This window comes from Equus quagga, chromosome 10 (assembly GCF_021613505.1).
Source record: "Equus quagga isolate Etosha38 chromosome 10, UCLA_HA_Equagga_1.0, whole genome shotgun sequence".
NCBI classification, from domain to species: Eukaryota; Metazoa; Chordata; class Mammalia; order Perissodactyla; family Equidae; genus Equus; species Equus quagga.
In genome coordinates, this window is record NC_060276.1 from 68,946,552 (window position 1) to 69,018,640 (window position 72,089).

At 37.9% G+C, this 72,089-nt stretch overlaps 1 long non-coding RNA gene across 2 annotated transcripts; it reads left to right on the forward strand.

Moving 5' to 3' along the window:
* The first annotated feature begins 6,161 nt into the window (after positions 1–6,161).
* On the forward strand, positions 6,162–54,378 carry LOC124245976 (uncharacterized). 2 transcript variants are annotated; one of them, XR_006890366.1, is made up of 5 exons: positions 6,162–7,972; positions 32,613–32,713; positions 49,834–49,976; positions 51,555–51,779; positions 53,715–54,378. It is a non-coding gene; the product is annotated as an uncharacterized LOC124245976 (long non-coding RNA). The 2 variants fall into 2 exon arrangements; XR_006890365.1 differs by having other exon boundaries at positions 51,559–51,779.
* Positions 54,379–72,089: the final 17,711 nt, after the last annotated feature.

Below are 72,089 nucleotides of genomic sequence, written 5' to 3' on the forward strand. Positions count from 1 at the left end.
TTTTCATGTGTCTATTGGCCATCCGTCTATCTTCTTTAGAGAAATGTCTGTTCATGTCCCCTGCCCAGTTTTTGATCGGGTTGTTTGATTTTTCGTTGTTGAGCTGTGTGAGTTCTTTACATATTATGGAGATTAACCCTTTGTCGGATAAATAACTTGTAAATATTTTTTCCCAATTAGTGGGCTGTTTTTTTGTTTCAATCCTGTTTTCCCTTGCCTTGAAGAAGCTCTTTAGTCTGATGAAGTCCCATTTGTTTATTCTTTCTATTGTTTCCCTCGTCTGAGGAGTTATGGTGTCTGAAAAGATTGTTTTGAAACTGATGTCAAAGAGTGTACTGCCTATATTCTCTTCTAGAAGACTTATTGTTTCAGGCCTAATCTTTAGGTCTTTGATCCATTTTGAGTTTATTTTTGTGAATGGTGAAAAAGAATGGTCGATTTTCATTCTTTTACATGTGGCTGTCCAGTTTTCCCAGCACCATTTGTTGAAGAGACTTTCTTTTCTCCGTTGTAGGCCCTCAGCTCCTTTGTCGAAGATTAGCTGTCCATAGATGTGTGGTTTTATTTCTGGGCTTTCAATTCTGTTCCATTGATCTGTGCACCTGTTTTTGTACCAGTGCCATGCTGTTTTGATTACTGTAGCTTTGTAGTATGCTTTGAAGTCAGGGATTGTGATGCCTCCAGCTTTGTTCTTCTTTCTCAGGATTGCTTCAGCAGTTTGGGGTCTTTTGTTGCCCCATATGAATTTTAGGATTCTTTGTTCAATTTCTGTAAAGAATGTCGTTGGGATTCTGATTGGGATGGAATTTTGTTTTTTGATTACTGTTTCAATATCCTTACTAGTGATTGGTCTATTAAGATGCTCTATTTTTTCTTGACTTAGTTTTGGAGGTTGTATGATTTTGAGAATTTATCCATTTCTTCTAGATTATCCTATTTGTTGGTGTATAGCTTTTCATAGAAATCTCTTATAATCTTTTGTATTTCTGAGGTGTCCATTGTAATTTCTCCCCTTTCATTTCTGATTTTATTTATTTGACCTTTCTCTCTTTTTTTCTTTGTGAGTGTAGCTAGATGTTTGTTAATTTTGTTTTTTTCGAAGAACCAGCTCTTTGTTTCATTGACTTTCTCTATTGTTTTTTTAGTCTCTATTTCATTTATTTCTACACTGATTTTTATTATTTCCTTCCTTCTACTGATTTTGGGCTCTGTTATTCTTTTCTAGTTCCTTTAGCTACTCTGTTAGATTGTTTATTTGAGGTTTTTCTTGGTTGTTGTGGTAGGCCTGTATTGCTATAAACTTCCCTCTTAGAACTGCTTTTACTGTATCCCATAAATTTGGGTATGTTGTATTTTCATGTTCATTTGTCTCCAGGGATTTTTTAATTTCTTCTTTGATTTCTTCATTGACCCAATCGTTGTTCAGTAGCATTTTGTTTAATCTCCACATATTTGTGGCTTTTACACTTTTTTTTCCTGTAGTTGATATCTAGTTTAATACTATTGTGGTCAGAAAAGATACTTAGTATATTTCAATCTTCTTAAATTTATTGAGATTTGTTTTGTGGCCCAATATGTGACCAATCCTGGAGAATGTTCCATGTACATTAGAAGAGAATGTGTATTCTATGGTTTTTGGATGGCATGTTCTGTATATATCAACTAAGTCCATCTGGTCTAATGTGTCGTTTAAGGCCAGTGTTCCCTTGTTGATCTTCTGTTTGGATGATCTATCCATTGATGTAAGCAGAGTGTTAAAGTCCCCTACTATTATTGTGTGACTGTCTATTTCTTCTTTTATGTCTGTTAATAATTGCTTTATATATTTAGGTGCTCCTATGTTGGGTGCATAGATATTTACAAGTGTCATATCCTCTCGCTGGATTGTTCCCTTTATCATTATGTAGAGCCTTTCTTTGTCTCTTGTTACAGTTTCTGTTTTAAAGTCTATTTTGTCTGATATAAGTATTGCTACCCCAGCTTTCTTTTAATTGCCATTTGCATGGAGTATCTTTTTCCATGTCTTCACTTTCAGTTTGTGAGTGTCTTTAGATCTGAAGTGTGTCTCTTGTATGCAGCATATATATGGGTCTTGTTTTTTCAATCCAATTAGCCACCCTATGCCTTTTAACTGGAGTGTTTAGTCCATTGACATTTAAAGTAGCTATTGATAAGTATGTACTTATTGCCATTTTGTTACTTTTTTTTCCTGGGTGTTTTAGTAGTTCTTCTCATTCCTTTCTTCTTCTCTTGCTCTCTTCCCTTATGGTTTTATGGCTTTCTTTAGTATTATGTTTGGGTTCCTTTCTCATAATTTTTTGTGTATTTATTATAAGTTTCTGGTTTGTGATTACCATGAGGTTCATAAATATTAGCCTACATATATAGTAACCTATATTAAGTTGATGGTCTCTTAAGTTTGACCTCTTGCTAAAAACTCTACTCCTTTACCACCCCCCCCCACATTTGATGTCTTTTGTATCATATTTAACCTCTTTTTTTTTTGTGTGTGTATCTGTTAATCTCTTATCATGGAAATAGAATATTTTAGTACTTTTGTCCTTTGACCTTCATATTAACTTCATAGGTGGTTGATCTGCTACCTCTACTGTATATTTGCCTTAACCAGTAATTTTATTTTATTTTTTTGGATAATTTTCTTATTCCTATTTGTAGTCTTTTCTTTTCCACTTAAATAAGTCCCTTTAGCATTTCTTGTAGGCTGGTTTCTTGGTGATAAACTCCTTTGTTTTTGCTTCCCTTGAAAACTCTTTATTGCTCCTTCCGTTTAACAATAACCTTGCTGGTAGAGTATTCTTGGCTGTAGGTTTTTTCCTTTCAGCACTTTAAATAAATCATGCCACTCCCTTCTAGTCTGTAAGGTTTCTGCTGAGAAGTCAGCTGATAGCCTTATGGCATTTCCTTTGTATGTAACTTATTGTCTTTCTTTTGCAGTTTTTAGGATTCTCTCTTTATCTTTAGTTCTTGACATTTTAATTATATTGTGTCTTGTTGTGGGTCTCTTTGGGTTCATCTTGTTTTGTGCTCTCTGTGCTTCCATTACCTGGATGTCTGTTTCCTTCCTTAGGTTAGGAAAGTTTTTAGCTATTATATCTTTGAATAGATTCTCTGCCCCTTTGTCTCCCTCTTCTTCTTCTGAGACACCTATAATATGTATGTTAATGTGCTTGATATTGTCTCAGAGGTCCCTTAGACTGTCCTCATTCTTTTTAATTTTCTTTTTTCTGTTCAGCTTGGTTGATTTCCTCTTGTCTTTAGTCCAGCTCGCTGATCTGTTCTCTGGTATCATCCACTCTTCTATTTGTTCCCTCTAGTGAATTTTACATTTCCATTATTGTATTCTTTATTTCTGATTGATTCTTTTATATATTTCCCAATTCTTTTTTGAAATTCTCACTGAGTTCATCCATTCTTCTCCCAAGATCAGTGAGCATCCTTATGACTATTAGTTTGTACTCTTTATCAAGTAGATTGTTTATCTCTGTTTCATTTAGTTCTTTTTCTGAGGATTTTTCCTGTTCCCTTATTTGGAACATATTCCTTTGTCTCCCCATTTTGCCTTTCTCTGTGCTTATATCTGTGTTTTAGGTAGATCAGCTATGTCTCCCAATCTTGGAGGAGTGGCCTTATGTAAGAGATGCCTTATGAGGTCCAGCAGTGTGCTTCTCTCTTGTCGCCAGTTCCAAATGTTCCAGGAGTGTCCCCTGTGTGGGCTACATGGGTCCTTCTGTCGTGGTGGGGTTGCTCTGACTGCACGTGCGTGGGAAGGCTAGGCTGTACCCCTGGCTAGCTGGTTGTAATGCTCAGCTATGTGTGGCTGCTGCAGTCCCTTCAGTCACTTTATTGGGCAGGGGGAGCCCCAGCACAGTTGGTTGCAAGGTCTAATAGCACATTCCTGCTGCAGTTTTTCTGTTAAGTAAGTAGGCCCACAGTGTGGCTGGTTGGTAGGCTCAGGGGCTCACAATTGCTGTAGGCCTCTAGCCTGCAAGGCTGTTGTCAGCTGTCTCAGGAGTGCAGCTGGGTGGGGCCAGCCCTGGGCGTGGCAGCACACAATTGTTTCAGGCACTGGAAGGTGGGGCAGATCCCCTGTATGTGGTTTAAGATTTCTCTCAGCCGTAAAGTGCCATGGCTATAATGTGGCTTTTTCCCTCTCCAGAAAGGTATTTCTGCCTCTTCCACCTTAGTCAGCACTGTTCCTTGTTGTGGGGTTCCTTTTATCCAGTTTCTGGTTCTCTCTTAGGGGTAATTGTTCCAAGGATAGTTGTAAATTTGTTGTGTCTGTGGGAAGAGGTGAGTTCAGAGTTCTCCTATGTCACCGTCTTCCCAGCCTATACCATTGTTTTTTCAGGGAAAGCATTTGCTGAGCCCCTCACTCTGCCATTCCTGAAGTCCTGCCTAATTTATGTTTTAAAAGATCATTCTGATAGCAGTGGAAGATCAGTTGGGTGCAGGGAAAACTGGTGGTCAGGAGTACAAAATTTTACACATTATAGTCATGCACTACCTAACAACATTTTGGTCAACGATGGACCGCGTATATGATGGTGGTCCCATAAAATTAGTACCATATAGCCTAGGATGTAGTAGGTTATACCATCTTGGTTTGTGTAAGTACTGTAGGGGAGAAAGAAATTTTCCTCTATCCTTCTAGGTTCTTCTGGCTGGTGTAAGAACCAAATTGGCATGAGACAGATTAACAGGAGAAAAACAAACAAGTTTAATATAACATATATACATGGGAGAAAGCCAGGAAAACCAAGTAACTCATCAAAATGGCTGAAGCCCTCAGCTTAAATACCATCCTTAGCTAAAGAGAAAAGAAGATGTTGGGGGTGGGGAGAGTCAGGGACTTCAAAGGGAAGGAATACAATTCACAGGAAGGTGAAAAGGAGCAAATGTTTAGAAAGCAAGTGTTTGTTTGTCTACACGGAAAGAGAAGAACACAGAGGGGAGCCCAACAAACAGGCTTTTCTAGGTTCCTCCCTGTCTACCACCTAGTTCACATTATGCTAAGGTGATAGCTTGCTTCCTGAGACAAATTTTTTATCTGAATTCTGTTTGGCAATCAAGGGGGAGGCAGCAAGAAAAAGTTTCTGAGTCTTTTGTTTCTTAAAAATAATCCACCTAAAATAATCTTCATGTTAAAGAGACATATTTTGGGATGGCAAATTTTGGTCCCCTTCAGTATACTCTATGATGTTCGCACAACAACGAAATTACCTAATGACGTATTTCTCAGAACGTATGTCTGTCACTAAGCAATACATGACTGTAGTACTTTGTAATCTATAAACAGGAATGGAAAATATAAATAGTGGAGTTGATTTGTGGGTGGAGATTGGCAGAATATGTATGGTGGTAAATCAAGGGGATAGGAGAATTGAGAGTGCTGGTTACTGTCATTGAAGACCCACTGTCCATGGAATCTTTCCTAGGTGGAGAAGGAAGTGAAGCCCAAAGGGACATGGTGGCCTTGGAGAATAGGTAAGTGGGTTGATGAACTAAAGGCCTTGAGGAAGTTGAAGGGTAAATTCAAGGAGCGTAAGGCGTAAGAGAAGTAGAAAAACAAGTAGTTCTGACGGTGGACTCAAATGAGTTATCAAAATGAGTTTTGAGTTATCAAAAGATAACTCAACTAAGTTGGAGTTGGGAAGGCCTGTAGGGGGAGCTCTCACACCGTATCATACATCCTCAATTACTTCAAACTAGACGAGATGTGGGCTTGCATCTCTGACAGGAAGTACAACTACTTTAATACTGAAGGAAGATTTCTCTCCCCACCTGGCAACAGCCCAGCCAATGAGACACAGCAGCTCAGTTGTTAAGAAGCCATTGCTGCCCTGAACTGTGACTTTCCCCCAATGGACTTTCGTTTTAAACAGCCGCTCCCTACTTCCCCCCCCCCCCCGCCTTTTTTTTAATTTTTATTTTTTTAATTTTTTTTAGGAAGATTAGCCCTGAGCTAACATCTGCTGCCAATCCTCCTCTTTTTGCTGAGGAAGACTGGCCCTGAGCTAACATCCATGCCCATCTTCCTCTACTTTATATGTGGGACGCATGCCACAGCATGGCTTGCCAAGCAGTGCCATGTCTGCACCCAGGATCCAAACCAGCGAACCCCGGGCCACCAAAGCGAACATGCGCACTTAACTGCTACACCACCAGGCCGGCCCCCCTTCTCCCCCTTTTGCTCTATAAAACCAAGCTCCCCTCTTTTGTTCTCCAGATTTGCCTATGGTTCACCATAGTATGCACATCCCAAATTGCAATTCTTTTGGTTATTCCTGAATAAGCTCGTTGGAGAGTAAAATAACAGGTGAGTTTGCTTTTTAAGTTGACAACTCTGTGTTTGGTTTTGGAGGTAGAGCTATCCAGGTGTCACTACAGAAATGGACGATTAAACTGGAGTTGAGATGGAGAAATTAGAATAGGATATGTCAAGGAGCTGTGAAGTTTGGATGCATTAGGTCATCAGGGGGGATAATGAAGGCTTTCAAGATGAAAAGGGGAAAGGAAAACAGTTGGTACCAAAGTCTTCAGTGAATGTAGGAGAGAGACCTGGAAGTCGACATTCAACATTTGAGAGGGTGATAAAAGTGAGTAGTGTGAACTTTGAAGAAAGAAGGGCCGTTGAGGGAAGATGGTAAAATAATACTTTAAGGATCCAATGAAGAAGATATGAGAAGATGGTGACCTGATCTTGACTTATGGAAAAGGGTGAGTAAAAGAAAGTGAGCAGCCTCCAACTAAGAGTTTTGCAAGGGAAACAGAATTTGGGACACCCAGAGTTAAAGAGAGGAGATAGAGGCTGAATGGATGAGCAAGGCCAAAGGCAAGAAAGTTTTAGGAAATGGTGGATAGTCCTTTCTTTTTTTTTTGTAAGCAAAGGGTGCAATTAGGGGTGTAATAGAAGATAATATTGGAATCTATGTGATTAGTTTGAATCTAGAATATAACAGAATCATTATAGTTAAAATATTAATTAGGTGGTGTACTAAGGAAACCTTTTGAAGTTATTTTGTTTAGATCTTAGGGAAATTTTGGAACTGGTATTGGTAACTGGGAAGCAGTTTGACAGCTTTGGAATACTTGGACTATGACAAATGTAAAATTGGTGTATATTTGATGTTATTAATGCCATCATTGGAACTGAAGTTGACAATAGATCATAATTTTGGTAGGAATGTGGCCAGTAGACTGTGATAAATTTTGGTCTTTTTGTAATTAGAAAATTGGAGCTTTAAAAATGTGTTGACTTTTTGGAATAATCTTTTTCTATTCTTTTCCAGAACCATCTGCAACCCACAATATATAAAAGACTGTGTAAGATCTACTTTAGTGTGAGGGTTTTGATCTCAAATGCCCTGACTCTGTTTGATATGATTGTACCTCTGTATAAGTAGGATATGTAGCTAGAAGCATAGGAGAAGAGAAAATGTGAAACAAAAATGAGACTGAATTGGAGACGTAGAGCTCCAGTTATGAAAACCTTAAGAAGATTAACTGCTGTGATAGTAATCTGGTAGATTTTCAGTTCTGGCTATCATTTATTATGAACTGAAAGAACAGTGAAATAATTAGATACTGAGGTGCGTAATTGCTGGCAATAGGGTGGAGGAGGAGAGTTGGTTAATTGGCAATGAGCCTTATAGCTGTTTTTATATTAATGCTGTCTATTTGGTATTGGTGGATAACAGCAGAAAAATTATTTATGGTCATGCTGGGGACTTACTACATTGATTTCTACTCTAATAACATGAAAGAGTTTAATGGTTACTCTTATAGATGTAATATTTCTTTTTTTTGTCATTCTAGCAGCCATCAGAAAAGAGACCACAAAAAAGCTATTGCCTGTACAGTCCTGTTCATCATTTGTGACCTGAGATATTGAGCTCTTGGGTTGTCAGAATTCCAGTTCATGAGGCAGTCTGTGTCATTCTGGTCTAGCCAGGTGAGTAGTCCCTATGGACAAGTATCTTGTTCTCCAGAAAAGAACAAGAAAAAAAAAAAGCAAAGAAGGGGAAAAATATAGATATGAATCTTAGACCCTAGAGAAGTTAAGGCCTGGGCCATAAGCAGCAAATCATGGGGAGAGGACCCTGGGGGTTATGTATAAGTCCAGTAGAGTGATATTCATGAAATATAAACACTGGGAGAACTAAGTCTTTTTTGGGACCTGACGTGACTTCAAGAATGAAGAAACTTAGATTGAACTGCAATAAAAATATCTATAAAGGCAAGGTTAAATAGGAAGCAAGTATGCTTTGAAGTTAAAATGGATAGAAGTTTAATTGTAATGCAGTGTCATTGATGAAATATTAGCTATATAGAGATGATAATCATATTTTAAAGATTAATATTTAATAGTTAAGAGAGAATGAATCTGGCTCTTTCACTTACTAGCTGTGTGATCATAGGAAAATTGCTTACCTTCTCCAAACCTGTTTCTTTACCTTTCAAATAGATTAATGATACTTACATGGTTATTGTAAGAATTAAGTGAAAAAATATATAAAGTGTATAGCATGAACCCTGGCACATACTTAGAGTTCAATATATGGTCACTATTATCAGGCAGTGGGAGGGCGAGTTACCGAGATGGATGTTCAATAATGTGATGAATTATTCTTCACAGGTAGGTATGCAGTTATTTCTTGTCCGAGCAGCCTGCAGCAAGAAGTTTCAGGGTCAGAACCTCTTGGAGATCAGGCTACAATGAGTGCTAATTAGGTCAGTTTGAAGGAGGGTAACTTCCTTTATTTCCTGGTTTGTAACAAATTAGGTCTTATATACATTTTCCTTCTAAAATAGTGCTTTTAACATTAGCATTTTTAGTTAGATTAACCATTAGTGTTTTTAATATTTTTGTTTGTTTGACTTGGATCTTGAGTTTTGGGGAAGATAGCAAAATGATGGACAGGTCAGGTAGACAGACCATGCTAGTTGAAAACAGAAGATGGTAAGAGTATAAAAGGTAAAGATTTCTCCATAGTCAGTGCCGATCAGCTTTTGGATCTAATTCATTAGGTCACTTGTCTGGGTAGAGTGAAGCAGAATGCCTGGAGCTGAAGTGTCACAGGGAGCCTAAACAGAGGTCCTAATGAGGCCCTCTGGCCAGCCTATTCAAGTTAAGGAGGAGGTAGGCTTCTCAGTCTAAATAGCAAAGGAGGACACAGACTGTACTTTTTATGGACCTAGTTTTTTTTTTTTTTAAAGATTGGCACCTGAGCTAACAACTGTTGCCAATCTTCTTTTTTTTTTTCTTCTTCTCTCCAAAGCTCCCCCAGTACATAGTCATATATTCTAGATGTGAGTGCCTCTGGTTGTGGCATGTGGGACGCTGCCTCAGCATGGCCTGATGAGCGGTGCCATGTCCGTGCCCAGGATCCGAACCAGCGAAACCCTGGGCTGCTGAAGCAGAGTGTGCGAACTTAACCACTCGGCCATGGGGCTGGCCCCATGGGTCTAGTTTTGTTAGGCCTATAAAGGAGCCGTGGAAGAGGAAGTTTAAAGGTACAGGATTTTTTTTGTTGTTGTTTCACATTCTGTTTGAAGAGTCTCTGATTTAAAAAAAAATTTCCTTTTAAATAGACTTTAGTTTTTTTTTTCTTAAAGATTTTATTTTTTCTTTTTTCTCCCCAAAGCCCCCAGGTACTTAGTTGTATATTCTTAGTTGTGGATCCTTCTAGTTGTGGCATGTGGGATGCTGCCTCAGCATGGCTTGATGAGTGGTGTGACGTCCACACCCAGGATTCGAACCGCCGAAATCCTGGGCCGCCGAAGCAGAGTGCACGAACTCAACCATTCGGCCACAGGGCCAGCCCCTAAATAGACTTTAGTTTTTAGAGCAGTTTTAGATTCACAGCACAACTGAACTGAAAGTACAGAGAGTTCCTATATATACCTCCTGCCCCCACACATGCCCAGCCTCTCCTACAATTAACATCCTGCACCAGAGTGGTACATGTGTTATAATCAATGAACCTACATTGACATAGCATTATCGCCCAAAGTCCATAGTTTACGTTAGGGTTCACTCTTGGTGTTGTACATTCTATGGGTTTTGACAAATGTATAATGACATGTATCTGTTATCAGAGTATCATACAGAATAGTTTTGCCATCCTAAAAATCTCTGTGCTCCACCTATTCATCTCTCTCCTCCCTACCCCCTGGTAACCACTGATCTTTTTACTGTTTCCATAGTTTTGATCTTACTTTTAAAAACAGCTTTCTTGAAGTATAATTCACATACCACACAATTCACTCATTTAAAATGTACAATTCAATTGTATGATTCAATATATTAATCTTTTCAAAGAACCAGCTTTTGGTTTGGTTTCATTGACTTTATTCATTTCCTGTTTTCAATTTCATTGATTTCTACTCTAATTCTTATTACTTCTTTTCTTCTGCTTAGTTTGGATTTAATTTGCTCTTCTTTTTCTAATTTCCTAAGGTGAAAACTTAGATAATTGATTTTAGATCATTCTTCTTTGCTGATACATGCATTCAATGCTATAAATTTCCCTCCAAGCACTGCTTTTGTGGTATCCCACACAATTTTGATAAGTTGTGTTTTCATTTTCATTTAGTCAAAATATTTAAAAATCTCTCTTGATATTTCTTCTTTGACCCATCTGTTATTTATAAGTGTGTTTTTTAATCTCCATATATTTTTGGATTTTCTAGTTATCTTTCTGTTATTGATTTCTGGTTTAATTCCACTGTGGTCTGACCACAGGAATTGCGTAATTTCTATTCTTTTAAATTCTGTTCTTTAAATTGTTAAGGTGTGTTTTATGGCCCAGAATGTGATCTATCCTGGTGAGTGTCCCATATTAGCTTGAAAAGAATGTGTGTTCTGCTATTGTTGGATGAAGTAGTACATAGATGTCAATTGTATCCAGTTGATTGATGGTGTTGTTGAGTTCAACTGTATCCTTACTGACTGCTGGATCTGTCCATTTCTGATAGAAGGGTGTCGAAGTCTCTAAGATACTGGATTCATCTGTTTCTCTTTGCAATGCTATTAGTGTTTGCCTCACATAATTTGGGTCTCTGCTGTTAGGCACGTACACGTTAAGGATTGTTATGTTTTCTTGGAGAAGTGGTCCTTTGATCATTATGTAGTGCTCTTATTTATCCCTGATAACTTTCGTTGCTTTGAAGTCTGCTCTGTATGAAATTAATATAGCTAGCCCTGTTTCCTTTTGATTAGTGTTATCATGGCATATTTTTGTCCACCCATTTACTTTTAATCTATATATGTCTTTATACTTAAAGTGGGTTTCGTGTAGACAACATATAGCTGGGTCTTGTTTTTTGATCCACTTTGACATCTCTATCTTTTAATTGGTACAGTTAGACTATTAACATTCAAAGTGATAGTTTTTACCATATTCATTAGTGTTTTCTATTTGTTGCCCTTGTTCTTTGTTCCTATTTTTGTCTTCCGCTATTTTTCTGCCTTTTGTGGTTTTAATTGAACATTTTATATGATTCCATTTTGTCTCCTTTCTTAGCATATTGACTATACTTCTTTTTTGTAATTTATTTTTTAGTGGTTGCCCTAGAGTTTTCAATATACATTTACAGGTAATCCAAATCCACTCTTCAAATAACACTATACCATTTCACAGGTAGAGTGAGTGCCTTATAGTAGCAAAATAATCCTAATTCCTCCCTCCCATCCTTTGTATCATTGCTGTCATTCATTTCTCTTATTATATGCATATATAAATATACACACATATAAACATGCATAATTGAATACATTGCTGCTATTTTTTTTAAAGATTTAATTTTTTTCCTTTTTCTCTCCAAAGCCCCCCGGTACATGGTTGTATATTCTTAGTTGTGGGTCCTTCTAGTTGTGGCATATGGGATGCCACCTCAGCGTGACTCGATGAACGGTGTCATGTCCGCGCCCAGGATTCGAACCGACGAAACACTGGGCTGCCTGCAGCAGAGCGCATGAACTTAACCACTCAGCCACAGGGCCGGCCCCTACATTGTTGCTATTATTATTTTGAGCAAACTGTTTTCTGTTAAATCAATTAAGAATAAGAAAAATTTCTTCTGTTCCTTTTTCTCTTTCTTCTCCTTCTGGTATTCCCATTATGCATATATTAAACTTTTTTGTTGACCCACAGTTCTTAGATATTTTGTTCCCTTTTTAAAAGTCTTTTTCACTTTGCTTTTCATTTCTGGACATTTCTGTTGATGTATCTTCAAGATCAGAGATTCTTTCCTCAGCCGTGTCCAGTCTACTAATGAGCCTGTCAAAGGCATTCTTAATTTCTGTTAGGGTTTTCGATCTCTGGCAATTCTTTTTGATTCTTTATATTCCTCTCTCTCTGCTTAAATTACTCATATGTTCTTGCATGTTATATACTTTTTCCATTAGAGGCCCTAGCATATTAATTATAGTTGTTTTAAATTCACGGTCTGATAATTCCAACATCTGGCAAATCTGGGTCTGGTTCTGATGTTTGCTCTGTCTCTTCAAACTGTATTTTTTTGCCTTTTGATATGCCTTGTAATTTTTTGTTGGAAGCCAGACATGATGTACTAGGTAAAAGGAACTTCAGTAAATAGGCCTGTAGTAATGTACTGGTAAGGTGTGGCGGAGGGGAAGCGCTTTATAGTCCTATGATTAGGTCTCTGTCTTTTAGTGAGCCTGCGCCCCTGGACTGTGAACTTCATAAGTGTCTTTCTGGTTTTTCCTCTCCGCTTAGGTGGTACAGGGTGGCTAGAGGGGACAGGAGTTGGGTATTTCCCTTTCTCCAGGTTGGTTAGGCTCTGATAAAACCCCAATAGGTCAGGCTCTGGTAGTTTCTCTTGAGGGCAGGCCTTGTTAGGTAGAACAGAATGATCTGACATATTTCAAAATGATTACTTTCCCCTCCTCCTGCTGGAATCCTGAGGAGATTTTTCATCAGTCTTCCCTTTGAGAACCTGGAGGTAAACCTCATAAAAGTAATGGGTCCCCCATGACTGGGTCTCCCTGGATTTTTAATCTCTCAGGCTTGTCCACTCTGAGCCTACAGCATTTCGTCACTTACAGTTCCGATTTTTCTGCCACGGCACAGGTTCCCGTGGAGGTTTCTGCCCGTGGGTTTCTGCTCCAGGAAATTGTGATTCTCTGTATCTGCCTGTCTGTCTCACCAATTTGGGGGGCTGTGGTTTGCCTTGTGACCTCACTTCTCTGACACATCTAGGAAGAGTTGCTGATTTTTCAGTTTGTTCAGCTTTTTACTTGTTAGGATGGATTGGCAACTTCTAAGCTCCTTCAATGAAGACTGGAAACTGAAAGTCTTTGTCAATTTTTAATTGGATTATTTGTCTTATTATTAAGTTGTATTATGTCTTATGTATTTTAGATATAAGTGCCTTAACATATATATATATGAATTGCAAATATTTTCTCACATTCTGTGAGTTGTCTTTTCACTTTCTTTTTTTTTTTCATTACTCCCTAGAAATCTAGCACCTTCTTTTCTCATTGTCCTGGAGAAGCTTCAACCTTTTCCTCCAAATTTGAGTCATTTTTCTCCCCATATCTTTGAACCACTTTTTATACCAACAGTTTTTATTATTTTTTTTTCTGAGAAAGAGTCACCCTGAGCTAACACCCATTGCCAATCTTCCTCTTTTTTCACTTGAGGAAGATTAGCCCTGAGCTTACATCCGTGCCAATCCTCCTCTATACCAGCGTGGCTGGTGAGTGGAGTAGGTCCACGCCTGGGATCCGAACCTGCAAACCTGGGCTGCCAAAGTGTAGCATGCAGAACTTTAACCTCTTGGCCACAGGGCCGGGCCCTGTACCAATACTTTTTGATGAACTGCCATCTCTCCAACAAGATCTGATGGCAGGAGCTGTGGGATCCTTGTCTTCTATGTGTTCGGTAACTTCTTATTTTAGGTTCTATCACATAACAGTCATTAAGATCCTTGGATTAGGGAGCCTAGATTCTGGACACATGATATGGCCACTGATTTAGATTGGGGAGGGTCTAATACCTCTTGGTTTTTGATCCTTTACAGCAGGGAGAATAAAGCACAAATTGTTGTCTAAATAAATCATCCTCTGAATTCTCATCGCCAAGTAAACTTTTGTACTTTAAACATAGTTTCCCAACTGAATTATCTCTTTATTATAAGTGTGGCTCAGGTACCTGTGCTTCTGCTTTCCTACGCAGTTATTCTCATAAGTAAAGTAGCGTCTGAGATATGTTTTATATTCTCTTTGAGCCTTCTAGAATTTGGGTATTTGGGATTGCCTTCAAGAATAAAGTTAGATAAGCTGATTGCATTTGGAGAGATCTTCATAATCCTGGATGTCATGGACTATAAAACTATAAGAAAATTAATTTAGATGCAGTTTACAGCTATGACCTCTTTATCCTCCTTGTCCCAAGCTCTTCAGCTCCTGCTTATAGTCTCATTTCTTATCCTCCTGGGATCTGACATGTACTGTCTTGCCATGGATCCTTTAACTGATGGAGGGGGTCTTTCTACTTTCTTGATATGTCCTTTGAAGCACCAAAGTTTTTAATTTTGGTTAAGTCCAATATGTCTATTTTTTTCTTTGGTTACTAGTGTTTTTGGTGTCATGCCTAAGAATCCATTGCCCAACCCAAGGTAATGAAGATTTACACTTATGTTACATTTAGATCTTTGATCCATTTTAAGTTAATTCTATGTATGATGTGAGATAGGGGTCCAATTTCATGTTTTGCGTGTATCTATCCGGTGTTCCCAGCACCATTCATTGAAAAGACAATTCTCTCCCTATTGAATGTACCCTTTTCAAAAATTATTTCTGAACTCTCAGTTCTATTCCACTGATCTATATGTCTGTCTTATTCCAGAAACACACTGTCTTGATTACTGTAGCTGTGTAGTAAGTTTTGAAGTTGGGAAATGTGATTCCTCTAGCTTTGTTCTTGTTTTTTCAAGATTGTTTTGGCTATTCTGGGTCCCTTGAATGTCCATATGAATTTTAGGTTCAAAATATAAGTTTCTGCAAAGATACAAGCTGGAATTTTGATGGAGATTGCATTGAATCTGTAGATCAATTTGAGGAATATGGACATTTTAATGATATTTTGTCTAATAATCCATGAAATGAGATGTCTTTCCATTTATTTAGGTCTTATTCAAGTTCTTTTGTAGTTTTCAGAGTATAAGTCTTGTACTTCTTTTGATAAATTTATTCATAATTCTTTTATTCTTTTTAATGCTATCGTAAATGGAATTCTTTCCCTAATTTCATTTTTGGATTTTTCTTTGCAAGTGTATAGAAATACCATCAATCTTTGTATATTTATCTCACGTCTTGCAACCCTGCTGAATTCATATATTAGTTCTAATCATTTTTTAGTGAATTTCCTAGGCCTTTCTATATACAAGACTATGTCATCTACAGATATAGTTTTACTTCATTTTTTTACAATCTGTATGCCTTGTATTTCTTTTTCTTGCCTAATTGCCCTGGCTAGGTCCTTCAGTACAATGTTGAATACAAGTGGCAAGAGTAAACATATTTGTCTTGCTCCTGAACTTAGGGAAAAGCCTTCATTGTTTCTACTGTGTTAAATGTTTTTGTCATGAAGAGGTTTTGAAGTTTGTCAGTTTTCTGTGTCTGTTGAGATGATCGTGTGGTTTTTGTCCTTTATTCTATTGTTATGGTGTTTTACACTAATTGATTTTGGTTGTTAAACCATCCTTCCAATCATGGGATAAATCCTACTTGTTCATAGTTTATATTCCTTTTTTTATATAGCTGGATTCATGTTGCTTGTGTGTGTGTGTGTGTGTCTATAGTCATAAGAGATTCTGGTGTGTACTTTTAGTGATATTTTGGTTTTGGTGTCAGGATAATACTGACCTCACAGAATGAGTTGGGAAGTGTTCTCCCTCTTATTTTCTTTTTTGGAAGAGTTTGTGAAGAATTGGTATTAACTCTTCCTTAAATGTTTGGTAGAATTCACTAGTGAAGCCATCCATGTCTGGGTTTTTCTTTGTGGGAAGTGTTTTGATTACCATTTCTTTCTTTTCTTTTGAGGAAGATTAGCCCTGAGCTAACATCTGCTGCCAATCCTCCTCTTTTTGCTGAGGAAGACTGACCCTGAGCTCACATCCGTGCCCATCTTCCTCTACTTTATATGTGGGACACCTGCCACAGCGTGGCTTGCCGAGCAGTGCCATGTCCACACCCAGGATCTGAACCAGTGAACCCCAGGCCACTGAAGCAGAACGTGTGCACTTAACCGCTGTGCCACTGGGCCAACCCCTTGATTACCATTTTGATCTTTTTACTTATTTAGATCTATTCAGATTTTCTATTTCTTCTTGGGTAATTTTATTTATTTTGTGTCTTTCTAGGAATTTGTCCATTTCATCTAGGTTACCTAATTTGTTGACATACAGTTGTTCATGGTATTCCCTAATAATCTTTTTTATATTTCTAAGGTGGGTAGTGATGTCCCCATTTTTTTCCTAATTTTAGTAATTTGAATCTTTTTTCCTTTTTTGCTTATCAGTCTAGCTAAAGGTTTGGCAGTTTTGTTGATCTTTTCAAAGAATCAACTTTTGATTTCATTGATTTGTCTATTGTTTTTTCTAGTCTCTATTTTATTAGTTTACATTCTAATCCTTGTTACTTACTTCCTACTGTTTGCCTTGGGTTTAGTTTGCTCTTTTTCCAGTGTTTTCAAAGAGAGGTTTAGGTTGCTGATTTGAGATCTTTCTTTCTTAACATAGGCATTTATATCTATACACTTCTTTGCATGCACTGCTTTAGTGGCATCCTATAAGTTTTGGTATGTTGTGTTTTCATTTTTATTCACCTCGTAGTATTTTCTAATTTCCCTTGTGATTTTTTTTCTTTGAGCCCTTGCTTTTCCAGGAGTGCATTGTTTAATTTCCACATATTTGTCAGTTCCCAAATTTCTTAATTTCTTTATTATTAATTTCTTTTTTCTTTTTTTTTCTTGAGGAAGATTAGCCCTGAGTTAACATCTGCTGCCAATCCTCCTCCTTTTTTCGCTGAGGAAGACTGGCCCTGAGCTAACATCCATGCCTATCTTCCTCTACTTTATATGTAGGATGCCTACCACAGCATGGCTTGCCAAGCAGTGCCATGTCCGCACCCGGGATCCGAACTGGTGAACCCCGGGCCGCTGAAGCGGAATGTGCCAACTTAACTGCTGCGCCAGTTATTATTAGTTTCTGTATTATTAGTTTCTAATCTCACTCCATTGTGATGGGAGAACACGCTTGTATAATTTCAGTCATTTTAAATTTACTGAGGCCTAGCATATAATCTATCCTGGAGAATGTTCCATGTGTACTTTAGAGGAATGTATATTCTTCTGTTGTTGGATGTGGTGTTCTGTAGATGTCTGTTGGGTCTAGTTTGTGTATAGTGTTGTTTAAGTCTTCAGTTTCCCTGTTGATCTTCTGTCCTGTTCTATTATTGAAAGTGGGATATTGAAGTCTCCAACTATTATTGTTGAATTGTCTATTTCTCCCTTCAATTCTGTCAATTTTTGCTTCATACATTTTGAGGTTCTGTTGTTAGGTGCACATACAGTATAATTCTTATATATTCCTGATGATTTTATCATTCTAAAATGTCCCTCTTTATCTCTAGTAACATTTTATTCTTAAAGTCTATTTTGTCTGATAGTAGTCTTGCCATTCCAGCTTTCTTATGGCTGCTGTTTGCAATGGTATGTGTTTTCCATCCTTTTACTTTCAACCTATTTGTATCCTTGATCTAAAGTGTTTCTCCTATAGATAGTATATAGCTGGATCTTGTTTTTTTTTTAATCCATCTGATAATAACTGCATTTTGATCAAATTGTTTAATACGTTTGCTTTTTTTAAAAATTGAAGTAACATTGGTTTATAACATTATATAAATTTCAGTTGTACATCATTTTACTTTGATTCCTGTGTAGATTACATTTACCACCCAAAGACTAATTACAATCCATCACCATACACATGTGCCTAATCACCCCTTTTGCCCTCCTCCCTCCCCCCTTCCCCTCTGGTAACTACCAATCCAATTTCTGTCTCTGTGTGATTGTCTATTGTTGTTTTTATCTTCTACTTATGAGTGAGAACATATGGCATTTGATTTTCTCCCTCTGACTCATTTTGCTTAGCATAATACCCTCAAGGTCCATCCATGTTGTCACAAATGGCTGGATTTTGTCATTTCTTATGGCTGAGTAGTAGTCCATCGTGTATAAATACCACATCTTCTTTATCCATTCGTCCCTTGATGGGCGCCTAGGTTGCTTCCAAGTCTTGGCTATTGTGTATGATGCCGCAATGAACATAGGGGTGCAAGTATCTTTATAAATTCATGTTTTCGTGGTCTTTTAATCCATTCAGATTTAAGAATATTATTGATATAGTTGAATTATATCTGCCATTTTAGTTTTTGTTTTCTCTATGTTTCATCTCTTTTTTGTTTCTCTAGTCCTTCTTTACTGCTTTGTTTTGTATTAGGTGAATATTTTCTAGTGTAATGTTTTAATTTCTTTATTTTTGTAGTGGTTGTATTTAATGTGAGATGCATCTAATGTGCAGCCTTCTGGGCTTTGATACTCCATGAGTTTCTCTATATTTAATTAGGTTTTAGAAAATAACCTTCTTCTTAGAAGAAGTATTAGGATATGTTGGGACTAAGGTAAGATTAAAAAGCCTTAGCTTAAAAAACTTTTTCAAATTTCCCCTAGCTCCTTATCTTCAGCCCCCTTCTGGCTGGCATAGTGACTTGTTACAGGGTGTGTTTAATGGACACCAGAGGGTTTTAGTAGTAGTTGGTGGCACCTAAAACTGATACTAAGGACAGTTTGGGAAAGTTGATAATTTGGGAGAAGCGTGTAGGCAGGAAATTACAAATCTTTCTAGTTCCTCCAAAATGACCCGAGAAATTAACATATTATATTAAGGCCAGGATCACTTCAATTGAAGACTATGCCTTTACCAGAGTTATTACAAGAAGTCATTGGGTGAAACTACTACCTGTAGGGGAACAGTTCTTAAGAGCTGGGTTGTGGAATATAGGAGAAAGAACAATCACTAGTATTCTTTTTTTTCTTCTTGTGTGAAAACCCTCTGGTCAAGGGTCCTTATGAAATATTTGAAAGTGTAATATGTATGAGGGTCTAGGGAGTAGAAAGTTTAATGAGGTATAGCTAGTACAGGGGATAAACATATATTTTGTATTAAAGTTAAATTTCTCTTCACCAGCTCAACTTATCTCCAGTCTTGGGTAAATTCAGCCATGTGCTTTCACCCCTTTGCTCCTGACATGCCCAGCATTGCTGGAGTAAACATCATAGTCCTGTAGATAGGAGTTACTGCAAGATTAGCATCCCAACCTCAGCTGGGTTTGCTGTACTGTTCTGCAGCCTTTTACTTATCTCTTGTCAACCCTTTCTCACTCTCCTATTTACTTCTAAGAATTTGCCATTCTTCTTAAGCCCTCCACTGTGGCCTTCTTACTCTCTCATGAGCCTGTCTTCTACTTCAGAGAACATATTGGTCATCAAGTGAGAAATTTTCTATCTTCAAGCTGACTGATGGTGACACTCATCTTTACCTCCTTCCCTTCAGACTCAGGCCTTCCTGTCTAACTCTTCCAACTATTTTTTAAATTTAAGGTAATGAATTTGCTGGTTTTACAAAAGTGATACATGCTTATTATGAAAAAATAAACAATATAAGAAATAGACAAAAGCACTCTCTATCTTTTCTCTTGATGATCCCCTCCCTATTTCTCCCTGACCTTGCTCCATTAGCTATCCTCTTTTGTATCTTCATTCTCTTCTTCTCCATTGCTTCCTTCCTCCCTGTCTGCAAATAAACTCAAATCCTCGATCTAGAAACAAATATTCTGCCTCTTCTCAAACTATAAATTCCCTCTTTCCTGTCACTCACGTTTTTGATAAATTTGTCAAAACATTGACACTAGGTGTATGTCTGCCCTTCCTTACCTCTCATTCGTTCTCTTTTCAATACACTGCAAGATGTCTTCTACCTCTCCTACTCTAACAAGGGAAACCTAGAGTAAATCAGAATTACTGGTTGATTCTCTGACTTGTTGATGAATTTTGGACAGCACTGAGAAGTAGCAAGTGGCAAGTGTCTGAAGATGAGGATAAGGAGGTAGAGTCTAGGACTTCTGGGGACTGCTAACCCCCATCAGTGCTGTGGTTATTGGAGAAGAGCCCTTTAGGGCTTCAAGTAGGTTTGAAGAAAATTTCATTTTAAACAGATAATTATGGTGGCTATGTGGTAGGTAGGAGTGAAATGGGAATTGGCCAATATCTAAGGCAGGGAGACCGGTGAGGATACAGTTATTATACCATGTTCAAGATGATAAGGACCTGAACTAGGACAGTTGGAGAGTTGGAGAGGATGGATTCTAGAGATCTTTAGAAGAATAGACTAAAACCCTTAGTGAGAAATAAGACGTGTATATGTTGGTGGCGGCATTGTTGAGTAAGATGATGACTTCTAGGTTTCCGGCTTCACCTAGGAGGAAATGATACCACCAACTGAGATAAGGAATATAGGAGGAACAGGTTTGGTGGTCAGGGTGACAATAAATTCAGTTTTAGACATGTTTAGGGGCATTAAAGAAGAGGCATTAATCAGGCAATAGGATATAAGAATTTGAAGTTTAGGGGAGAGATGAAGACTGGAAGTAGATACTTAAGAACTATCAGCACTTAGGTAATGGTTAAAAGTGTGGGAATATGTGAGATTGCTTAGGGAGATTATAATAAGAAGAACACGCTAAGGTTGGTATTCAAGGGACTGTTTAGACGATGGGTTAAGGAATATCCCAGGAAAGAGATTTCTATCCTTCTTTTTTTTTTTTTTGTCTTACTTATACATTCTCTGTGAGAAATCTCATCTACACCAATGGTGTAACTTTGTACCAAAAGTACCTTTTTTCAAGATTCAATTTAGTATTTCTAACTGCCTACTGAACTCTTCTTCCCTAAACATTTTACACTTAGCAACTCAGACTTAGGTTTTTCATCTCAAATAGCATCATCATCAACAACAGCAGGCGACCGTAGATGATATTTATTGAGTACTTACTATATACTCAGTACTATTCTAAGTGCTTTATATATTTTAACTCATTTTATTTCTCACAACACCTTGATGAAGTGGTATATTATTATCTCCATTTTCCAGATGAGGAAATTGACATATAGAAAGGTAAGTAACCTGTCCAAGGTCACACAGCTAGTAAGTGGCTATGCCTGAATTTGAATGCCTAAGCAGTCTGGCTCCAGAGCCAATACTCTTAACAGTTGTGCTCTATGAGCTTTCTTAAACTTCTTCGCCATCCTATGTTCTCAGTTTCAGTTAATGTCACCATCCCTCTAGTTTTCTAAGCTAGCAAATACAGTGTCATCTCCTTGACTTATTTCTATTCCTTATCCTGAATATTACATAGTTATTTTACCTCTTCTCTAGCCTCTTTTTAAATTTAAACCCCTATCTACTCTTACTTAGACTATTACAGTATCCACCTCTGGGATCTTCCTGCCTCCTCTTTCCCATTCCAGCTTTCTTCTACATTTTGCTGTAGTTAGTATCCTACTGATCATTTCTTTGCTTAAAAATCTCTGTTGGAGTTTCTCAAAAAGTTAAACACAGAATTACCATATGACTCAGCAGTTCCACTCCTAGGTATATAACCAAGAGAATTGAAAGCAGGTTTTCAAACAAAAACTTATACATGAATGTTCATAACAGCATTATTCATCATAGCCAAAAGGTAGAAACAACCCAAATGTCCGTCAACTGATGAACAGATAAACAAAATGTGGTATGTCCATACAATGGAATACTATTCAGCTAAAGAAATTTCTATTTCTAGAAATATGCACATACATGCATATATTTATACAGTTTTCATGTAATATCATGGGGTCCATGAACCTCCCAAAGGGCATGTACAGACCCACTCATCTGCATTAGAATCACCTGGAATGCTTGTTTACAAAGTCAATTCCCGGGTCCCACCCCCAGTTACTGAATCAGGATCTTTGGAGGTGGGCCCCAAAGATTTTGAACAATCCCCCTAGGTGGTACTTTTATTCACTAGTCTTTGAGAACCACTGCCCTAGGTTAAGTACCCCCACAGTAGACAGAGAGTTCTTGAGCTCAAAGAGTAGATCTCATTGATCTGTGGATCTTATCGATCCTAAAATCTCATGATATAATAGAGAACAGGACGAGAAAGGGATCATTTCCAGCCATGGTGATCAGAAAAGGTAGCAATAGGAGATGAGAATGATCTGGCCCTTGGCAAATAGGTAGGTTTTCAGGAGGCTGAGATGAGGGGGTAGAAAACATTGCCAGCACAGGGATTGGCAGAAGCAAGGGAGAGAGGCTAGACAGTGAAATGTGTCTTCATAGATTTGATAGGATAGTAGGAAGTACAGCTGGAAATGAGGGTTATTTAGTCATTAAATAGCGATTGCCCTTTTACTATAAGCTAGACCCTATGCAACACACTGAGAATAAAAATATGAATAAGATGGGACTTTTGCTCTTAAGGAATAAAGATAATCTGGTAGTCGGGGAAACATAAGCAGAGAAAATGTGATAAAGTATGACAATGGAGAGTGAGATTAGAGACATCTTCACAGAGAAGGCAATTAAATGGAGACAGAGAATGAATAAGCATTTACTAAGTGCACAAGGTTAGGAAGGGAATTTCAGGAAGAAATTAAAGTACCCAGGCATGCTGTGGTAAAACAGCATGGCCCATTCTTGTAACTGAAGATAGATTGGTATAGCTGAACTGTAGATATAGAATAAGGATTCGATAGAAGACAAAGTTGGATGGATAGGCAGGGGTCAGAGCACAAAAGGGCCTTGCACACCAAACTGTGTTCTATAATTGGTAGCCAAGAAAAGTTTTAAAAGGGGAAGTGAACTGTGTTTTAGATAGCTGGTTACAGTATGAAGAATAGACTGGGTAGGGAAAAACCAGAGGAAGGGAGACTAGTGTAGAAGGCTGTTGGAATTGTCTCAAGGAAGAAGTGAGGTCCTGAACGAAAGAAAGGAAATGATGGATTCAGAGAGGTACTTCTGAAGAAGAGTCGATAGTCCTTTGCTAACTAGGTGAATATGGAAAGTATGAGAGGAGTTAAGAGGAGCTTAAAGCCATTAAATGGCAATAAAATGGCTTAAAGCCTTAAAGGGCCCTGGTTTAGGAGCCTAGGTCAATGGTGAGACCGTTAACTAAGAATGAGACTATTTGCAGTAAAACAAGTTTAGAGAGTGGTGACTGTGATATAATAATTGCTAACATTTACTGAGAGCCCACTGTGTGGCAGGCATTATACTAAGTGCTTTATATGTACCCATTCATTTAATTCTCACAACAACCTTAAATGAGGTAGGTATTACTATAATTCCTATTTTTATAATAGTATTTGAGAAGTGAGCAGAGAATGAGGAGCCAGTGAAGGAGACTGAGATTATGTTCATTAAATATTATGAATTTTGGGGGCCGGCCCCATGGCTGAGTGGTTAAGTTCATGTGCTCTGCTTTGGCGGCCCAGGGTTTCACTGGTTTGGATCCTGGGCATGGACATGGCACCGCTTGTCAGGCCATGCTGAGGCAGTGTCCCACGTAGCACAACCAGAGGCACTCACAACTAGAATATACAGCTATGTACCGGGGGGGCTTTGGGAAGACAAAAAAATAAAAAAGAAGATTGATAACAGTTGTTAGCTCAGGTGCCAATCTTTAAAAAGAAAATTATGAATTTTGTTCTTGTTAATTTATATATTCATCAGGTTGGGAAAGTACTTATTTGGGTTCTTTATGCTCAATGCTGTGCCAGGTGCTTTGGGAGCTATCTATAGTGTGAGACACCTTGTGCACTCAAGGTTACAGTAATTGAAAAAAGCATCATTGAAGAGGCGGGACTAGGATTGGTTGTTAAACAAGAGGAGGATTTAGATAAAGAGGTGATGGGAGGGCATTCTAAGAAGAGGAAACAGTATGAAGAAAGGTATGGAGAAGGGAATGTGCTTGGTGTGATCCAGGAAGAGTGAGGAGGAAATTGGTGTAACTATAGTAGCAGTTACAAGTGTGAGAGTAACAGGAAGTAAGGTCGTATTGTGTTGGTAGGAAAGGAGATAATAGAAGACTTTGAAAACCAAGCTGAAGAGTTTTGACTTGATGCAGCTAGAGAGCTGTTGAAGTTCCTTGAGCAAGAGAGTGGCATGATGAAAGCTGTGCTTTAGGAAGATTTTTTCAACAGCTGTGTATAAGATATATTGGGAAACAGTAAAGGGAGACCAGATAGGAATCTGTAATGGTAATCTAGGTGTGAAGCAATGAGATTCTGAACAGTATTGGTCCCAATAGTATTGAAGAAGGATGTGTAAATGAGACACATGGTAATGGAGTATCTAAGAAATCCCTTTCTGAACCCTGTATCCAAAGATGAGACCAAGACTTTTACCTAAAAGACTGGAAGAATTGTGATACCACTAACAGGAACGCGATATTTGAGAAGGGGAGCCAAGAGTTAGGGTAAATAATCTATTCTAAATTATTAAAAATTCAAAATAGGAGCCAGCTCTGTGGACGAGTGGTTGAGTTCACACACTCCACTTCGGTGGCCTGGGGTTTTACTGGTTCGGATCCCAGGCACGGATGTGGCACCGCTCGTCAGGCCATGCTGAGGTGGCATCCCACATAGCACAACCAGAAGGACCCAAGACTAGAATATACAACTATGTTCCAGGGGGCTTTGGGGAAAAGAAGAAGAAGAAAAAAATTCAAAATAGCTGTGGCTTGGTGTAAGATGCTGATTCTCTGAGTTTATTATCTTCTTCAGATACAATCAGGAACGAGAAAATATCAGAACTGTGTATATATTTTTTGCATAATGTAATTTATTTGTTCACTCAGCACCTATTTACTTGTAGTCTGGTGAGATTAGAGTGTGAGAGTTTGGCAGGATAGTGGTTCAGTTGCAGATGAGCTAGAAAGAAAGAATAGAAGTTCATCAAGGAGGACCTTGCGTGATGTACTAAGGAGTTTTGACTTTATTTTGTAAGTAACGGGGAGCCATCAAAAGGCTTTTGAGCCAGTAGAGTAACATAATCAGACTTTTTTTTGCACTGGATTGTTGCTTTCGTGTGGACAGTGACCACATGTTGTTTATCTTTGAGCCAGTCACTGGAGGTGACATATTGCCTTTCGCTTATTAAACATCTACTATGGGCTAGGTACTGTGCTATAGGTTTAGTGGTAAGTAACAGATCCACTTGCTACTCTGAAACAACAAACAAAAATGCACCCAGAATCTCTCTCTCCATCTCCACTGCTACCACCATAGTCCAAGTTGATCAATTCTACCTGGATTATTGCTATAGCCTAGTCTCCCTTCTTCCACTTTTGCCCCTCTACAATCTGTTTTTTCAGAGTAGATGCACTGATCTTTTCAAAAGGGTAAGGACTTATGCTTCTGGTTATGATCAAGTAACAAGGACTGGATTCACCCTTTGGCCTTAAACAACTACAAAACTGGACCAAATATATGCAACAACGGTTCAGAGAGAGGAAGTCTAGCTAGAGCCTAGCAGCCTTTCTGACTTCAGGAGACAGAGTTGAGAATTCAGGGAGGTTGAAGTGGCTAATATTTACAGGGCACAGTACCAAAGAGGAGAGACCTACACAGAAAGAGACAGAGACAGAGAGAGAAAGAGAAGAGTACTGCTTTAGTAGTGGGGATAAATTAGCTCTAGACTAAAAGTTGCTCTGATCCTGCCTAATAAAACTTAAGAGAAAGCATTGAAAGGATTAAACTGTTTCTGAGAAACTTAACTGCATTCCAGAACAAATCACAAATGTATCTAAAGGAGCAATAAAGAAAAAAATCCAGCATCCAACAATATAAAGTCCACAATGCCTTGCAACCAATAACAAATGGTCAGGTATACGAAGCAGGAAAATATGAGCAAAATCAATCAACAGATACAGACCCACAAATAACACAGATGATAGAATTAGTAGACGAGGACATTAAAACAGATATTATGAATATATTCTATTTGTTCAATAAGGTAGAGGAAAACATGATCATGTAATCATGTTGAGGAAAGACATGGAGGATATAAAAAGACTGAAATTAAACTTCTAGAGATTATAAATACAATGTCTGAGAAAAAATATATTTGATTGGATTAACAAATTAGACACGACTGAAGAAAAGATTAGTGAATTTGAAGACACAGCAATAGAAATTATCCAAAATTAAACACACAGATGAAAAATGACCAGAAGAAAAATGAACAGAGCATCAGTGAGCTGTGGAACAAATACCAGTGGTCTGAACTTAGGAGAGATATTAAAAGTAGAGATAGAGATTTGCTAGCCTCTATTACAATAGGTGGTATTTGAAGCCATAAGAATGGATGCCATCCTCAAGAGGGAAAATAGTAGAGGGAAAACAGAAAAGGACAAATGGCAGAATGTTGGGAGGATGGCTTTGTATAAGTAGAGGATCCCTTGCTAGCAGTGTATGTTAGAAAGCAGACTTCAGATTCTCTGTTTTCAAAATTTGTAACTGACAAAAGATTCTGAGCCTTCACAGTGAGATTCCTTGAAAAACCATTCTGTATTCACTACTGCCACTCCTTGCATACTAGGTTATGGAGATATAGAGAAGAAAAATTTGATGGTCCAGGGAGTATATTCTAGGCAGTGGGAACAGTGTGTAGCAAAGCACAGAAGTGTGCATGAACATAGCATTTGGGGAGAACTTCAAGTAGTATGTTGTTAATGTGTAGGGATTATGTAATGGAGTAGCAAGAGATGAGGCTGCAAAGATCAGCATGGGCCAATGGGGAATTATGGCAGGGGTTTAAGCAGAGGAGTGATATGATTGCGTGTGTATTTTGGAAAGAGCCATCCTTGAGCCTAACCCAAAATTGATTGTAAAGAAGTAATCCAAGGCAGGGAGATCATTTGGGAGGTGTGTTAGTTTCCTAGGGCTGCCATAACAAATTGCCACAAATTGGATGGCTTAAAACAACAGAAATGTATTCTCTTGAGCCAGCCCTGATGGCCTAGCAGTTAAAGTTCAGCGCACTCTGCTTTCCCGGCCTGGGTTTGGTTCCTGGATGCAGAACCACACCATTCATCTGTCAGTAGCCATGCTGTGGCAGCAGCTCACAGAGAAGAACTAGAAGGACTTGCAACTAGAATATACAACTACTACTGGAGCTTTGGGGAGGGGAAAAAAGAGGAAGATTGGCAAGATGTTAGCTCAGGGCAAATCTTTCCCAGCAAAAACAAAAAGGAAGGAAGGGAGGGAGGGAGGAAGGTTGGTTCTATAGAAATAGAATAGAAATAGAATAGTATTCTATTTTAAATGGTATTCATAACATGAAGCTTCATATTCATAATTGGAATTTTTATTAACCATTTGAGAATTTATATGATTTTATTCCAAACATACAGTTACCCCGACCCCCCAATATTCAATTCCAAAAGGTTGCTTGAAGCATGTGGTCAGATAATTGTTCATAATTTTTGCTAATCTTCCCAAATAACTGAAGAATTGACCACATACCCAGGGTATGTGCGTTTGGGGGGTTAATGTGAAGAAGGGTGAGCAGAGTGCAAATTAGAATTTAAGTGGTCAGAAACTATCTAAATCCTTGTTACTTGGAAGTACGGTCTCTAGACTAGCAGCATTTGTAGCATTTGGGAACTGGTTAGAAATGCAGAATCTTGGGACCGGCCCCATGGCCGAGTGGTTAAGTTTGTGCGCTCTGCTTCCACCGAAACCCACTTCCACTGGGTTTTTGCTGGTTTGAGTCCTGGGCGTGGACATGGCGCCACTTGTTGGGCCATGCTGGGGCAGCGTCCCTCATGCCACAGCTGGAGGGACCCACAAATAAAAATACACAACTGTGTACTGGGGGGATTTGGGAGAAAAAGGAAAAATAAAATCCTAAAGAAAAAAAAAGAAATGCAGAATCTCAGGTTCCGCCCCAGACCTGCTGAATCAGAATGTGCATTTTAACAGGAACCCCAGATGATTGTATGCACTTTAAAGTTTGAGACTTCTGACCTAAATCACAACTTGATTTACATTCATTCCAACACCAGAGTCCCTAGAGGGTCATGGGCTTAAAGACAATTTGAGGGAAAACAATGCTGTTCCTAGGCAGACATTTATTTTCCTCCCTGGTGCACTGCCACAGGGTCTGGCAGGACCTTGGCCCTCCCGAGCCCACTACCAGTGCCTGTGGGCAGGGCCCAAAGGCTGCAGAGCCTGCACTACCCTGCAATGCGACTACAGCAGCTGCTCAGGCCACCACACCCCTCCTGTGGCCCACCGTGCTTTATGTATGCCACAGAGCCAGGCACCATGTGGAAGGGCACATGTGGGCATCGGCCATGTGGCTGCCAACCCAAGAGGTGCTAGGCAGGGGAAGAGAAATGGCCTCCGGCCTTGTGCCCCAGCCCTGGGCACCACGGGCTTGGGTTTTAGGCCCAAGGCCCTCACCTTCAGCACCAAGTCAGTCAGGTAGATGGCAGTCCAGCAGCCCACTACCACCACTACCAGCAGCAACACCGGAATCGTGGCAGTGGTGGATGTAGCAGAGGGAAAGTAGCCCCTGTGTCCTCTTCCCTGAAAGCCAGAACCAGCTGACCACATGGTGCCTACAAGTGTTTTTCAAGCTTCTACTTGTGTCACATTTGTAGATATCCCATTGGCCAAAGCAAATCACATGACCAAATCCAGAGTCAGTGTGGGAGGAGGCCACCCAAGGGTGTGGATTCAAGGAGACATGATTCATTGGGGCCTATTGATCCCACATCTCCCAGGACTGCATATTTTTTAGGGATACATGCATATGTAGTATGGATATCAAAACATACATGTAAATAAGACATACCAAAGTCTAAATAGTGGTTGCCTCTGAGAAGGTAGGAAGAGGATTGCGGAAGTGATAGGTACACATGATATTTAAGCTGTAGCAATAATGCTTTATTTCTTTAAAGACTAGGAAGGAAATTTGGCAAAATGTTAATATTTAACAAACTGAGTTGTGGGTACATGAGTGTTTATTATGTTGTTCTTTACCATTTTTTGTTTGCTTAAAGTGTTTCCAAATTTTAAAAAAAGTGAATGGGAGATATGCAAATGTAGACAATTCTTTGAAGATGTTTTGCAAAGGGAAAGGGCAGTAGGGAAAGCAGACAGTAGCTAGACAAAAAAGCATGGTTGAAGGAGCACTATTTTTTTTAAGATGGGCAAAGCCTTGAGAACATTAATAGGTTGAAGAGAAAGTGTCAGTAGATTAGGCTGCTGAAAGAGAAAGTTAATTCAAGAAGTATTCCTGACTTTTATCAAAAAGACAAGAGGTAACAAGTGTTGGTGAGAATATGAAGAAAAGGGAACCCTTGTGCACTGTTGGGAATGTCAGCCGTTATGGAAAACACTATGGAGGTTTCTCAAAAGTTAAAAATAAAACTACAATATGATCCAGCAATTCCACTCCTGGGTATATAGCCAAAGGAAATGAAATCAGTATCTCGAAGAGATATCTGCACCCCCATGTTCACTGCAGCATCATTCACAGTAGCCAAGATATGGAAATAATCTGTGTCCATCGACAGATGAATAAATAAAGGAGATGTGGTATATATATACAATGAAATATTATTCAGCCATAAGAAAGAAGGAAATCCTGCCATTTGCAGCATTATGCTAAGTATAAGCCAGATAGAGAAAGACAAATACTGTATGATCTCTCTTATATGTGGAATCTTAAAAAAAAGTCAAACTCATAGAAACAGAGAGTGGAATGGTGGTTACCAGGGGCTGGGAGGTGGGGGAGATGGGGAGATGTTGGTCAAAGGGTACAAGCCTTCAGTTATAAGATGAATAAGTTCTGGGGATCTAATGTATACCATGGTGACTATAGTTAATAATACTATACTGTTAACTTGAAATTTGCTAACAGAGTAGATCTTAAACATTCTTACCACACACACAGACACACACACAAGGTAATTATATGAAGTGATAGATGTGTTAATTAAGCTGATTGTGGTCATCGTTTACCACATTGTATACTTTAAATATATACAATTTTATTTGTGAATCATGCCTCAATAAAGCTGGATGGAAAAAAAGAATAATTTGGTAAGATTTCACCTTAAAATAAAAAAAAATTTAAATTGTTTCAACATTTCAAATTGGTTACAAAGATGTCATTCTACCAGAATGAATCCACCCTCTGGTGACAAATACATAGAACACCAAATATGCAAAGCCACCATTTTAACACAAAAAAAATATTCATATAATGGGTCTCGTAAATATTTCTATGCTTTATTCTAAAGCTTCTCAAATTAAAAGATGTTTACCCACCTAAGAAGGCAGTTACCATATCAGTTAACTGAAGCTGTTTACCAGCAGACAATTGGGCTGGGGGGCTGAGAAATCTTGTTTGAGATCCCAATGGGCAACACTAAACTATACAGTCGTCTCTGGGGACCCATGAGGGATTGGTTCCAGGACCCCTACAGATACCAAAATCCGTGGATGCTCAAGGCCCTTATATAAAATGGCATAGTATTTGCATATAACCTATGCACATCCTCCTGTGTACTTTAAATCATCTCTAGATTTCTTGTAATACCTAATACAATGTAAATGCTATGTAAATAGTTGTTATACTATATTGTTTAGGGAATAATAACAAGAAAAAAGTCTGTACATGTTCAGTACAGACAGAAGCATCGTAGGCCTTTCAATCTGCAGTTGGTTGAATCCTTGGATATGGAATCTGTGGATATGGAAGGCCAACTATATATGATTATGTTAATGATTCCATAACTTCAAGAGAGGAATAACTGGGTGAAATGATATGATATCTGGGATTTGCCTTAAAATACTCCAGGCAAAAGAAGAAAAAATTAATACATAAATGTATGCCTAAATACATAAATAGGGGAGTGATCATCTAGCCCACTTCCCTCGGTTCAATTTTTTAAAAATTTCAGGTGTACATCATTATATTTCAACTTCTGTACACACTACGTCGTGTTCACCACCAAAAGTCTAGTTTCCATTCATCACTGTACGAATGTCCCCTTTTACTCTTTTGCCCTCCCCTCACCCCCCTTCCTCTCTGGTAACCACCAATATGTTGTTCTCTGTATCTATATGTTTGTTTATTCGTTGTTGTTGTGTTTATCTTATGCATATGCATGAAATCATACGGTATTTATATTTCTCAGTCAGGCTTATTTTGCTTAGCATGATACCCTCAAGGTCCATCCTTGTTATTGCAAATGGCAAGAGTTCATCTTTTTATGGCTAAGTAGTATTCCATCGTGTATGTATATATCACGTCTTCTTTATCCATTCATCCGTCTTTGGGTACTTAGGCTGTTTCTGTCTTAGCTATTGTAAATAATGCTGCAATGAGTATAGGGATGCATATATCTTTTCAAATTGGTGTTTTTGTATTCTTTGGATAAATACCTGGGTTCACTTTTTATGTTACATATTTTTTATCCCTAAAAGTCTGCAGCTACTACCTGAGTTGATCAATTGATTGAGTTTTGAAATCTTAAGATATATAAATTTACATATGTTAAGATATGTAAATATCTCTAGAGACTCTTAAACTTGATGTTCCGTAGTAATGTCTTTTGCATTTAATTGTAAGACTTAAGACCTGAGGGAATTGTGCATTCTTTCATATTCATAGGATTATATAACTCCTAAGGATCCTTAAAATTAGATCCAATTGGATTCTGGATATTTCACATGGCTTCGTCTGACTCAAGGTCAGAACATATAGGTTCATTCTACTAATATTCCCCTTGAGTTAGAGAATATCTCCTAACTGCTATCTTTAACAGTTTTCTATATTCTTCATGATACCAATAAAAGAGTTAATATCAACATGATTAATAAGCTCAACAGTAATTCTCAATGGTGTTCCTAAATTCTTGAGTCTGTGATTGTACTTTCTTTTGTTTTATACTGAGAACCTTGATTCCTAAAATAATACGTCATTAGTCCTATGTTTATTTGTATCTAATACAAGAAAGTGGTTTAAAAATATGATATTAATATGACTGATAATGCTACAGAATAAACATCCCCCCAAATAAGGAAGCACTCCTGATCTATTCCTCTGTTGCTCATTTCATGCACATTCACTTAGTATATGAAAGGTGATCTTTATTAAACACTACCAAGTTGTCAGCCTTTAGTGCTTATAGTTGAATGAATAATGAAAGGATACAGCAAGAAGAAGAAAAGCAAGGCAGCAACCAAAAGGATATTGCCAGAGAGAGATTTTGGAATTTGTACAGTGAACATTTATTGAGCACGTACAATGTGCTAAACACATTGGGGATACAAAGATTAGTGAGACTTTGTTGCTATTACAATGGAACGTCCAGTCTAGTGGAGATGATATTGTGTAAACAGTAATATTACATTCTAATGTGGCAACTGTCATTACAGAGAGGTGAACGGAGTGGTATGGGAGCAGAGAGGATGGAGCAGTCGCTTGTGTGTGATACACATTGTCTGGAGCACGGTGGTTAAAGGTTCAGGCTTTGAAGGTCTGTATTTAAATCCCATCATTTACAAGATGGAAAAGTTATTTAAACCTTCTACATCTCCGAGTTTTTTTAAATCTGTGAAATGATGATAATATTTACCTCACAGTACTGATTGAGGATTAAAATAAGCTAATGAACATAAATCGTTTAGCAAAACTGCTCAATAAATGATAGCTAGTTTCTGGTTCCTGAGAAGGCACGTATACATTTTTTTCCTGAGTGTTAGTGTGTGCAAAGATATGGAGGTAAGAGCATGGGTGCAGGGATTGAAATTCTGTATGGCTGAGAGTGAAGCGTGGAGTTGAGGCATGAATTCTCTCTTATTCAATCACACTATAAGTATTTGCTGCGGACCATCCACATGTCAGACACATGGAGGATGCTGTAGAAAATAAAGCAAATTCTCTCTTCTCAGACATCTAGGACATTGTCAGGCGAGGAAGAAAGAGAAGGACATTCTGAGTGGAGGGAATACAACGTATGAAGACGTGGAGACATAAAATAGTCTGGTATGTTTGTGGAATGGTCAGAAGCTTAGTATGCGGGAGTTGGGGATGAGGTAGAAAGTGAGGCTTCTAAGCTAGACTGGATCCTACTGTGCTAGACTGAGGAGTTTGGGTTTTATCCTGTAGACACTGGAGAATCAAAAGAGTGGTTTGGTAAAGATCATTTTGAAAGCAATGTAGAAGCTGAACTGGTCTGGAGTGGGGAGAGAATGATGGCAGGACTAGTTAGCAGGTGTTGTGGTAAGTAGTCCAAGTTGATATTATAAGAGTCTGAACCCACATTGTGGCAGTGCAGGGGAAACCCTGGGTTTGACAGAGTGGTATTTATGAGGTAGAATCAATAGAATTGTATGCTGATTGATTAAATGTGCAGGGTTAGGGAGAAGAAGTAGTTGGGGCAAAAGTTTCTAGTTTGGGAAGCTGTCTTATGATTGGGAATGAGAATATAATCCAGGAATCCAAAAGGTTGTAGAGGATTTGGGCAGTAAAGAGGATAAGTCTGATTTTAGACTAGAGGAGCTTAAGGTACCCTTATAGCCTATAGGTAGGAATGCTTAAAAGTAATTTGGAAATAGAGGTCTCAAGCTTAGACAGGAGTTTGGGGGCTAGTATTAAAAATTTTGGGATCTATCACTGATAGTTGAAGCTGTGTAAATAGATTAACTTTTTCCTTTGTGGTGTAAGACTATAAGAGAGACTAGGACATAATCCTGGGGAACCCCAAAGAGTAAGAATTGGAAAGAAGAGGAGCTTCTGACAGGGAAAGGTAAGAAAGATAGGAGAATGAGGAGACAGTAGTGTCCCAGAGGTCAAGAAGAGGAAATTTTGAGAAATAAGAGCAATTAATAGCCTTAGGCTATGTGAATACAGGCCAGTGAATCCAACATCTTGGAAGCTTTCCTTTATAGTTTCCTGGAATCATGATGGAAGCCAGACTGCAGTGAATTTAATGAATGGAGAAGGAGAAAGTACAGACTGGATGTAGATTAATTCTTCCAGAAATCTGGCTTTGAAGGGAAGAAGGGAGAAAGGATGGGAGTTTGTAATGAGATAGGGTGGACATAAGTGTTTTTAGTTTGTTTTAGAGTAGGGAAAGTTAAATGTGTCTGTAGGTAGACAAGAAAATGTTGAAAATAGAGCAGAAAAGGGATAATTGATAGAGCCAGAGTCTAGAGAAACAATCTTCCTTATAGATTTTTCTGACCACATATAAGATGACTTAGAATGCTCAGAGTGTGGAAGAAAATCAGAGAAGAGGCAAGAGGGAGAGAGATACAAGAGAACAAAAGCTTGGCCTCCTGTTCATGACTTCATTTTATATTCTGGAGAATACTTATCATAGAGTACAATCAGTCTCTCTCTGGGTCCCATCTACACTGTTACTTTGTCCTAGAAGATTTTGTTCACTTCTGTGGCTGAAAAAACCACTAGAAAATGCAACTCAGGTCAGTTGCTATTAAAATTAACCATCTCTTTGATAGCTTTTTTTCTCCAGGTTTATTGAGATATTATTGATAAGTGACATTGTAAGTTGATAATTTGTAAGTTGATAATTATTGATAAGTGACATTTTAAGAAGGATGTAAGTTTAAGGTGTACAACATATTGATTTGATACACTTGTATACTGCAAAATGATTACCACCATAACGATAGCTAACATTTCTATCATGTCACATAATTACCATTTCTTTTTTGTGATGAGAGTATTTAAGATTTACTCTCCTGGTAACTTAGTATGTAATACAGTATTATTAACTATAATCACAATTAGATCCCCAGAACTTATTCATCTTATAACTGGAAGTTTGTGCCCTTTGACCAACATGTCTCCGTTTCTTCCATTCCCCAGCCCCTGGAAACCACTACTCTACTTTCTGTTTCTGTGAGTTCAGCTTTTTTAGATTCCACATATAAGTGATATCCTACAGTATTTGTGTTTCTCTGTCTGGCTTATTTCACTTAGCATAATGCCCTCAAGTTTCATCCATGTTGTTGCAAATGGCAGGATTTCCTTCTTTTTCATGACTAAATAACATTCTGTTGTATACATATCCTACATGTTCTTTATCCATTCATCCATTGATGGACACTTAGGTTGTTTCCATAACTTTGCTGTTGTGAGTACTGCAATGAACATGGGAATGCGGATATCTCTTTGATAGCCTGTTTTCATTTCCTTCGGATATATATGCAGAAGTGGGATTGCTGGATCATATAGAAGTTCTATTTTTAGTTTTTTGAGGAACCTCCATACTGTTTTCCATAGTGGCTGCACCAGTTTACATTCCTAGCTACAGTGTGCAAGGGTTCCCTTTTCTCCACATCCTTGTCAACACCTGTTATCTCCTGTCTTTTTGATGATGGCCATTCTAACAGGTGTGAGGTGATATCTCATTGTTTTGATTTGCATTTCCCCGATGATTAGTGATGTTGAGCACCTTTTCATGTACCTGTTGGCCATTTGTATCTCTTCTCTGGAAAAATATCTATTCATTTCCTCTGCCTATTTTAAAAATCAGATTTGGGCCGGCCCCGTGGCACAGCTGTTAAGTGCGCATGTTCCGCTTTGGCGACCTGGGGTTTGCCTGTTGGGATCCCGGGTGCGGACATGGCACCGCTTGGCAAGCCATGCTGTGGCAGGTGTCCCACATATAAAGTAGAGGAAGATGGGCACGGATGTGAGCTCAGGGCCAGTCTTCCTCAGCAAAAAGAGGAGGATTGGCAGCAGATGTTAGCTCAGGGCTAATCTTCCTAAAAAAAAAAAATTGGATTGTTTGGTTTTTTTACTATTGAGTCGTATGAGTTCATATGTATGATGAGTTCAGTCATATGATATTAACCCCTTATCAGATACATGATTTGCAAATATTTTCCCCCATTCAGTAGGTTGCCTTTTCATTTTGTTGATTATTTCTTTGGCTGTGCAGAAGCTATTTAGGTTGATATAGCCCCACTTATTAATTTTTGCTTTTGTTGCTTGTGCTTTTGGTGTCATAGCCAAAAAATAATTGCCAAGGCCAATGTCAAGGAGCTTTTCCCCTATGTTTTCTTCTAGGATATCTATGGTTTCAGGTCTTATGTTTAAGTCTTTAATCAACTTCGAGTTAAATTTTGTGACTCTTTAAGACAGGAGTTCAATTTCATTCTTTTGCATGTGGATATCCAGTTTTCCCAGCACCGTTTACTGAAGAGACTGTTCTGTCCCCATTGAGTATTTTTGGCTCCCTTGTCAAATATTAGTTGACTATATGTGAAGGTTTATTTCTGGACTCTCAATTCTGTTCCATTGGTCTATTACATTCATTTTTATGCCAATACTATACTGTTTTGATTAATATAGCTTTGTAGTGTAGTTTGACATCAGGAGGTTTGATGCCTCCAGCTTAGTTCTTCTTTCTCAGGATTACTTTGGCTATTTAGGGCCTTTAGTGGTTCCATACTAATTTTAGGATTCTTTTTCTATTTCTGTGAAAAAACGCCATTGGAATTTTGATAGGAATTGAATTGATTCTATAAGATGGCTTTGGGTAGTATGGACTTTTAACAATATTAATTCTTCTGATCCTTGAATATGGGATAGCTTTCCATTTGCATCTTCTTCCATTTCTTTCCTCAAACTCTTGTAGTTTACAGTGTAGAAATCTTTCACCTCCTTGGTTAAATTTATTTTAAAGTATTTTATTGTTTTTGATGCTATTGTGAATAGGATTGTTTTCTTTATTTCTTTTCAGATGTTTCATTGTTAATGTGTGGAAACACAACTGATTTCTGTATGTTGATTTTGTATCCTACAACTTTACTGAATTTGTTTATTCTAACAGTTTTTTGGTGGAATCTTTAGGATTTTCTATATATAAGATTACATCATCTGCAAACAGAAACAATTTTACTTCTTCCTTCTTGATTTGGATGCCTTTTATTTCATTTTCTTGCTTGAGTGCTCTGGTTAGGACTTCCAATACTACGTTGAATAAGATTAGTGAGAGTGGACACCATTGTCTTGTTCCTGGTCTTAGAGGGAAAGCTTTCAACATTTCACCATTGAGTATGTTGTCAGCTGTGGGCTTGTCATATATGGCCTCCATTATGTTGAGGCATGTTTCCTTCTATACCCAATTCATTGACTGTTTTTATCATGAAAGGTTGTTGTATTTTGTCAAATGCCTTTTCTGCAACTATTGAAATCATATGATTTTTATCTTTCATTCTGTCAATGTGGTGTATCACATTGATTTGTGTATGTTGAACCATGCTTGCATCCCAGGGATAAATCCCACTTGATCATGGTGTATGATCCTTTTAAAGTACTGTTGAATTCGGTTTGCTAAGATTTTTTTGAGAATTTTTGCATCTATATTCATCAGGGATATTGGCTTACAGTTTTCTTTTCTTATAGTGTCCTTATCTGGCCTTGGTATCAGGGTGATGCTGGCCTCATAGAATGAGTTTGGGAGTGTTCTCTCATCTTCAATTTTTTGGAAGAGTTTCAGGAGGATTGCCATTAATTATTCTTTAAATGTGTGGTATAATTCACCTGTGAAACTGTCTGTGCTTTTCTTTTTCAGGAGGTTTTTGATTACTGATTCAATCTCCTTACTTGTTGGTTTTTTTCATATTTTCTATTTCTTCATGATTCAGTCTTGGTAAGTTGTGTGTTTCTAGGGATTTATCCAGTTCTTCTAGGTTGTCCAGTTTGTTGGTATGTCCAGTTCATAGTCATCTGTCATGATCCTTTGTATTCCTGTGGTATCATTCTGTGGTCTCCTTTCATTTCTGATTTTATTTATTTGAGTCCTCTTTCCTTTTTTTCTGAGTTAGTGTAGCTAAAAGTTTACAAATTTTGTTTATTCTAAAAAAAACCAAGCTCTTAATTTTGCTCATTTTTTCTATCGTTTTCTGGCCTCTATTTATTTCTGCCCTGATCTTTGTTATTTCCTTCCTTCTGCTAACTTTCAGCTTAGTTTGTTCTTCTTTTACTAGGTCCTTGAGGTGTAAAGTTAGGTGGTTTATTTAAGATCTTTCTTTTTTCTTAATGTAGGTATTTATCACTATAAACTTCTCTCTTAGAAGTTCTTTTGCAGCATCCTGTAGCTTTTGATATGTTATGCTTTCATTTTCATTTGTTTCAAGATATTTATTGATCACTTTTATTTTTTCTTTGGCTCATTGGTTGTTTAGCACTGTGTTGTTTAATTTCCACATATTTGTGAATTTTCCAGCTTTCCTCCTGTTGTTGATTTCTTGTTTCATACCATTGTGGTTGGAAAAAGTATTTGGTATGATTTCAACCTTAAATTTGCTAAGACTTGTTTTGTGACCTATCATATGATCTATCCTAAAGAATGTTCCATGAGCACTTGAGAAGAATGTATATTCTGCTACTTTTGGATGGAATGTGCTGTATGTCTGTTAGGTCTATCTGGTCTAAACTATGGTTCAAGCCCAGCATTTCCTTGTTGATTTTCTGTCTAGATGATCTATCCATTGTTGACAGTGGGATATTGAACTCACTTGCTATTATTGTATTGTTGTCTGTTTCTCCCTTCAGATCTGTTTGTATTTGCTTAATATATTTAGGTGCTTTGAAGTTGGGTGCATATATATTCACAATTGTTATATCTTCTTGATATATTGACCCCCTTATCATTATATACTGACCATCTTTGGCTCTTGCTACTGGTTTTGGCTAAAAGTCTCTTTTCTGATATATGTATAGCTTCCTTTTCTCTTTTTTGGTTTCTACTTGCATGGTATATCTTCTTCGGTCCTTTCATTATGAGCCTATATGTGTTCTTAAAGCTGAAGTGAGTCTCTTTTAGGTAACTGTAGTTGGATCTTGTGTGTGTTTTTTTTAATCCATCCAGTCACTGTGTCTTTTGATTGGAGAATTCAATCCATTTATATTTAGAGTAATTAGTAATAGGTAAGGACTTACTAATGCCACCTTATTAATTATTTTCTGGCTCTTTTGCAGTTCCTTTGTTTTTTTCTTGTCTTTCTGCCTTGATTTGTAAATTGATGATTTTCCATAGTAGTATTCTTTGATTCCCTTCTCTTTATCTTTTGTGAATCTCCTTTAGATTTTTGCTTCATGGTTACCATAGGGCTTACATAAAACATCATATATCTATATATGTATATATCAGCCTATTTTATGCTGATAGCAATGTCTCACTTACAAAAACTTTGATTGCATGTAAGACCTCTATAGTTTTACTTCTTCCCTTTTAGGTTTATGTCACCGTTTATAACTTTTTATGTTGTGTTTTCATTAACAAATTGTTGAATCTATAGCTCTTTTTAATACTTTTTGTCTTTTAACCTTTATACTAGAGTTAAGTAGGTAACACATCACCATATTACAGTATTAGGGTATTCTGAATCTGTCTATATGCTTATTCTTACCAGCATGTTATATATTTTCATGTTACTAATTAGCGTCCTTTTATTTCAGCTTGAAGAACTCCTTTCAGCATTTCTTGTAAGGCACATTTAATGGTGATGAATTCCCTCAACTTTTATTTATTAAGGAAAATCTTTATCTTGCCTTCATTTTTGAAGAATAACTTTGCTGGGGAAAGTATTCTTGGTTGGCAGTTTTTTTCTTTCTGCACGTTAAAAATAGCATCTCATTCTCTCCTGGCCTGTAAGGTCTCTCCTGAGAAATCTGCTGATAGCCTTATAGAGGGTTCTCTTGTATGAGAGATTTTTTTCTCTTGCTGCTTTTAAAATTCTCTCTTTTCTTGATTTTAGACAGTTTTATTATTATGTTTCTTGGAGAAGATCATTTTGGATTGAAATTTTGGTATAACCAATTAACTTCATGAACTTGAATATCCAAATCTCTCCCCAGGTTTGGGAAGTTCTCAACCATTATTTCTTTAAACAAGCTTTCTGCACCTTTTTCCATCTCTTCTACTGGGACTCCAGTGTTGCATACATTATTTCTCTTGATGGTGTCCCATAAGTCCGGTAAGCTTTCTTTATTTCTTTTCGTACTTTTTTCTTTTTGACCTTCTGATTGGATAATTTCAATTATTCTATCTTCTACCTCACTGATACTTTCTTCTGATTGTTCAAGTCCGTCATTGAAGCTCTCTATTGAATTCTTCAGTTCAATCTTTGTATTCTTCAGCTTCAAAATTTCTCTTGGGTTCTTTTTTATATTTTTTTATCTCTTTGTTGAATTTTTCATTTTGTTCTTGTATTGTTTTCTGATAGCATTAAATTGTTTATCTGTGTTCTTTTGTAGCTCTCTGAATATTTTTAGAACAATTATTTTGAATTCTTAGTTGGGCAATCCTGGATCTCCATTTCTTTGAGGACAGTTATTGGAGGTTTACTGTATTCCATTGGTGAAATCATGCTTTCCTGATTCTTCATGATCCCTGTAGCCTTCTGTAGATGCCTGCACATTTGAAGAAGCAGTCACCTCTTCCAGACTTTATGGACTGTCTTTGGTAAGGGAAGCCTTTCACCTAGAGCTGGGGGCTCACTTGAGCATGCTGTGACCCTGGGTCTAGTGGTGTAGGGCATCAAGTTTAGGGGCATATGATAGTACTAGGTCCAGGGGGGCATGATGTCTCTTCAGCTCAGGCCACTGGGTTCCACAGCGTTGACAACTGTGGTTCTTGGTGATCACTGCAGGGGGTCCACTGTGGCTGCAGGGCTGTTGGTGTCCTTAGCAACATTTCCTGTTACCATGGCTGGGGACCAGGGCATGTAGCAGTGTGGCTAGAGCCAGTGATGGCACACATTTAGCTACAGGGGTTGGCTGCAGGTGCTTTTGTAGTGGCAGGAGCTGGATGCAGACACACATGTGGTGGTGGGGGCCAAGTGATATAACAAAGGTTGAGGCCAACCATGGGCTCACTGGCAGCTGCAGGGGCCCTAGCTGTTGGCATGCTCTCCCTTGGCTGCATAGTCTCCCCCTGGGTGTGCACACTGCAGTGGGAGCCAGTAATAGATGTTAGACATCAGGCCAGCAGCGTGCAAGTGCACAGTTGGAGGGGATAACTGCAAGCATGCACATGGCAGTGGGGGTCAGCTGTGGGGGTTTAGGCTTGTGTCTTGCACTTACATAGCCACAGAGGCCTGAGCTGGCTGCCAGTGAGGTTCCCAGGCTCCAGTGGGGGAGGGGAGTGAGGAGGGACTCAGGTAGCTGATGTCAGTGAATGTGAATACCTGTGGGGCAAAAGATGGTGAAATCTGTGAGGCATCCACAGTGATTGTGTTGGCCAGTTTCGTCTCCTGTGGCAAAATCTGCTGTGTTTATCTACAGAGCAGATCACTGTGAACCGCAATTCCTTCCACTGCATGACTGCATTGGTAGCCCCTGTTTTTCTTCCTTGTTCCTAGCCATCTCTATATGGCTCAGCTTTGCTAGTTTAGGTGAGGTGGAACTGAAGTGAGACCTTCATGAAGTGCCTGAAAGGCTGGGGAAGGTGGTCACTCACCCCACTCTTCCTTTCCTGACGAGGGGAACTCTTTCTAGCTGGGAAGTTCCCCCTTGGTGCTGAGCAGTGGTAGCTTGGGGGATGGGATGATACAGGCAAAATGAAGCTGTCTACTTTCTCTTCTTTTATAGTTATTCTCAGGTTTTTTGTTCCACTTTCTTGCTACAGTTTCTTAAGTGAACTCCAGAGCTCTCTCAGAGGTGTTTTTGTTCGTGGATAGCTATCTAATTATTGATCTTTGTGGGGGGATGGAGGCTGGGATCTCCTACATTGCCACTTTGATGGTGTCCTTGATAAATTTTATTATTTGGATTTTTCCTATTATAGTAGTTATCATATTTATTTTAGAAATTTTAGAAAATACAGATAAACAAAAAAAGAAAAGAAACCTAGGAAGCCTACTTCCCAGAGATTATCAATATTAACATTTTGGTATATGTTCTTCTAGTCTTTTTCTATGTGTAATGGCTGTGCATATAGCCAACCCTATCTAACTACTTCCACAAGCCTTCCTTCTGTCAGAGTCCAAATGATCTCACTAATGTTTCTACAGCACTTATTTGATAAGTCACACAGTGCATTGACTATGTTAATATTATTTTCTCTGGAAATCACCAGAGAGTCTCATATTTTCATTTTCTATATGTCCTAGATTTGAAAGCATATCACTTACCATCTGTTTCAGGGATTCTAATTTTTTCTTTCTTGCTACTGGACATAAATGTCTTATAATTCTCACTGGGAATTGATTAGTGAATAGATATTGTCAGGTAAAATGATTAGTGCTGTAATGAGTATGTTGGAAGCTGAGAACTTGGAAAAAGAATTACTGGTTGAAATTTTAATAAGAATTGTCATTGAAGGGATGAGATTAGCCATCTGTAGAAGTGGTTTACAAGTGTGCTACTAATGGAAATATGGGAAATAATCGAATTAACCGAGGTACAACTTTAGAACTGAGAGAGCAGTAACTAGAGAAAGCATTTCTGTAAACATTTTTATAGGCTTTTAAGATTACTACAGTATTTCTAATGTCTTTTAGTTTTTTACAAGAGAAAGCGTGTAGAAATATTTACATGTCTGTATATACAGATCTGTCTCATTTTTTCTTTTTTTATTGTGGTAAAACGTACATAGCCTAAAATTTACTATTTTAACCACTTTTCAGTGTGCAGTTCAGTGGCATTAATTACATTCACATTGTTATACAACCATTACCACTATCCATCTCCAAAACTTTTTCACTATCCCAAACTGAAACTCTGTACCCATTAAACAATAACTCCCCATTCTCCCTCAGCCCCTGAAAACCACTATTCTACTTTCTGTCTCTGGGAATTTGACAACTCTAGGTACCTCATATAAGCAGAATTATGCAATTTTTGTCCTTTTGTGTCTGGCTTATTTCACTTAGCAGTATGTGTTCAAGGTTTATCCATGTTATGGTGTGTATCAGAATTTCCTTTCTTTTTAAGGCTGAATAATATTCTATTGTATGTATATACCACACTTTGTTTATCCATTCATCTGTTGATGGTCATTTGTGTTGTTTCCACTTTTGGCTATTGTGAATAGTGATGCCGTAAACATGGTGTGCAAATAATCTGAGTTCTTGTTTTCAATTCTTTTGGGTATATGGGTATATGCCTAGAAGTGGAATGGCTCGATAATATGGTAATTCTATATTTAATTTTTTGTGGAACTGCCATACTGTACCATTTTACATCCCCACCAGCAATGCATAAGGGTTTCAATTTCTCTGCATCCTCGCTAACATTTATTATCTTTTAATTTTTTTTAAATAATAGCCACCCCAATATCCTAATGGGTGTGAAGTGGTATCTCATTGTGGTTTTGATTTGCATTTCCCTAGTGATTAGTAACGTTGAGCATCTTTTCATGTGCTTTTTGGACATTTGCATATCTTCTTTGGAGATTTGCCTATTTTTAAATTGGGTTGTTTTTGTTGTTTATCTCCTTCACTTTTGAAGGATAAATTTGCTAGATACAGAATTCTAGGTTGGTGGCTTTTTTCTTTCAACACTTTAAATATTTCACTGCTCTCTCTTCTTGCTTGCATGGTCTCTGAAGAGAAGTTTGATGTAATTCTTATCCTTGTTCCTCTGTAGGTAAGATGTTTTTTAACCCTGAATTCTTTAAAGAGCTTGTCTTTGTCTTTGATTTTCTATAATTTGAATATGATATGCCTAGGTATAGATTTTTTGATATTTACCCTGGATTGCTGTTCTCTGAGCTCTCTGGATCTGTGGTTTGTTATCTATCATTAATTTTGGAAAATTCTCAGCCATTATTAGTTCAAATATTTCGTCTGTTCTTTTGTCTCCTTCTTCTCTTTCTGGTATTCCCATTATGCATATATTACACCTTTTGTAATTGTCCCACAAGTATTGGATATTATGTTCCATCTTTTGCATTCTTTTTTCTCTTTGCATTCTAGTTTCAGAAGTTTCTATTTTCGTATCTTCAAACTCACTGATTCTTTCCACATTTATGTCCCATCTACTGATGAGCCCATAAAAGATATTCTTCATTACCATTATAGTGTTTTTGATTTCTAGCATTTCCTTTTGATTCTTTCTTAGAATTTCCATCTCTCTGCTTACATTACCCATCTATTCTTGTATGTTGTCCAGTTTTTCCAATAGAGCCCTTAGCATATAGTTATTTTAAATTCCTGTTCTGGTAGTACCAAAATCTCTGCCATATCTGAGTCTGGCTCTGATGTTTTCTCTTTCTCTTCATACTGTGTTTTTTGCCATTTAGTATGCCTTGTAATGCCTTGTTGAAAGCTTAACATGATGTACTAGATAAGAGGAACTCAGGTAAATTGACATTTTGTGTGAGATTTTATGTTTGTCTGGCTAGCAGTTAGGCTGGGTTTACTATGTACTGTAGTTGTGTCAGAGGTAAAATTTCCTCTGTTGTCCTTGTTTTTTTGTTTTTTAAGAAAGATTAGCCCTGAGCTAACTGCTGCCAATCCTCCTCTTTTTGCTGAGGAAGACTGGCCCTGAGCTAACATCCATGCCCATCTTCCTCTACTTTATATGTGGGACGCGTGCCACAGCATGGCTTGCCAAGCGGTGCCATGTCCGCACCCAGGATCCGAACCGGCGAACCCTGGGCCGCTGAAGCAGAATGTGCGCACTTAACCACTGTGCCACCAGGTTGGCCCAGGTGTTCTTGTTTTTCTTTCCCCTGTTGTCTTTGGATTTGCCCTAGAGAGTTATTCTTAAAGATCTGAGACATGCAATTCTTTCATTTGTAATTCCCTGTTGTTATACAGGAGCTTTATTGATGTGGTGGTATGGTGTCAGAGACGGGGAAAGATTCTATATTCCTATAATTAGGTCTCAGTCTGTTAGTAAGCCTGTGTTCCTAGGCTGTGATCTTTACAAGTGCTTTTTATTCCACCCTGCCACAACGTGAGTGAGATAGGAAGTCTAGAGGGAGCTGGAGTTGGATATTTCCATTCCTCCAGATTGGCTAGGCTCTAGCAAAACCCAGTGTGGTAGATTCTGGTAAAATCAGTTAGCTTTGGTGCAGGCTTTTGTTAAGGAGAACAGAATACCTTGGGTTATTTCAAAATGGTTATTCCCCACGCCCCCGTCACAATCATGAGGGAATTTTTCTCCAATCTTTGCATTGAGAACCTAGTGGGGCTCATGTAGGTAAAAGTCATGAAAGTGTGGGGGCCTCCCTGGGACTGGGGCTCCCCTCTGGACTTTTAAATTCTCATGCTTGTCCACATAGAGCTTCCAACAATTGGTCAATTGATTTTCCTATCTTAATACTAGCTCCAGTGGGGGGGCTTCTGCTCTCAAAAGCTGTGATTCACTCTATTCACCTGTCTCTCCACTTTTGGGGGCAGTGGTTTACCCTGTGACCTCAATTCTCTGAAGAACCTAAGAATAGTTGTGCATTTTCAGTTCGGCTTTTTTCCTGTGAGGATAGGAGGGATGACTTCTGAGCTCTTTACGTGTCAGACCTGACATTTTTTTTCAAACATAAGTTTTTTATGTTTTTCCTTTGTGTTCATCATTTTTTTTTACTGTAGGGAAGATTAGGATGGCATCTGAGGTTCTTTCCAATACTAAGATTGTTTTTAGATGATAAAAGATTTCAATCAGCAGTTAGTCTTACAGGGTTACACTTTTGCTAAATGCATTCCTATCCCAACCAGTTAGACCCACTATAGTTTTGTTTTCCAAGCTGTGACATGACATAATGAAGCTTAAATTTCATTTATAGTTTTATATTTCTAATGCTTTCCTGCAACCTCTTGCATGTTTGAATTTTTCTTTTCTTTTTATTGTGGTAAAATATACGTGCCATAAAATTTACCATTTTAACTCTTTTAAAGTATACAATTCAGTGGTTTTAAGTATATTTATGATGTTGTGCAACCATCAGCTCTATCTAACTTTTTCATCACTCTAAATGGAAACTCTGTACCTATTAAGCAGTCACTCCCCATTCCACCCGCCCTCAGCCCCTGACAACCACTAATCTGCCCCCTATCTTTATGGATTTACCTATTCTGGTTATTTCATATGAATGGAATCATACAATATATGATCTTTTGTGTCTGGTTTCTTTCATTTAGCATGATGTTTTCTCCTTTTTTCCTCCACTTTTATAGAGATATGACTGACAAACACTGTATATACTTAAGGTGTACAATACGATGTGTTGATGTATATATACATGATATTGTATACATTGTGAAATGATTAACATGATGTTTTTAATGCTCATCCACACTGTAGCATGTATCAGTACTTCATTCCTTTTTATGGCTGAATAATATTCCATCATATGGGTACACGACATTTTGTTTATCCGTTGATAGACATTTGGCTGTTTCTATCTTTGGCTATTGTAAATAGTGCTACTATGAACATATATGTTCAAAGTTTTGTTTGAACACCTGTTTATAATTGTTTGGGGTTTTTTGAGGAAGATTAGCTCTGAGCTAACATCTGCCACCGATTCTCTTCCTTTTGCTGAGGAAGATTGGCCCTGAGCTAACATCCGTGCCCATCTTCCTCTATTTTATATGTGGGATGCCTGCCACAGCATGGCTTGATAAGCAGTGCATAGGTCTGCACCCAGGATCCGAACCAGTGAACCCAAGGCTGCTGAATTGGAACGTGCAAACTTAACTACTGCGCCACTGGGCTGGCCCCTTTCATTCTTTTGTGTGTACACGTAGGAGTAGAATTGCTTGGTCATATAGTAATTCTGTGTTTAACTTGTTGAGGAATTGCCAAACTGTTTTCCGCAGCAGCTGTATCATTTTACATTCCCACCAGCAATATATGGGGGTTCCAATTTCTCCACATCCTCACTAACACTTGTTGATATCTGTTATTTTGATCATAGCTATCTTTGTGGGTATGAAGTGGTATCTCATTGTGGTTTTGATTTACATTTCCCTAATGATTAGTGATGGTGAACATCTTTTCGTGTGCTTGTTGGCCATTTGTATTTCTTCTTTGAAGAAATGTCCATTGAAATCTTTGCTCTTTTTAAAACTGGATTGTCTTTTTATTGTTGAGTTATAGGAGTTCTTTGTATATTCTTGATATATATATATATAATCATATATAAGATTTGTGAATATTTTCTCCCATTCTGAGAGTTGTGTTTCCATTCTCTTGATATCTTTTTTATAATAGCTTTATTAAGACATAATTCACATACTATACAATTCACTCATTTAAGGTATACAATTAATTGGTTTTTAGTGTATTCACAGAGTTGTGCACTATCACCACAATTAATTTTCAAACATTTTTATCACTCCAAAAATAAACACCATACCAATTTGCAGTTACTCTCCACTATATTTTTCTTCAAGGAGGATTTTACTTGATGTATTTGTAGCAGACCTTAAGAGCTACTGAGCTCTGTAGTCAGACTGAGATGCAAGTTTATGGTAAAGTTTCCTACTGTATAATGTAGAGAAGATAGCTTTCCTGGTGTAAATGGGTTTAGAGTGTTTGGAAACTATCCCCTGAAATATTACTCCATAAAAACAACCACCACCTTGTAATTATATTTCTTAAGGAATCCATACCCTGATTAATGTCATAGGAGGCCAAATATCTACACACTAAAATCACTTTCAGAAGGCCCATTCATTTCAGGTAGATTGTTTTGTAAAAGGATTATACTTCTTGACTTCTAATGCTTCTTCCAACTCTGAAATTCATTCAGGAAAGTAATGAAGGGAAAGGAGATACAAGGACTGAATTTTAATTCATCTTTCTATCCCAGATCTTTAGCATGGTTTCAGGTACATAGTAAGAAGTCACTGAATGACTAATGACTTCAGTTTTGAACCTGTTGAGTTTGAGGTGCTGGCAAGCCACACGGTATCTTGCAAGTAATTATAAACTTGGTTCCGAAACTCAGAGAGGTTGAGGATAGAAATAAATCTTCAGGAGTTGTTCATATAAGTGAGACTGCAACTATATCAATGGATAAGATTGCTAAAGGAAGGAAAGATGGAATAGGAAGAAATTCAGAATCATTGTTCTGCAGACTAAGAATGAGGCTCTAGCCTTAGGCCCATGTTTTCAAAGTATGGATCCTCTGCATTACCTGGTATTCCCATTTAAAATTCAGATTCCCAGATGTACTTAATCTGTTTCTAGGGTTAGAATCTAGCCATTTGTATTATAACAAGCTTCTCTGTTCATTAAAGCTTCCCATTGTTTTATATACATTAATGTTTGAGAGAGCCTGCTTTAGAGAGAGAATATAGACAGAATCACCTGGAGGACTTCATTTTCCATATTTTCTATAATAAACGTGTATCACTTTAAATGGAAAATATTTTTTTTTTAAATATTGGATACTGATGCTTAGAGAGCTCTCAGGTTCATAGTTCCTATGTACACTATATACCTTCACATTTGCCTTTTCTATAGTGAGCCATTCCCCCTTTCCTGCCCCCGAATCTGCCTAATCCTGTCTGGCTTTTAGAATCAAGTGGCTAAAGGAAAAAAAGCTTAGTAAAGGGACTTGGGGTCCTGTTTTATCTACTACTTCTTTATTGGCACCGTTTGCCCTTCCCCAAACAATAACTAAAAAAGCAAAAGCTAATTTTCTTTTTTTTCCCCTCCCCAAAGCCCCAGTACATAGTTTTATATTCTGGTTGTAAGTCCTTCTATTTCTATGTGGGATGCCGCCACAGCATCGTTTGATGAGTAGTGTGTTGGTCTGTGCCCAGGATCCGAACTGCCAAACCCTGGGCTGCTGAAGTGTGCAAAGTTAACCACTACACCACCATGCTGCCCTCAAAAACTAATTTTCAATACAAATTCTTTTATATTACCAGTTTCATGGCAAGTCAATGCCCTATTGCCTGTTCATGGATTGTAAGGGCTGTAGCCATGGTTTCCCAAGACAAGGAGTCCCTAGAAAGCTGGAAACATTCAACCCGTATGCACTTATTACTTTGTCAAGGTGCTGTAACCAAAGGCCACACAGACATAGTAAACCATAAGGATTGTATTTAGTGTGAAAGGAAGAATGGGCATATAGAGGGATGGCTCCAAGTCTGTCACTTCAGGGACCTTCAACCTTTTCCTGGTTCTCTCTGTCTGGCTAGTCAGCATTCCCACAGAAAGTGGGGCTGTCATCAAGGCTGACTTTAAGCCAAAGGGTTTAAATATTTTCTGTGTGCGATTTGTATGATGATAGTCAATGTAGTTCTCTCTCTCTCCTCCCACCTGCACCTCTGTCCCCCACCACCGCTAACAACCTTTTACAACTACTGCACCTTATCTAGAAGTGAAATATCAATCCAGAGAGCTCCAGACTATAACATGGAAATGAAACCTTGGCAGAGCAATGTCCATTTTGTTGCATCATGTCCAGGGTACTTTTTGCTGTTATCAGAGGCAGGCTGAGGCCATAATTCTTGGGTTTACTCACCCCAGATAGTCAGAAACCAGACAGAGAGAGAAGATGGGAAGGAAGACTTGATCTACAAAGACCAAGTGTCTACGCAGAACAGTCAACTTAGTGCCAACTGATGGCAGCGTGGCCTCACTTTAAACCCTTCTAATCTGTTCTGTTCCTGTCCCTGAAACCTTCATGACTCTGGCCTTTGTGTTCTTTTCCAGGTGACCAGGGTGATGTCTAAAAGAAGGCAGGAAGCTGTAGTAACACGCAAAGCAGACTTGCCTTTAGGGAATGTTCTCCTTGGCTCTAGATTCCAGACTTCAATCTTTTCATTCAACTTACATTTTATGAGTGCTTATGCCAGGTATTTTGTGGGCCTTTGAGATAAGAAGTTGGGTAAGATTTAGTCCCTGTCCAAGAAGAGTTCATAATTTAGTGGGGGACACAGAAATGTGAACAAATAATTAGCATATTGTAAAGTACAAGTACTGGAATAGAGGGGGGCCATCAGAAGGTTCTCTCTAATTGGAATGGTACATTTATGATGTCAAAGTTGGAAAGGTAGGATGGGACCAGATCTAAAGACTCATGGAGTTTGGGCTTTATCCTTGTAGACCAATGTTTTCCAACTTCACTGACTCATATTCTGCCTTCACCATTTTAATTTCTTAATTTAGGCAGTAATATCTTTGAAATCATGAGTTTAATATATTTTCTTATGAATATTAAAATAAAAATATATTAATTTGTGTACCAGCAGTGGTACACTATAACTGTTTAGAAAGATAATTCTGAGAGCATTGTATGAGAGAGATTGGATGGGGGAGTAAAACAGGATTATTTGAAAGGTTATTGAAATACTGAGAGATGATAAAGTCCTGAACTTAAAAAAGGCATTATTGGCAGGGGTGGTAAAGAGGGGAAGGGATTTAAAAGAGATTTAGGAACTAGAATAGACAGGACTTATAATTAATTAGAGGAAGGTAGGGATATTTATGAACTAAAATCTAGATTTGGTAACTAATTAAGTGGGAGAGTGGAAGATTACAGAAAAGGAAGGATCGAGAATTACTTGCAGGTCTCTTGTCTTGGGAGTGAATGATGGTACTAATTCACCAAAATAGAGAAGAAGAACAAAAGTAGGTTTGAGGGAAAATATTTCCCTCAAAAAATTTATCTAATTGCAATTTTCTTTTAAATTACAAATGCAGTATGTTCTCACTGTAACAAGTGAAACAATCCAAAAATACAAGAAGAAAGTTAATAATCTCCCCTTTCATATCCCCCTCCCCTTCCATTGTAACATCAAGGGGACCAATTTGTGTAGCCTTCCACACCTTCTTCATGAGTGTGTATGTGTATATATATGTGTATGTATGTATGATTTTAATGATTAGTTTTTATAAAGATGAGGATATATATATATATATATATGTATATTCCTACAACTTGATTTTCTTACTTAGTAATACTTCAGTGGATATACCCCTAGGTCAATATATATCAATCTAACCTGTGCTTTTTGTGTGTGTGTGAGAGGAAGATTGGCCCTGAGCTGACATCTGTCGCCAATCCTCCTCTTTTTGCTTGAGGAAGATGGTCCCTGAGCTAATATCTGTGCCAATCTTCCTCTACTTTGTATATGAGATGCCGCCACAGCATGGCCTGATGAATGGTGTGTAGGTCCACACCCAGGATCTGAACCTGTGAACCCTGGGCCACTGAAGCAGAGCATGCAAACTTAAGCACAATGCCACCAGGCCGGCCCCATACCCAATGCTTTTTTTTGTTAATATTTACATGGTTTATCTTTTTATATCCTTTTACTTTCAACCTACCTATGTCATTGTGTTTCAAGTGCGTTTCTTGTAGACAGCATGTACTCGGATCCTGTTTTTTTTAATCCACTCTGCTGATTTCTGTCTTTTTTTTTTTTTGCAAGGAAGGTTGCCCCTGAGCTGACATCTGTGCCCATCTTCTTCTATTTTATGTGGGATGCTGCCACAGGGATGGCTTGATGACCAGTGCTAGGTCCCAGTGCACCTGGGATCCGAACCTGTGAACCCGGGGCCACTGAAGCAGAGCGTGCAAAGTTAATCACTACACCGCCGGGCTGGCCTCAATCTCTGTCTTTTAATTTGGTGTATTTGGACCATTTTCATTTGAGGTAATTGTATTAATTTCCTAGGACTGCTATAACAAAATAACATGAGCTGGGTAGCTTAAAACAACAGAAAATTAGTATCTCACAGTTGTGAAGACTAAAAGTCTGAAATCAAGGTGTTGTCAGGGCCATGCTTCCTCTGAAGCCTCTAGAGGTTGATCCTTTTTGCCTCTTCCAACTTCTGGAATCCTCACGCAATCCCTGGCTTGTGGCAGCAGAATTACTCCAATCTCTGCCTCTGTCTTCACATGGCCCTCTTCCTTCTGTGTCAGTGTTCATGTGTCATGTGAAGACATGGTGTTCTCTTTCTCTGTGTGTCTATGTCCATATTTCCCTCTTCTTTTTTTTAAGATTTTGTTTTTCCTTTTTCTCCCCAAAGCCCGCCAGTGCATAGTTTCATATTTTTAATTGTGGATCCTTCTAGTTGTGGCATGAAGGATGCCACCTCAGCATGGCCTGATGAGTGGTGCCATGTCTGTGCCTAGGATCTGAACTGGCGAAACCCTGGGCCACCGAAGCAGAGTGCGTGAACTTAACCTCTAGGTCACAGGCCAGCCCCATATTTCCCTCTTCTTAAAAGGACACCAGTCAGATTGTTTTATGGTCCACCGTAACAACCTCATCTTAACTTGATTACATCTTCAAGACACTTGCTATAGACTGAATGTTTGTGTTCCCCCAAAATTTGTATATTGAAACCTAATTTCTAATATGATGATATTAGGAGGGTGGGGCCTTTGGGAGGTGATTAAGTCATGAGAGTGGAGCCCTCATGAATGGGAATAGTGCCCTTTTAAAAGAGACCCCAGAGAGCTCCCTTGTACTTTGTGCCATGTGAGGATACAACAGGAAGTCAGCAGCCCACAGCCCAGAAGAGGGCTCTCACCAGAACTCAACCGTGCTGGCACCTTGATCTCAAATTTTCAGCGTCCAGAACTGTGAGAAATAAATTTATATTGCTTATAATACTTTGTTATAGTAGCCCAAACTGACTAAGACAACCCTATTTCCAAATAAGGTCACATTCACAGGTTTGGGGGTTAGGACTTCAATATATCTTTGTGGATGACATAATTCAACCTATGATAGTAATTATTCACATGTTAAGACTTGAGTCTGCCACTTTCTTATTTGTTTTCTGTTGGTTTCCTCTGTTTCTTGTTCTCTTTTCTTACCTTTCTGTGGTTACTTGAATATTTTTTAGGATTCTATCTTGATTTCTTTACAGTATTTTTGAGCATACTGCTTTATATAGTTTTCTTAGTTGTTGCTCTAGGTATTACAATGTAAATATGTTACTAATTACATTCTACTGGTGTCGGTGTTTTACCACTTCAAGTGAAGTATGAAGACCTTACTTCCATTTAGATCTATTTACCTTCTCCACTTTAAAAAAATGTAACTGTCTTAAGTATTTCCTCTACATATGTTGAGCCACCACATCAGATGGTGTTATAATTTTTGCTTTAACCATCAAATATGAGTTAAGAAACTCATGAAGAGGATAATATACCCCTATTTTTGCCCATTCTGATGTTTTTTTCCTCTCTGAAGTTCCAGGACTTCTTTTATCTTTTCTTTCTGTTGAGAGAATTCTTTTAGCCATTCTTTAAGGGCAGGTTTGCTAGCAACAAATTTTCTCCATTTTCCTTTATCTGAAGGATAGTTTTGCCAGATACAGAACTTGTTGTTTACAGTACTTTTTTTTTTTTACTAATCTTTATTTTTTTTAGAACAGTTTTAGATTTACAGAAAAATTGAGAAGACAGTACAGAGAGTCCTCATATACCCTGTACCCAGTTTCCCCTGTGGTTAACATCTTACATTAGTATGATATATTTGTTATAATTAATGAAGGAGTATTGATACCTTATAATTAAAGTCCATACTTTATTCAGATTTCTTTAGTTTTTACCTAATGTTCTTCATCTGTTTCAGGACCATCCAGAATACCACCTTACATTTAGTCATCATGTCTCCTTGGGCTCCTCTTGGCTATGACAGTTTCTCAGACTTTTATTGCTTTTGATCAGCTTGATAACTTTGAAGAGCACTGGTCAGCTATTTTGTAGAAAATCCCTCTATTGGAATTTGTCCGATTCATGATTAAACTGGGGTTATGGGTTTTGGGGAGGAAGACCACAGAAGTGAAAATACCATTTTCATCACATCATATCAAGAGTACATACTAGCAAAGATGTTACTTTTGATGTTCACCTTGAACACCTGGCTGATGTGTTTGTTAGATTTCTCCACAGTCAAGTTACTCTTTGATCTCCTTTTCCATCTCGTACTCTTGGAAGTCACTGTATGCACCCAAACTTAAAGAATAAAGTTACGCTCCCCCTCCTTGAGAGCAAAGTATCTACATGAATTATTTAGAATTTTGCATAGCAGATTTGTCTCTTTTCCCCATGAATGTATTTATCTATCAGTCCAATCAATCAATCATTTGTTTATATCAGTATAGACTCATGGATATTTATTTTGTACCTTGGGTTATAACCCGATACCACTTTACTGTATTGCTCAAATTGTTCTAGCTTTGGCCACTGGGAGCTCTTTTAGTTGGCTTCTGTGTCCCTTTGTCATTCCACTATCATTGTGTTTTTCTCCTTTGAGTGCTTCCTTCCTTTCTGGCACTATAAGATGTTCCAGGCTCATCTTGTATATTTCCTGCCCTAATCTGACAGTTCTTTTCTTTCTGCACTTGAAAAATTTTGTGCCACTTCCTTCTGGCCTGCATGGTTTCAGATGAGAAATCTGCTATCATTCAAATTGATGTTCCTGTATACTTTTCTCTTTGGCTGACTTCAAGATTTTTTCATTGTCTTTCATTTTCAGCAGTTTAATTATGATGTGTCTTGGCATGGATTTCTTTGTAACCCATCCTTTCTAATAACTGCATGCTATTCCATATGTGGAGATAGCACAATTAAAAATATATGCTATAGAAATATAATCACCAATATAAAAATATACATATAAAGAATACTTATTGTAGCATTGTTGTTAGTGGCAAAAAAAAAATGGGAACAGACTGTAGGGTCAAACAGAATGTGTTATTAATCTGGGGGAAGTCTTCAGTGCTGTGGGTTGAGTTAATGATATTCCTCAGTTTATAGCACATTATCATCATTGGCCCTTGTAAGATTCCTCCCTGTTTGTTTGTATATTCTCTTTTAGCCTCATTTCCCACTCCCAGGCCCTCTCCACCCCACAGGCAACCATTCCTTAATGTATATCCTTTTGTTTAAATATATTCTTATAAAGTACAACTTTTTTTATGTGTGTATTATTTTAATTTACATAAATCTTTTTGTGTTAGACATTTCAATGTTTTCTTTTTCACTCAACACCCTGGTATAAAAGCCATTCCTGTTGCTATGCAATACATCTGAGGCATTCCTTCTTCCTGCTGCATCATACTCCAAGGTATATATCTACCACATTTCCCTTATCCACTTCTCCAGTGATGGGCAAGCAGATTACCTCCACCTTCCTGTTAACACAAACAACAATGTGATGAGCATCCTTGTACATGCACCCTATGGACCTGTGTGGCAATTTCTTTGGCATAGAAGGGACATATATGTATTTTATACTTTAATAGATATCGCCAGATTAGTTTCCTAAAAGGTTATAACTAGTCATACTTCTACCAGCAGTGTCTGAGAGTCTTTTTTTCCTAATCTTCATCAACACTCGGTGTTCTCATGCTCATAAATTTTTGTCAGTCTTTGTAAGAAACATTGCATTTATTGGTTTAATTTGCATTTTCCTGGTTACTAGGTGAGGAAACATGAATTTCTTTTGTAAATTGTCTTGTTTAGAATTGAATTCTGAATGTGTTGAATTTGAGACATCTGGGAGCATCTAGATGACCTGTCTAGTAGGCAACTCAAAATATGAGCGTATAGTTCCAAAGAGAATTAGAGTCGGGAGATAGCAAATTAGGAGTTGACAGTTTATAGATGATAGCCAAAATCATCTAAATGGGATCTAAAAGATAGGATCATCTGTGAAAACAGTGTAAAGTGAGAGAAGAGCTGAACAGAATCCCTGCAAATTCAACATTTAAGCAGCAGATAGAGGAGGAGTCAGGAAGAATGTGAGAAGGAAAAATTACAGAGGAGGAAGAGAAGCAGGAAAAAGGGATGCCAGGGAAACAAGTGGGGAGAGATTTCCAAAGAGGAGGATGTGATCAGCCATATCGAAGGCTACAGAGAGGTCCAGTGAGGTTCGGACTGAAAAGTATCTGTTAGATTTGGCAATTAGGACATTATTTGTCACCTTAGTGAGTGTAGTTCCAATAATATGGTGAGGGCAGAAACCAAATTGCAGGGGGTCGAGAAGAGGCTTGGGGGTGAGGAAGTAGATAGAGGAGAAATAGATGATCCTTTAAAGAAGTTTGGACCTAAAGGCAAGGAAAGAGGGCAACAGTTAAAGGGATTATAAAGTTTGGGGAGGGCTTCATTTGTTTTAAGAAAGGAGAGACTTGGTCATTTGTACAGGCTGATAGAAAGAGAGGTTAGAGACAAGAAGAAGAGAGATTTTTTTAATTGTTCCAAGTGGAACTCTTGATTTCCCTTCCAAACACGCTTCTCCCCAAGACTTTATAATTTCAGTAAATGACACTACTATCATCCAGTTGCTCAACCCCAAAACCTGGGTATGACCTGTTTTGTTTTGTTTTGTGAGGAAAATCTGCCCTGAGCTAACATCCATTGCCAATCCTCCTCTTTTTTGGCTTGAGGAGGATTAGCCCTGGGCTAACATCTGTGCCAATCTTCCTCTACTTTGTATGTGGGATGCCTCCACAGCACGACTGATGAGTGGAGGACATCTGCACTTGGGATCCGAACCCGCAAACCCTGGGCTGCTGAAGTGGAGCGCACGGAACTTTAACCACTTGGCCACGGGCCGACCCCTGGATATGACCTTTGAGTCACCCCCTCCCTTCCTTTCTCTCATTCCATTTCATGAGCAAGTGGGAATGTTAGGAGAGCACCCGAATTTTCTAATACTCTAATAACCTTACTTATAAGAGCAGGATGTAGGAGCCATGCAAGTCAGGGTCAGAAAGAGGGCTTCTTGAGCTTGCTTTTTGTTTCCTGACCTTATTCAAAGGTAATAGTCAATTTTGAGAACAGAGCAGATGCCAGCCTTAAATAGCTAACTGAACTTCTTTCGATTATTAAGAACAATACATTGGCTTTAGTGCTGTATTGAGAATTAATGATGAAAAGCATCAGCAAAATAGTACAAACTGGTGGTGTAGCTCCTCTTCATAATAGGTATTAATTCTGCTCTTCCTTCCAGTTCTCTGGTAAGGAAGAGAGAAGATTAGGCCCCAGTCTAATAATGAAAGGGAAGGATATGGGTAGGGGCTGAGTGTGAAGGAAATAAGCCTTTGTTTGAAAATCTACCATGTGCCTTAAAACTCACTAGACTTAAATCCTTAATGGCATGACCGTGTACCCCCAAGACTGGGTACATAGTGTAGGAGCTTGATAAATGTTTGAATCTAAACTGTTAAATTACCTCGTTTAATCCCTGCAATAACCCTATGAGGTAAATAGTTTTACCCACATTGTACAGATTAGGATAGAAAAGCTAGGAGAATTGAGTAGCTTGTCCAAGTTCAGACTTACGAGAATGGGCACGCATCAAATCTCTGCAGTGCAGTGCAAACACCTCGTTGTAGAGGAGGGTCAGTGGTTTGGGGTAAGGAGTGCGGCTGTGGCGAAGAGAGTAACTTTCTCTGCACTGACCTGCTTTAGAGCCAGAGTTTCTCAGCCTTGGAACTTGATATTTGCAATTAGATAATTCTTTGTTGTGGGTGGCCATCCTCTGCTTTGTAAGATGTTTACCAGTATCTCTGTCCTCTACCCACTAGATGTCAGTAGCACACCCTCCCCACCCCACCTGGTTGTGACAACTAAAATTGTCTCCAGACACTGCCAGGGTTGAAATCACCCCTGGGTGAGAAGCACTGCTTTAGAGGCTCACAGAACAGGGTTGGTGCTGCCCAGGAGCCTCTTTATACTCAGAGTGACTCTTCCCCAGTCTTTTCTCCCTGCAAAGTCAGTGGTAGAGAGCCTGAAGTGAGCACAAACCGACCTTGGCTGATTCTAAGCTATTTATATTCCTCCCTCCGTATTATAGATTTCAGTTTTTCCCTCCCTTGCATCCCCCACCCAGCCCTTCCTCCCATTTTGGCCAATGTTGTACTTTGTATGAGAACAGCACCCCAGGGTGACTAGAGTATCAGTCACGCAGAGTGTGTCTGAACTTTCTGGTGAAATTCAGGCCCTTTCTGCTACCAAACTTTACTCTAGGCCCTGAGGCTGGTTGCCTCTCTCCCCCATGGTCTCCTTTGTCATATGGAGATGCCAGTCATATTTGTGGGATTCCATCCATTGTTAAAAAAAATGATGGCGTCAGATCTATCTGAATCCAAGGCCCATCCTCTTACCTTTACTCCAGTGATTTTCAAACTTTAACTTGGATCAGAATCACTTGGAGGTCAGGTTACCAGATTTAGAAATAAATAAACAAGAAACAAAACAAGATACCCAGTTAAACTTGAATTTGAATATAAGTATGTCCCAAATATTGCAAATATTTATACTAAAAAAATTATTTGTTGTTTATGTGAAATTCACATTTAGCTGGACCATCCTATATTTTGTCTAGCAACCTTGCCGAAAGGGCTTATTAAAACATAGATTACTAGCCCTCACCCTCAAGAGATTCAGCTTCAGTAGGTCTGATGGAACCTGAGAATTTGTCTGCTGGTCTAGGGACCACACTTTTGAGATCCATGGCATATAGGTTAAATGGTGAAAGATAAGAGTGTTGCCTCTGTGAAGCCTTCCCCCCGATCTTCACACCTCACCAAAGCAGAAGGGAAGAAAATGACTGAAACTGAAAGCAGGGTTCTACCTTTTTTAAAGTACTGAACCACCGGATCAGAAATCCATGTGTGAGGGTAGATGAATTTTCATTGATAACAATGGCCTGCTAGCTATTCAAAACTGTGAATTTTGAGCAATAAAGCAAAAGCAGTCTAAAAGTCAGTTTAGGGAACTTTATTCTTACCATTTACCAAAACCTAGTGTTAGTCATTGCTCAATCTTGATTAAGTCAATGAGAATGCCTCGTTTTAGAAACGGATTCTTGAAAACTATGCAGTTATCACAGTTGTTTCTTTTTTAAAATTTTCTTTAATCACTGTTTTTGCTAATTATGAAAGTAATGTATGCTCATTAAATTTTAAACAAATAATCTAGAAAGTAGTAACTTAGAAAGAAAAATTCCCTATAATCCTAGTCCCAAGAGAGAAACTCTAAGTATTTGCTGTACGTTTATAGAGGTCCTTTGCACAGTGCTAATATGTATAGTTTTCTTTTTTTAACAAAAATTGCATCATTATGAACTCATGGATTTGAACATATTTGATATTTCAGACTCATCTTGTACATTTCCTGCCCCAGATCTGGAATCAGCCACTTCTCAAAAAAACCCTCGTTTCTTTTTAGTGGGAAATTGTATTTCAAGGCCACAGTCTAGATGCTAGGCTAGCAGTGCTCATGGCTACAGGGCTGGTCCTTATTTCTAAGGCTTTTGAGAAAAAATGCCTCATGAGTTGACACTGATACTTTAATTCAAATTCAGGCATTCAGGGTTTTCCTTAACTCCTGTCCTATAGCTGAATCTCCTTTCTTTCATGCTTGAGAATCTTGCTTCCCAAAGATATAGGGGATAATAGAATTAGAATATATCATAATTACTCATTTACTTTATCCCACTGATATACACAACTATCTAAGACTAGCAGTGTTAATGCTGCCACCACCAATATGATTACAAGAACAATTAAAAAGTTTTTTTGCATATTCTCTCTCGGTTTTCCACCCTTTTGTAGCAATTGCATTACTATACTCTCTTACTTAGAACCTTCATTGAATATTAGTTCTACAAATATGTGCGTGTGTGTTTATTTATTGTACTTATTTAATGCTCACTATCAGCCCTTATGTCAATACTTTTCTAGTTACTTTGCTTTTCTGAAGTTTATTCGCTGGTAGATCCCTCGGGGAGGCCCCACAAGAGCAGTCTCTCCTGCATGATGGCATGTTGATAACAGTTTGTAGCCTCTACTCTAGAAAGTCAGTGTATTCGTTTGCCAGGGCTGCCATAACAAAATATCACAGACTGGGCGACTTAAACATCAGAAACTGATTTTCTCACAGTTATGGAGGCCAGAGGTCCAAAATCAAGGTATTAGCAGATTTGATTCCTTCTAAGACCTCTCTCCTTGGCTTGTAGATTGCCACCTCCTTGCTGTGTCCTCACATAGTCTTTTCTATGTGTGTGCATATCCCTGGTATCTCTATTTGTGTCCAAATGTCCTTTTATAAGGACACTAGTCAGATTGGATCAGGGCCCACCCTACTGGCTTCATTTTAACTTCGTTACCTTTTAAAGGCCCTGTCTCCAAATATGGTCACTTTCTGAGGTACTAGGAGTTAGGGCTTCAACAGATGAATTTTGAGGGGACACAATTCATCCCATACCAGTCAGTTTGGCTGGATATAAAATCTTTGGCTCACATTTTCTTTCCTTGTGGATCTAGAATATGTGACTTTTCTTCTGGCATAAGCCATTGCTGTCAATATATCTGATGACTGGCCGATTTTCTTTCTCTTGTTCTCTTCGCCTGAATACATAAGATTTTTTTCTTTAAAGTCCAGTAATTTTACTATGATATGGTCATTTTGGGTTGATTTTCTCAGTTACACAAATTGCCTTCTTAAATGTTGTTTCAAGTCTCTATTAGAAGTTATTTCAGGAAAACTTTCTTATAGTCTTTATTATTTGTTCTGTTCCCTTACTTTGGTTTTCTTCTATGTATGTTGGATTTTCTTTAACTATCTTCTAAATTTATCACTTTTTCTCAAATCCTTTTTATCTTTCTTTTTTTCTTTTTGATTTTAAAAAATTCCTTCTTTTCATTTTCTGTTTCTCTTAAGGCATTATGTGTTGAGTTTATTTACTCTTGTGTTCCTTCTAGTTTAGAATTCATTTCTGATTTTTCTTTTATTTACAATTCTTTCCTTAGTTCTGTTCCCTAACTTTTGAGTTTTTCTAATTCTGATTTATGTTGTTCTTTCATATTTCATATCTTTTTCTTAATTTTTTTTGCTTGTTTTAAAATAGTAGCTTATAGTTTTCATGTTTTCTAGTGTTAAATTTCTGCCATGCTTTCATTGTCAAGGGATGTTATTATCCTTATTCTCATTTTTATTATAATAAATGTGACCTTGATCCTTTTCTGTTGCTCATGTTCATGTAAGAACATGAAGTTTGTTTTTTTTTTTAATTTTAGAGGGAAGCTGGATTTAGAATAGATTTTCTAATTTCATGGCTTTTGAGCTCCCTCTTCTGTTGCTTTTGTGTAATATTAAAAAACTGACACCCTGCTGCTGATGCACTCCCTTACTTTTGTCTGGATCTTTTCTTGCTGCACTGCCTGGTTTGGATTCTATTCCCAGCAGTTTCTCCTCAGTGTGGGGCTTTGTCCTGGAATGGACCTTTAGCTGGTTAGTTTTGAGAAGTCTTGGGGCTCACACTGCTCCAGGCCCTGATTCTTCTAGCCTCTTTAGGTCTTACCACTACCCTACTATTGGAATACACAAAACCTCTTCCAGTTTCAGCTGCTATCCTCTGATTGGCCCTCTGAACTTTCTAGTGAGTGACTTTGGCTGCTTGGGGATTCTCTGATCTGTCAGATGCCCCATTGCTTCTCTCTGCTTCCTTTTGTACAACTGCTAATATCATACATGTCTTTGTAGCTGTTGGTAATTTGTCTCCTTTCCTCATATTTTGGGGTTCATGAGAATATCTTGTTACCTAGTTTTTTTGCAGATGTTGTCCATGGGTTTTGGTCTTGCTGTCCTATTTTCTCTGTTTTTGTAGAGGGACTTGAGAGGATTAAAAAACTATGCTACCTCACCACCTTCCAAGAATCATCCTGTCCATTAAGTTTTTATTTTTTTTAAAGATTGGCCCCTGAGCTAACATCTGTTGCTGATGTTCTTTTTTTTTCTTTTCTTCTTCTTCTCCCCAAAACTCCCCAGTACATAGTTGTATATTCTAGTTGTGAGTGCCTCTGGTTCTGCTACATGGGATGCTTCCTCAGCATGGCCTGATGAGTGGTGCCATGTCTGTGACCAGGATCCGAACTGGTGAAACCCCAGGCCACCGAAGTAGAGCATGTGAACCCTACCACTTGGCCATGGGGCTGGCCCCTGTCCATTAAGTTTTAATTGCAATTATTATGTTTCTCATTTTTGCAAGTTTTTAAAACAGTTTTAATCAACTTTCTGAAGTATTATTTGCATATAATAAAATGTGCCTATTTTACATGTACAATTGGATGAATTTTGACAAATGCATACACCTGTGTAACTACCGTCACCATCAAGAGAGAACATTTCTATCATCCCAGAAAGTTCCCTTGTGCCCTTTCCCAGCCAATTGTCCTCACCCAGGGCACCAGGCAACCATTCATCTGCTTCCTGTTACTAAAGATTTGTCTTTTCTAGAATGTCATATAAATGGAATCGAACAGGATGTACTTTTTTGTGTCTGGATTCTTTTGCTCAGCATAATGTTTTTGAGCTTCATTCATATTATTGCCTGTATCAATAGTTTGTTCCTTTTTTAATGGAACTTAATGTTCCTTTGCATGGATATGCACCATTTATTCATTTATTCTCCTGTTGATGGACATTTGGGTTGTTTTTAACGTTTGACTATTATGAATAAAGCTGCTACAAATATTCTTGTACATGTCTTCTTATGGCTGTATGTGCTAATTTCTGTTGAATGTTTATCTAGGAGTGCAATTGCTGAGTCATGGAGTAAATGTATGTTTAGCTTTATTAGATACTGCTATATAGTTTTCCAAAGTGGTTGTACCAATTTACATTGCCATTAGTAATTATGAGAGTTCAGATTATTCCACGTCATTGTCAAAAATTGATATTATCAATATTTTTTAAAAAATAACCTTTCTGGTGAGAGAGAAGTGTGTTTTACTAATTTTTGGTAGTGAGCTGCTCATTTTCCTTAGAAAATTATTTGCGGAAAATTTTTGAGGCCTCGGGTAAAAGAGCATTCTTTCAGAAAGTGTGTTTGCTTCTTCTAGGCACTTATGGGCAATGGTCTGGGACTGTGTAAGGTAAATCAAGTTTTTTGGGCCACCAGATGGTGTGTATTTGAATTGTAAACTTGAGCAAGGTCCAGCTTATTGTTCAGTTTCTCAGGGATGTGATTCTCTCCTCTGTTCAGAGCCAAAGCAACCTTTCCTTCAGTCCCCTGGAGCTGGGAAAGTGGGGTTTGGTGAGGTTACTTTTTAGTTTGCCCTTACTTAAGATTGTAGTCCTTTCAGGATTCAGCTAAAACCCATGGGTACAGAAAGAGAGCCTTTTTTTTTAGATTCTCCACCTCGGATGGACCTAGGAGTCTATGAATATTTTAGCTGAAGGTCACTAGATTTAGCATATGCTCCCAGGGCAAAAGCAGCTTCTGTGCACCACATGTCTTTATGGGTTCCCTTTTATTTTATCTTAATAATTCCTTACTATCTTACCAGTTCTTTGATGCTTTTAATAAAGTGCTTTATGTTTTATCCAGTCTCTTAAGTGGTTTTCTGTGGGAGGGTTGGTTCAAATACCTAGTGCACCATATAACCAGGAATGGAAATCTTGCTTCATATTTCCGTCATTATTTTCTTGTATAGTTTTGTTTGTTTCTCCTGGAGTTGCCTTTTATATTTTCTTTTTGAGGAAAGAGACATGACTTTCCAATCATTAATATTTTCCAGCTTCTTTATCTATCACCTAGAATCTATTTCATTCTTCTTGAAGATATTCATTCTGTAGCACTCTGGTTGCTTATTCGAAATTGGACTGATTGCTTTCCAGTCCTATTTCACAGTTGTCATTCTGGAGTTTTTTTTGTCACTAGATTCATGAGTTAAGTCTACTATTTCATATTTCCCATGTCTTTTTCTTTCTGGGATTTACCCTGGTTTTGTTGGAGTACATCTTCAAGTAACATACTGTACGAACGAAGGGTGTGTAGGAGGTATTCTTTTGAGTCCTCACATTTCTGAAAATATCTCTTTGTACTCATACTTGATTGGTGATTTGGCTAGGTTTTAAATTCTAGGTTCAGAATAATTTCCCCTCAATTTTAAAGTGTTATTCTAGCATCCAGTGTTGCTAATGAGAAATCTGATTTTTGTTTCTTTATGGGTAACCTACTTTTTCTTTCTGGAAGCATTTACAATTTTCTCTATTTCTTTTTCTTTTCTTTTCTTTTTTTTTTTGAGGAAGATTAGCCCTGAGCTAACATCTGCTGCCAGTCCCCCTCTTTTTGCTGAGGAAGACTGGCTCTGAGCTAACATCTGTGTCCATCTTCCTCTACTTTATATGTGGGACGCCTACCACAGCATGGCTTGACAAGTAGTGCATAGGTTTGCACCCAGGATCCAAACCAGCAAACTCTGGGCCACTCAGTGGAACATGTGAACTTAAGTGCTGTGTCACTGGGCTGGCCCCAATTTTCTCTGTTTCTGATAGTGTAAAATGATATAGTATGTAGCTGTGGGTCTTTTTTTTTCCTTTGGTCTTAGTAGGTCCTTAAAATCTTCTCTTTTCTGAGTTATGTTTCCTCTGGGGTTACTTCTTGTTTATGTTGGCCTTTCTTTTCATAATGCTTTTTTTCTTCATATTTCTGATGGGCTTTGATTGTCTCTTCATGTTTATAATTGAAAGAATAAGTAGGTGCTATAGATTCCTCTACTTTACTTATGTAGGTCCATTTTCCCCCTAGATCTCTTCTCTGAATAGGGGATTGTACTAGACATCTGTGTAACTGGCCAGGGCTTGTGACTAGTAGCCTTCTCTTTAGACTTGGGTTTGGAAACTGCCTTTAGGCTGGAGGTCCCCAAATGCCATATTAAGAAGAATTTTCATTTTCTCTGGGGCACCAATACCTATACTATCCTTCCGTTTTCTCCAGCCATTTATTCTATTTCTACTGAGTCCTTTTCTCTTTCTTTCTTTCTGCCTATCTTTCTCTTTCTTTCTTTCTTTCTTTCTTTCTTTTTCTTTCTTTCTTTCTTTCTTTGTTTTTTTTTTGTTGCTAAAAGATAAAGATTGGGTTAACTATGTTGAGTATGGGGATGATGGGTGGGGGGGATCCTAGGGAGCTAATGGGGGCATTTGTTTCATAGACAGGCTTTCAATTCACCCCTGGTTTTCAGACTCCCTTCTTATTTTGACCTTGAATACTTGCCAGCTCTGAAATGGGAGTCTTTCTGGGCTTCTGCCGTGTACGTTGGCTTCTTCCATTCTGTTTCATCAGTTGACACATTTCCAATCTTCCAGAAATTTGTTAAGCCCATTTTCTTCACTGTTAAGGGTTCATTCCTTTATTACCATTTTAATAGGATGTCAAAAGGGAGGGAGATAAGCACATATCTTTAGTCAGACATCTTCAATTAGCACTCTCTTATCTTTATAATGGCTTCATGGTAGACCTTTGTGTGTATGTAATATAGTTTATTAAATGCCCAATTGATGGACATTTGGGTTCTTTCCACTTTTTCACTATTCAAACAGTGCTGCAGTGGACATCCTTTGTACATATATCTTTGGGCACCTGTGTAAGTATTTCTGTAGGATAAATTCATAGAAGTAAAATTGGTAGATATTGCCAAATTGTGCTCTTAAAACATTGACCTACTTCACACTCCAACTAGTAGTGAATGGGAGTATCTCTTTCCCCACATCTTCACAACACTATTTATCATTAATCTTTTTCTATCTTTGCCAGTCGGATGGGCAGAAGTCTGCTCTCTCATTGTTTTAATTTGTATTTCTTAAGTATGAGTGAGGTTGAGCATTTTTCAGATGTAATTTCTTTTGTGAATTCCCTGTTGATCTCCTTTGCCAATATTGTTTGTCTTTTTCCAATTGATTTGTTCTTTTTATGTTATGTATCACAATTCTGATTCTGGGTTTACATCATTTATAAATTTGAAATATGAAGAGTGAAACAAAGTTAAGCAAACTTCTCTACCATACGGTTTTAAAAAGCCTTTAATGTGGGGCCAGCCCGGTGGCAGAGCGGTTAAGTGCGCATGTTCTGCTTTGGTGGCCCAGGGTTTGCCAGTTCGGATCCTGGATACGGACCTACACACCGCTTGTCAAGCCATGCTGTGGCAGGCGTCCCACATATAAAGTAGAGGCAGATGGGCACGGATGTTAGCTCAGGGCCAGTCTTCCTTAACAAAAAGAGGAGGATTGGCAGCAGATGTTAGCTCAGGACTAATCTTCCTCAAAAAAAAAAAAAACCTTTAATGTGGTAATGTACATTGTGAAGAAGTGAATTTAGTATGCAACTTTTCTCAAACTAATCTCACCGCAGAACTATTTTTTCCTGGAGTATCTTGAGAAACTAATTTTGAGGGACCAGTTTGGGAACTGCTATCTTATCTAGTCATTAAGCTCAATAAGAGTGAAGACTATGTCTGTCTTATTTACCTTTGTATATCCAGCATCCGGTACCTGGCATGTAGTAAATTCTAAGTAAATATTTGTTTAATAAATGTATGAATAAATCTGTTAATGCCCAATAAATGAGCATTTGTTTCACCTACTATATGATACTCTTATAGGTTCTGTTTAAGATGTAGAATTACTCTATTTCATCTACTCTGAAACATCACTGACTATAAGATGCATCCTTGTTTTATGTAACACTAGGAAAGAATAAAACACTGCCAATTAAATTATAACACAACACTATTTTAGCTTTTAGAATTTATAATTATTGAGAGTGTTCTTTAAGACGTATTTAGAAATTGATTTTTATCATCTATCAGTCTTGTGCATATATTACAAAGAACACTGAAATGAAATAAATTGATTAAGATATTTCTAAAATATCTTCACGTTTAGAATCTGACCCTTTACTTTTGGTTAGAGTATATCCAAATTACTTTTGGTTCAGTTAACATGTTCTGGATTTTCCACAGAATGTTATTCTCTTTGTCATTAACAACATTGGTGATGTAGTGTTTCGGGGAGTGGGGAGGAGTGTTCTGTTGCCGGGGTTTTCTTCCAAGTTGCTGACAACCATTCTGCAGGTTTTGATTTTGCAAGCTGGTACTTTGTTGATCTTACCAGATGGTGTCAGGCAATGACAGCTACATCAAACTGCTACCTGGTCAATAGCAACTGTGAGATTCCATTATAAGATGGATCCCAATTTCAGAAATTTTAAAAACATGAAGAAATGTGCATCTTTGAATAGATGAAATTTGCTATTAGATATTATGACTGTGCCCTTCCTGAATTCTGCATTTCTCTTTAGCTAAGTTTATTTTTCTCTTTTCCTTCATAGCCCTGCTTTTCAAAAGAGTAGTCTGTGTTTACTGTCTTCCGTTCCTCCCCTTTCATTCACTTCTTAATCCACTGCATTCTAACCCCCATCACTCCAGTGCTGGTCTGTTTCCAGTCCCTCTACAGATTTCATTCAGCAGCCAGCTAATGTTTATACTCTATTTGGGAAGATAACAATAGTAAGGAGCAAATGGCAGAATCTTAGAGCTAGAAGGTCTCCTAATTCTGCCTTCTTTTATATGGCAAACCATCACATATTTGACTCTTACCTGTGGCTCCTTTCTCATCTGCCCCTTTTTAGATTTATTTTATTTCAGTTCAATAATTCTAGCTTCTTCAGTCAGTCCTCATGTGACAAGGTTTCCAGAAAACTTCCCGTTTTAGTTGCTTTGACCTGAGCTTACACTGTAGTTGGCAGTGGCCTTCCTCAGGTGTGGAGCCCCAAGTGAAATGCATGATGCCCCCCAGGGAAACACAGCGGAATCACAATGACCTAGCAGTCCTTTGACTATTACCGAGCAGCCTTAGCTCCTAGTCCCCACAGATGCTGTTTCCAACCTTCCCTCACCTCCCTTCTCAGGTCACCTGCTCCATCCCTGTTCCCTCCCATGCGGAAGATGTCCCTGCCTCCCCTTCATAAAGAGCACTGAAGCCGAGTACCAGCTCCTTTACTTCAAAATTTAGTTACATTTGTGCTCAGCCTTTCCTGTTTCCCTCCCTCTGAGAAAAGTTAATCATTCTACTTGTGCTCAGAATCCTATACCCTCGCATCTCTACAGGGTCCTGGCTGGGCCAGTATTATTCCTTCTCTTTCTTATCTCTTCAGCCTTTCTAGCTCCATCATAGATTCTTGCCCTCAGCTAGTAAACATGCTTTAGTATCTACCGTCTTGTGAGAAAAGAGTATACTTCATTAATTCTACGTGCAGCCTTAGTTAAATTTATTTTCTTCCTTTTTTCAAAAATAAATTTCATTTAAAATATCTCATTGCGATTTCCTTTTTGGTTCAAATTTCAAAAGTTATAAAAGGACAAGCCAGGAAAAATTCCCCTCCCATCCCTATCCCAGTGGCAACCAGGGTTTTCAGTTTCTTGTTTATCCTTTTGCAGCCCAGTCCTAATGCCCTAAGACATCCATCGTATGTAATGAGTAAACTTATTACCCATGCATCTAGAATGGCATTGGTTGCATGCAGTTCTTGGGATAATTAAGAAAATAGTCACACAAATAATTTTCTGTAGGGCTTTATTCTCTGAACCCTGGTTGAGAAAAGCTGTACAGATAAACTATGCATATACAAGCAATTGTGCGTATATATATATATATATATATATATATGTGTGTGTGTATATATATATAATCTTTCCTCTTTTTTAGAGAAATGATACAATCTTACATGCAATCTTGCCTCTTTATTCACTTAACAATATATATTGGAGATCTATCTATGTATCTCTATCCATCCTTTCTATGTATCTGTCTGTCTGTTTATCTATCATCTATCCAGCTATTGGAGAGATATATATCTCTCCAAACTTAAAGAGCTCCCTCATGAAAAAAAAATTCACCTGTGTCTTAAAAAATACTAGCTTTATTGAGCTATAATTCACATATACAATTCACCTATTTAAAGTGTACAAGTAAACAGTTTTTAGTAAATTCACAGAGTTGTACAACCATCATAACAATCAATTATAAAACATTTTTATCACCTCAAAAAGAAACTCTGTACCCATTAGCAGTCATTCCCCATTTCCTCTCAACCCTCCCAGCCCCTGGCAGCCACTAATCTACTTTCTGTATCTATAGATGTGCCTATTCTGGCTATTTCCTATAAATGGAATCATACAATATGTGGGCTTTTGTGACTGGCTTCTTTTACTTAGCATCCAGTTTGCAAGGTTCATGTTATGACATGTATCAGTACTTCATTTCTTTATGTTGATGAATAATATTTGATTGTATGGACATGCTACATTTTATTTATCTGTTCATCAATTGATGGACGTTTGGGTTTCTATTTTTTGGCTGTTATGAATAATGCAGCTATCAGTGTTTGTGTACAAGTTTTTTTGTGGACATATGTTTTCATTTCTCTTGGGTATATATCTCGGGGTAGATTTTCTGTGTTATATAGTTATTCTATGTTTAACCTTTGGAAGAACTACCAAACTGTTTTCCTCAAAGTCTGCACCATTTTACATTCCCACCAGCAGTGTATGAGGGTTCCAATTATTCCACATCTTCACCAATACTTGTTATTATCTGTCTTTTTGATTATAGCCATACTAGTGGATGTGAAGTGGTATCTTATTATGGTTTTGATTTGCATTTTCCTAATAGGTAGTGATGTTGAGCATCTTTTCATGTTCTTTTTGGCCATTTGCATATCTTTGTTGGAGAAATGTGTATTTAAATCCTTTGCCCATTTTTAACTGGGTTGTCTTATTTTTCATTGTGGTAAAATATACGCAACATAAAACTTACCACTGTAACCATTTTTAACTGTACAGCTCTGTGGTGTTAAGTACATTCACACTGTTGTGCAACCACCACCACCATCCATTTCCAGAATGTTTCCATCTTCCCCAACTGAAACTCTACCCATTAAGTACTAACTCCCTCTTTCCCCCCTCCCTGGCTCCTAGCAACCACCATTCTACTTTCTGTCTCTACGTATTTGACTACTCTAGGAACCTCATATAAGTGGAATCATATAATATTTGTCCTTTTGTGACTGGCTTATTTCATTTAGCGTAATGTCTTCAAGCTTCATCTATGTTGTAGCATATATCAACATTTCCTTCCTTTTTTTTTTTTTAAAGATTTTATTTTTTCCTTTTTCTCCCCAAAGCCCCCCGGTACATAGTTGTGTATTCTTCGTTGTGGGTCCTTCTAGTTGTGGCATGTGGGACGCTGCCTCAGCGTGGTTTGATGAGCAGTGCCATGTCCGCGCCCAGGATTCGAACCAACGAAACACTGGGCTGCCTGCAGCGGAGTGCACGAACTTAACCACTCGGCCACGGGGCCAGCCCCAACATTTCCTTCCTTTTTAAGGCTGAATTATATTCCAGTGTATGTATATACCACATTTTGTTTGTCTATTCATCCGTCAATGGAAACTTGAGTTGTTCAAACTTCTGGCTATTGTGAATAATACTGCTATGAACACTGATGTACAAATAACTGTTCAAGTCCCTGCTTTCACTTCTTTTGGGTAAATACTCAGAAGTCGAATTGCTGGATCACATAATAATTCTATGTTTAATTTTTTTAGGAATTACCATGCAGCAGCTGCACCATTTTACATTCCCACCAGCAATGCACAAGGGTTCCAGCTTCTCCATCTTCTTGCCAACATTTGCTATTTTTCGGTTTTGTTTTGTTTAATGATAGTCATCCTAGTGAATGTTAAGTGTTTATCTTTTTATTATTGGATTGTAAGAGTTCTTTATATATTCTAGATACAGTTCTTTTATCAGATAAATGATTCACAAATATTTTCTCCTATTCTTTGGGTTGTCCTTTCACTTTCTTGATGGTGTCATTTGAAGAACAAAAGTTTTTAATTTTGATGAAGTTTGATTTATCTATTCTTAATTCTGTTGCTCATACTTTTGGTGTCATATCTAAGAGTCCATTACCAAATCCAAAGTCATGAAGATTTACACCTATGTTTTCTTGTGAGAGTTTTATATTTTTAGCTCTTACATTTAGGTCTTTGGTCCATTTCAAGTTAATTTTTGTACACAGTGTGAGTTAAGAGTCCAAAGTCATTCCTTTACGTGTGAATATCTAGTTGTCTCAGCAGTTTGTTGAAAAGATTATTCTGTCTCCCATTGAATTATCTTGGCACCCTTGTCAAAAATCAATTGACCATAAATGTGAACATTTATTTCTGGACTCTCAGTTCTATTCCATTGATATATATATATCTGTCCTTATTCCAGTGCCACACTGTCTTGATTACTGTAACTTTATAATAAGTTTTGAAATTGGGAAGTGTGAGTCCTCTAACTTTCTTCCTCTTTTTCAAGAATTTTTTGACTATTCTGGGTCCTTTGAATTTCTATATGAATTTTAGAATCAGCTTGTCAATTTCTACAAAGAAGACAGCTGGAATTTTGGTGGGTATTACCTTATATCCATAGATCAGTTTGGGGAGTGTTGCCATCTTAACAGTGTCAAGCCTTCTAACTCATAAACATGGGATATCTTTCCAGTTTTTAGATCTTCTTTAATTTCTTTCAATAATATTTTGTAGTTTTCAGAGTGTAAGTTTTGTACTTTTGATAAACTTACTCCTAAGTATTTTATTCTTTTTGATGCTGTTATAAGTGAAATTGCTTTTTTATTTCATTTTCAGTTTGTTTATTGCTCCCGTATAGAAATACAATTGATTTTTGTATATTGATTTTTTATCCTCCAACCTGGCTGAACTCACTTATTAGTTCTATTGGTTTTTAGTGGATTTCTTGGGATTTTCTATGTGCAAATCATATCATCTGCAAAAAGAGATTGTTTACATCTTCCTTTCTAATTTGGATGTATCATATTTCTTTTCCTTGCCTAATTGTTCTAACTCTAACTTCTAATGTTGAAAAGAAGTGGTGAGTATAGACATCCTTGACTTGTTCCTAGTTATAGGGGGAAGGCATTCAGTTTTTCACCAATAAGTATGATGTTGTCCGTGGATTTTTTATAGTTCTTAAGGACTGCCTCTCCTCCCATGCTAAATCTCTCAGCTTCTACTCTGGAGATTGGGGTGGGGACTGTGACCTGTTTGAGTGATGCCCCTGTTTTATGAGCAGGGCACTGGAACAGGCTG